Source organism: Marmota monax, unplaced genomic scaffold, assembly GCF_021218885.2.
Source record: "Marmota monax isolate L192 unplaced genomic scaffold, Marmota_monax_Labrador192_F-V1.1 WCK01_AAM20220418_F8-fsc00051, whole genome shotgun sequence".
NCBI classification, from domain to species: Eukaryota; Metazoa; Chordata; class Mammalia; order Rodentia; family Sciuridae; genus Marmota; species Marmota monax.
In genome coordinates this window covers 9,569,588-9,629,114 of record NW_026695202.1, presented here as the reverse complement: position 1 = coordinate 9,629,114, position 59,527 = coordinate 9,569,588, and the positions used below count along the sequence as shown (strand labels likewise).

The 59,527-nt window shown below is 64.6% G+C and overlaps 2 protein-coding genes and 1 long non-coding RNA gene across 7 annotated transcripts; 2 read left to right on the top strand and 1 right to left on the bottom strand.

Annotated features, from left to right (window-relative positions):
* Positions 1 to 6,307: 6,307 nt before the first annotated feature.
* On the top strand, positions 6,308 to 14,597 carry LOC124083021 (synapsin-1-like). The gene is made up of 4 exons (XM_058574318.1): positions 6,308 to 6,507; positions 9,353 to 9,466; positions 13,265 to 13,717; positions 14,019 to 14,597. Exons 1-4 carry the CDS (start codon positions 6,308 to 6,310, stop codon positions 14,413 to 14,415), a joined length of 1,164 nt encoding a protein of 387 aa, XP_058430301.1. The 3' UTR covers positions 14,416 to 14,597.
* Positions 14,598 to 19,870: 5,273 nt separating this feature from the next.
* Positions 19,871 to 22,466, top strand: LOC124082842 (uncharacterized). Its single transcript, XR_006848502.1, has 2 exons — positions 19,871 to 19,973; positions 20,668 to 22,466. It is a non-coding gene; the product is annotated as an uncharacterized LOC124082842 (long non-coding RNA).
* Positions 22,467 to 33,634: 11,168 nt separating this feature from the next.
* Positions 33,635 to 57,441, bottom strand: Cyth4 (cytohesin 4). Of its 5 annotated transcripts, none has more exons than XM_046429293.2 (14): positions 56,994 to 57,441; positions 53,092 to 53,220; positions 49,910 to 49,992; positions 48,252 to 48,316; positions 47,937 to 48,003; positions 46,930 to 47,048; positions 45,814 to 45,894; positions 44,872 to 44,984; positions 43,704 to 43,852; positions 38,551 to 38,662; positions 37,087 to 37,163; positions 36,716 to 36,787; positions 36,154 to 36,308; positions 33,635 to 35,150 (listed from the first exon to the last, which is right to left on the bottom strand). In XM_046429293.2, exons 1-14 carry the CDS (start codon positions 57,412 to 57,414, stop codon positions 35,078 to 35,080), a joined length of 1,716 nt encoding a protein of 571 aa, XP_046285249.1. In that variant the 5' UTR covers positions 57,415 to 57,441; the 3' UTR covers positions 33,635 to 35,077. The 5 variants fall into 5 exon arrangements, with proteins under 5 accessions (XP_046285249.1, XP_046285252.1, XP_046285251.1 ...); XM_046429296.2 differs by lacking the exon at positions 53,092 to 53,220 and adding an exon at positions 51,251 to 52,524 and having other exon boundaries at positions 56,994 to 57,432; XM_046429295.2 differs by lacking the exon at positions 56,994 to 57,441 and adding an exon at positions 51,251 to 52,524 and having other exon boundaries at positions 53,092 to 53,217.
* Positions 57,442 to 59,527: the final 2,086 nt, after the last annotated feature.

Here is a 59,527-nt window from a genome sequence, read left to right as displayed (position 1 = left end):
CCTGGCTGTAGGGCACTCCCGTGCCTCCCTGAGGCCTCTCTCTTACAGTCCCCTCTGTCCTGGGAGGTCCTCAATCCTGCTCCCTGGCCACCAGCTCCAGGGGGTGTCCCGCACCCCAGAGGCGTGTTCTTCAGTGTCTCCCTGGAGCGGGGTGAGTGAGCCTGGCCCTTCCTTCCCAGGCTCCTTCACCCCAGAGCTCTGGACAACAGGCCAGTCTGGCCTTCCGGGCTGTCTGCAGCACCTCCATGTGGGCAGCAGTATCTGGGGCCCTTGGCCTGAGCAGGGGCAGCAGGAGCCAGCGGGGTCAGCGCCCCCGCACCCTGGTGCTCTGACCATTCTGCTCTCCCCTCACACCTCCACCTGCCGCGCCTCCTGCCTGCAGAGCCCATGGCTTCGCCCCTCATGTCCACCCTTCTCCCTCCTGAGGCCCGTGGACCTGGCCAGTTGGCTGCTGTGCCCTCGGGGCAGTACCCAGTTAGCCGTGCCCTCCCCTCCAGCCCCCTCTCCCCATGAGCTGGAGTCCCCAGACTGAACCCCCTCAGGGTCTCCTCTCAAATGGCCTTCGCTGGCATCCCTGTCCGCTGTCCTTGGTCCTGACGATGTCTGCCAGCCGTGGGACGATGTCGCAGGACCCTGTGCGAAGTCTTGGCTGCAGTGTCCTTACGTAGGTTTCCTGAGCTCCCCCAGAAACTTCCCCTCCCCCTCACCTACCTGGGCCCGGGGCCGGGCCACCCCACTGCCAGGCCCAGTAGCTGACCCTTGCAGAGAGGGGAATTCTGTCCAGCTGACTTCAGCAGGGAGGGACGCGGGCGAGGACAGTGGCGGGCAGGACTGCTTGGAGGCCAACACCAGGCTGTGCTTTCAAATTCAAGGGAACCCCTAGGACCAGAGGAGGCTGCTGCCCCGCGGTCCACCCGATGGCAGGCACTGAGTGGCGGGCAGGGCCACGGTTCCTCAGCTGGACAGAGCGAGGAAGCAGAGGGCGCAGAGGCTGAGGCACACTTCCTGCCCTGTCCCCTGCTCAGTCTCTCAGCAGACACGTGACCTGCAGAGACAGAACTGCCCGTGACCCTGGGCCTCCGAGGCTCCTGGCAGGGTGGGCCTAGCTCTGGGGCCCCATGGGGCAGGTGGCTGGCGCCTGACATCAGCACACGAGGAAGTGGCCCACGAAGCAGGCACCTTGGCTCTGTTTCTGAGGAACAGGATCAGAGAGGGCGAACCATCCCCTAAGGTGGCACAGCTGGTCAAGGACAGGCCTGGGAGGGACCCTGCCCATTTCACCCCAAGCTTCACCTGACCGTCCCACCAGGCCAGGATGGGGGCCGGGTCCCAGGGAGGGCTCTGTGCAGCGTCCTACCTGGAGACCAGCAGTGACAGCCCTGAGCCTTGGACTCCGATGGCAATTTTCAGGCCCTGTGAGGCCCATCCTGACCCTTGCTGCTGAAAGTCTGGTCATTTCTAAGATTTCCAAATCTTTCATTTAAAGCAAGAATAACGAGGCCAGGGAATCGGGGGTGGGCAGCCTCCCAGGTCGTGGGGAGGCTGGCCAGGCCGTCCAGATAGTGCTCCTGAGAGTGACCGACCAGCGATGGGGGAGAGGATGCGGGTGGCACTGGGGTCAGCAGGGCCCTGATCAAGCTGGGCTCCTAAGAAGGGGCTGACCCAGCCCCTCCCTGGGCCCTGAGGCTGGGTGCCCACAACATACCCATGTGGGTTGTTCTATTAATACCCGGGACCCCAAGATCGTCACTGCTTGGCCCCAGACCTGCCTTCGGGGCCTGTGCCACCGTGGGGACACCCCTCGGCAGGAAGCTGGCCAAGGGGCGGCTGTGTGGGCAGGTGCAGAGGGACCGTGGGGTCGTAGGCGTTCACGTGCCCCTGCAGTTGTGGGACGGCGCTGGGAGAGAGAAGAGTGTGCTGTGGGCCCGGGTGGGGTCTCGCTGTCCTGGGCCACCAGCTCTCCCTAGGTCCCCGCCAAGGTCCACGCGACCAACAGTCCTAACGGTTTGTTAGCTCGATTCCTAAACTTCCAACACTCAGCTGGATGGCATGTGAGCTGTCCAGGCCTGGCCACCTCAGGGGTGGACCTGGGCTCGGGGATAAGGGAGCCTGCGGGTGGCGGGCAGACGGCGGGATGAGCCCACTCTTCGGGGGATAAGTCTCCAGAGATGATGCCGCAAGAGGGGGCGGTTTGGCTTTTTAGCGTCTGGGCAGGACCAGGACCATCGACAGCTGCCACTCGCCACCTCTGGGGGTTCCTGAGCTCCGGCTCGGGCCTGGTGGCTACACTGTGTGCCGCAGTCTGGCTGGGCACAATCAGGAGCCACTTGTCAAAAGAAACTAACTTTATTTTTAGAACCACACACGCCAAACAAAACAGCCTCTCAGGAAAAACCCTCAGAGCCTCAACTGCCACCAGCTGCTTTCCACAAGCCTCTCTCTCCCACACAAGCTTCTCTCCCTGTGGAAACACACAAACAGACCCCCGACTCCAGACAATTACTGGGTCAGGACCTTTCCATTGTCCTGTTAGAATATCCTTCCAAAGTACCTTGGGCTTATGTACATTTTTTGGACACATATGCCTTTCCGCAGCACTAAGTCCTGATGAATCCAAATTTAAAAAGTTTAGAGTAAAAAAGGTTATTTTAAGTTTATCTTTGGGGAATATATACCCCTTCCCACTGTGGGTGGATGGGAGTGGCCCGTGGACCTCCCCAGGGACCAAGCCTCTGCTGCGCCCGGCCCTGAGCCTGCATCTGGAGGCAGCACCCAGGGGAGGCCTGGTCTCTTGGTCTCCAGCCCCAGGGTGTGCACAGGCAACGAAGGCACCACAGACGCTGAGGGACACAGGCAGGGCCAGCTGCGGGGTCCCCCATCCCCGCTCCACACACGCCTGGCCAGGCGGGCCTCTCCACCCCACAAGGCTCGACGGCCTCTCCCAGGCCAAGGCACAAGCCCAGGGCCGGGCTGAGCACCAGGGGGACTGGAGAGGGCCGCTCGGGCTGGGAGGGCTCCCTGGGCCCAGAGCCTCAGTGTCCACCTCTGGGAAGTGGAGCCACCTGGGCCCAGCCCTCCTGGGACCCCAGGCTGGGCCAGCGGGCATGGGGAGGCGGGCAGCAGGATCCAGGCCAGGAGCTCAGCCTGGCCGGTGGCCGCTGGCTTCCCTCGGGGTCTTCCGGCAGCCAGAGGAAGGACGGCACAGGGGTCCCACTTAGTGGTTCTGCTCCAGCGGCTCCCGGGTCTCCAACACCAGCCGCAGGCCCAGGGCCCAGCTCCCGCCCCACCCCGGGCCCCTGGAGCCCCACCTCCTGTCCCACAGGAGGGACCCGCAGCCGAGCCAGGGCGGGGTCTTCCTCGCAGGCTCCCCTCCCCCTCTGGGTCCCGTGACTGCACCGTGAAGTCCCCTCACCTTCCCGTGGACCCCTTCACCTGGGTGGCCGCAGTCTCCACCGGCCTCTCTGCCTCCGTCCTGGACACAGTTGTTCTCCACGTAGCAGCCAGAGCGACCTTTGTGGGCACGGCGGGCACTGCGGCACCCCGTCCTGCCCTCCCAGCCCCTTCGCCTGGGCCAGGAAGGCCCTTTTCCCTCCCAGGCCCCGAGCCCCGGTACCTGCTGGGGTCCCCGGGGCTGTTTCTCCCCTCCCCCGCCCTTGCTGAGCCCCCATTGGCTTCCCCCAGCACTGGCCCGCGGGCGTCCTGTGCCATCGCGGCCCGGCTCGCCCTGGCTAGTGACTGGTTCAAGAATGGCCCTTGGACCCAGTCCCCTCCCAGCCAGCAGACACAACCCTGGGCTTTGGGGGAAGGGACAGAGGCCTTCCTCTGGATGTCACTGTGGTACCTGGCGTGGGGGGATGGGGGTGGGGTGCAGAGTCCTGTGATCCTTGCATTGAGGAGAGACTGTGGGGTGGCTCAAGGGAGGAGAACGGAGCCAGGAGGCCTGGCCCGCCCGTGGGGTGGTGTCTCTGCTTGAACTCGTTCAGGTAGGGGTTGTGGATGTCACTTGGACTCCTGGAGGCTGTGGCAGGCTTGGGCTCAGGGAAGTCACTGAGTGACAAAGCTATTTCTAGGGTGGATGCAGCCATGGCCACATTAATAGGAGCATAGAGTCTGGGCACAGGAGGTGAGGGTTCTGTGCCTGTCCCTACTGTCTGGACTCCACCCAGAGAGGCTGCGGTCAATGCAGAGTGACTCTCCATGGCGGAGATGACTCGTGCCCTCAGCAGAGCATGCCACCACGGAGAAGGGCCTGGAACCCCTGTCACAGGAAGAATGGGGTCGTCTGGCCTGGCTAAGTGCAGGCTCTGGAGCTACATAAATTAGTTGTCTCCTGCTGAATGCAGGAGAGCCACGGTGCTCGGGCTGCCCAGGGGCCTAAGGGGAGTGAGCGACAGCAGGAGGACCAGCTGCCAACTGCGGGGTGAGCTCCGACCTCGGGGTGTCGCTGTCCCCAGGGACTTAGCAAGACACACAGTTCCAGCCTTTGTCTTTCAATGGCCACCGGCCTCTGGGGGGTCCCTGCACACTGGCCTCTGGCCACCCCAGCGCCGGGCACAGAACCGATCCAGGTGCCGCTCGGGGCCATCAGAGGCTCTCCTGTTGGACTGTGACACAAGTCCTCGGAGCCCAGCACGGTTGGGCAGATGGCCAAGGCAAGGAGTGTCCCCGGGAAGAACCGGCCTCTCCCACAGGAAGACGGGTGAGTAGTCCCCTGGGATGAAGACATTCTCCAGTGCCCCACACAGGGGGGCCAGGTGCTCAGGTCCTGGTCTGTGGGAAGGGGCGGGCGGCTGGTGGGTGCTCTTCGTTTTCCTTTACCCCTTCTTTCTTCCCACGACTGGAAGGTAAGACATGATGGTTGGGTCTTGAGCAGCCACGCTGGACGATGAGGAGGCAGGCGCGGAGTGACACACCGTCCAGTGGTCAGACCTGGGGGAGGACCGCGGGAGGGAAGCCAGGAGCCAGCCCCGGTGGCTTCCTCTGGGTCTGACGTTTCTGGCTCAGGACACTTTTCTTGTATCTATGTCTAATCCTACCTGATAAAGTGACAATAGAGAAAGTCAAAAGAAGACAACAAACTGTCACTTGTAACTCTTGAGACTGGCAAAAATCCAAAGGATGACACCGCCCTCCGGGACCCTGCAGTGGGCTGGCCTCCTGCCCTGAGCTGACCAGCTGGGGACACTGGACGATGTGTGGGACCCGGTGCCTCAGCGTCCTCACCTGAAAATCAAAACAGGAAGACAAGCACCGGCACAGGGTCCCGCGAGAAACGAAGACAGAGCTGTCATCTGTCACCGCGTCCCTGCTCAGCCCGGCCACTGGGGTGGGTGCCGCCAGACGCTCCCGTTTTGGACCCAAGCTCCACAGACGTGGCCTCTCCAGGGGCTCAGGCCTTTTAACGTGTCCACACCCCGAGCCTGGCGCCTTCTGCCCTGCGGCCTGGGTCCCACTGGGGGCCTCTGCCGGCCGCGGGCACTTCGATTTGAGGGCAGGAATCGGGCCCAGGCCTCCTCCTCTGGCCGTTCCCCTCAGGGCCGGGTGCCTCCGGGTCCTCAGCCCACCTCCGACTTCAGCCTATCCCACCCCAGCGCAGCCGGGGAGTCCCTGGGGCCACCGTCGGCCACTAGGGGCCACCGGCAGGTGATCAGTGGCCTCCGGCCTCCAGTCCCCAGTCCTGTCTCAGCTTCTGCCACAAACAGACTAGACCGTCTCCCGCGCCTGGCACGGGGGGGGGGCACTGAAACCGCCGGGGGCTGGGCTCGCTGCCAAACAGGCAGGGAAGGGGGAAGGCTGAGGGTCTGCGTTTCCTGGTGTGGACTCGGGGCTGGGTGTCACCCCTGCGCCAAGGCACACCTGTCCCCAGTCCCAGTTAGCTCAGCCAGTGAGCACGAGAGCTGGGGCGGGGCACCGAGCGCACCAGGAGGCCTGTGGACACAGCAGCCGCCGGACACGGGGCCCTGCCCTCAAGGGGCTGCCCTTCAAGCCAGAGGAGAGGTCAGTGAACACAGGTCACAGGAACCAGGTGATGTGGGCTCTGGCAGCACTTGAGGGGGGGGTCCCCAGGCTGGGGAGGCAGGGCCCCAATGGACGCGTGCTCAGGGGTGGCCCATTGGCATAGAGGGATGTTTGCAAAGGGACCTGAGAGAGGAAACCAAGGATGTGGGATCTGGAAAGGAGAAGAGCAGGTGCGAAGGCCCTGAGGCACGGCAGCAGGAGAGAGGAAGCAGCGTCGCAGGGTGCCGGTCACGGGGCCTGAGGGCCTAACAATTCCTGGCTTCGAGGCCCACAGACCCAAGAGCACACCATGGGTGTGAAAGAGCCCTCCCAGGTGTCGCTGGACCGTTGGAGGCAACAGGCCAAAGTGGGAAATCGGCCCCGGGGGTTGGCTGCCAACCGTCACCCAGTCACCCACACCCAGTCTGTCCCAACAGAGTCTGCAGCCACCACCGGGCTTCAGGGGGTGAGGGGCGTGGCCACAGCAGCCACACCCCCTGCCCGTGATAGGTCGGGAGAGGGCGAATGACCAATGGCAGCCGAGAATCACTAGGGAGGGCCCTTGGACGGCCCAGGAGTGACTGTGGCCTGGCGCCTGCGATGCCCACCCGGGGCCGGGAAGAGCGCACGGAAGGAGGGTGACCCGGCCACGCTGCCGCCTGCACCTGGGCTCCAGCCTGCTCCGCGCTCCCTGCCGGGCAGACCTGGCCCCTCGAGGCTGAGCAAGGGTCTCTGTCACTTGCAGCAGAAAACCTTGCGCTTGCCACCAACGTGTCCATCAGGAGAAGAAAGAGATGGAGGGGACCCTGCCAGGGAGCCAGGGACAAGAGACAGCTCCGGTTCTCAGCCGGGGACGTTGCCCTCGAGGCCACAGGTGGCTGGGCGCCCAGTTCCACTGGAATTTCAGATAAACAGGAGAAGCTGGTTAAGTGCGCCCAGGTGGTGGGATCAGCCACTGTCCTGCACCTTATCTGGTGACCTCACCCGGAGGGGATGGTGGGTCATGTCTGGAGATATTTTTGGTTGTCACTGAAGATGTGGGCATCCAAAGAGGTCCCTAAAGAGGGGAGCTCAGCCTGACACCATCCAGGGTCACAGGTAGGGGCGCATCCAAGGACAGCACGGGGACTCACAGGCAGGGAGGAGACGTGACCGGGACGTGTCCAGGGTGGGCTCTCTGATTGCAGACAGGACTTTCAGAGGACGAGGCTGGCATTCCCCCAGCAGCTGAGTGGTTGTTAGGTCCGGAAAATGTTAACAAACTTCCTTGACCATCGAGTCTCACGGCGACCTCAGCACGGGGTGGTCAGGCTGTGCCTCTCTGGTCAGACGGTCCAGCCAGTTTCACTTGTGGGCAGTTTGGGTAAGTCCTCAGGTGGGTGACATCGGAGTTAATGACGTGCCAAACTCTGGGAAGCACACATGGACCTGTCCTGTCATCGGGATCTGCTGCAGTCTGGCTGGGCACACAATCACGAGCCACCACACAGCTTGTAGATTCAAACAGCAACTCTTTATTCCCGAACTCACACCAGCCGTCTACAATCACGTTCTGGGGAAATCCACGTTCTCTGCCCAAATCCCCCTCCACTGGGCTTCTATCTCCAAAATATATTGTCTGAATCCCGTGAGAACTCAAGGGGAACTCAGGCAGCAGGATACGCCCTATTCCCAGCAGGAATAATCTTAAACCTTAAACCTGGAACCTAAACTGGGAACGCCCTAAACACGATTTTCTTAAAACCGGGAACACCCTAATCTGCCTTGGTCCTTGAGCAAGGTCACGTACATTCAATGTCACTGCAACATGGGGTACGCTGGCAAGGAAATTGTCATACCTACTTGGCTAATGGCTCCCAGCAGGGATCTCCATTTGCTAAAGGTCTTCTCTTGTCCCAGTGAGAAAGGCCCCAGGGAGAACCCAGAGAGCACAGGACGCCCCAGAACGGAGACTTATTAGCCTCGAATATCAGTAGTGCCCAGGCCCAGCCCCCACAAAGTGTGCGAAAGACACGCCCCTAGGAAGACAGGGTAGAGTCCCATGTGCATTTAAAATGGTAGCAATCTCCACATCCACGCTCATAGCAGCTCAGCACACAATAGCCAAGTGGAAACAACCTAGGTGTCCTTCGGGGGATGAATGGGTAAAGAAATCGTGGTACATATACACAATGGAATATTACTCAGCCATAAAGAATGAGATTATGGCATTTGCCAGCAAATGGGTGGAACTGCAGAATATCACGCTAAGTAAAGGAAGCCGATTCCAAAAAACCAGAGGCTGAATGTTTTCTCTGACCCCAAACGAGGGAGGCTGGGGAGGGAATAACAGGAATCGATTGGACCAGACAAAGGGTAACAAAGGGAAGGGAGGGGGTGCCTCGGGAGGACAGCAGCCCTGAGTGACTTTCCTGGCTTCATTGTAAACAGCACCGGGGTAACCGCAGGTGGCCGCAGAGGGGACCTAGGGAGTGAGCCATGCTCTGCGTGTGTGCATTCTGCTGCACTCCACTGCCATGTGGAACTGAAAAAGGGAGTGATGGTGGCGATCCGTGAAGCCCTGGGGTCGCACAGAAGTCAGGAAGGTCACATGCCAAGGTCCTGTGGGCTGGGGCGCCCCCGGCTGTCACTCTCAAGCTTGGGGGGCACTTTGCTGTGTTTTTGAAGTGACTGTATTTTTGAAATTCATCCAGTGGACGTCACTGTGCATTGGCGGATCCCAGAGGTGGGCATTCTGCCAGGTCACCGTGGCCAGGACGGCCTCCTGATGAGGACAGAGGTGACCAGCACCCCACGGGACCCCATGAGCTCCCTTCTGGACTCTCCCAGGAGCCTCCGTGGACAGGGACGGGGTCGGTAACGGCCACGCTCACGCCTGGGTCTTTCCGCAGCCACTCAGTTGTGATGTCCCCTCGCGGTTGTGAGGTCCCCTGGCGCTGGGTTCTGTCTGGGTGCTGTGAATGACCTCTGTTCACCTGGGGTTCCATTTGGACCCTCGGGTGGGCGCCGCTGGCCCGCGGACTCCCGGCTGCGTTCCTGGAGAAGGATAAGCCCTCTGCGGGTGGGTGGCAGGTCCCCTTCCCCACGAGTGCCGCCCCCGCTGGTCCATTTGTCCTTCAGGGACCCTGTTCTCTCGGTGGGTCGTCCCCCTCCGTGGCCTGCGATTCCCACCTGCGATGCTCTGCGCTTTGCTGGTGACACCCAGGCTCAGGTGACAGGGGGCTCTTGGGAGGCCACCGTAGCCTGAGAAGGGAGCAGACGGCTCAGCTCACAAGAGGCGCAGGACGAGAGGCGCCCGGTGGGTCCCAGCCGCTCCCCTGCCCCGGAGGGGCCCTGCCCTCGCCCTTCCTGGCAGTGGGGTGGGTCAGGCAGCTGCAGAACTGGACAGAACCGAGAAGGACCCACCGCTCAGCTCAGAGCGGCTGCAGGAGGCGGCCCTGGTGGAGAGAAGGCACCCAAAGGGTCCCAGGTACGGAGCCGGGGGCGGGGTGCAGAGGGAAAGGGGAAGGTCCCCGAAGGTGTGGACGACAGATGGCGCACACCCCAGTCATGCACTCGGGGACACCAGAACCAGCTCTGCATGGCCAGCTGCCACCTGGACTGCGCCCCTGCCCCCTGCCCAGCCACCATGGCTCCCCGTTTCTCCAACAGCCACATGTTCCAGCCCCAGGGTCTTGGCACGGGCCTCCCCTCAGTGTACACCCCAATCCCTTTCGTGCTGGTCTCCTGTCATTTGGGCCCCAGCTCAGTGTCACCTCCCCTGAGGTGTCTTCCCCGAGCCCTCTCCCTGGCTTTGCCCCAGTCACCTCCTCACTTTTGTGTTTCCCTGCTAACCCGGGCCACTCTGGACGCTCTATTTCCCCGTTTACTTGTTTGTAGAGTGAGACAAGAGGACTGCCCAGTGGGCCCCCCACGTGTCCCCAGAGTTCAGCATGTGAGCGCTTGATAATGATGTCCCCCGGGGGCCTGCTGGAGTGCCCTCTGGGATCCCACGTGGGCTGTGGCAGCTGTGGGGTGCTCTGGTGGGGACACTCAGAGGCTGCCTGCGGGTTTACCTATCGCCTGGTAATGAGTGGGAATGAGCCATGAAAAGTAATGAGTACCCGTGAAACTATTGAGCAGGGTGGGTCATCAGTGTCCTTGCCGCCTTATCGGCACCTGTCAGGTTCTGAGGACCTTGAGGCTGGGGTTGTGTGGGTTCAGATGGGAATGGGAGTGGGAGGGGTGGGGGCAGCTAGGGCACCTCTGTTCCGGCCAGCAGGAGGCACCCCTCAGCTGGGATGAGGCTGACTGGCGGGACTGGGGTTACCTGAGTCCTGGTGGCCCCTGGTGGTCACCACCCACAGGCAGACCAAGGGGTCCCTTGAAGACAGGAACGCTGTGCCTCTGGGGCAGGCAGGGGCCGGGTGAGAGGTGAGGAGCTGATTGGGGCCTGGCCTGGCCAATGCCAGTCAAGACAGACACCACGTGGGACCTCTGGAGCCATGAAGTGACCACAGCAGCCTGCTCAGTCTCCAGAGGGGCCTGGGGTGACAGGCCACCTGCACACTGAGACCCACAGAGGGGCCTGGGGTGACAGGCCACACGCACACCGAGACCCACAGAAGGGCCTGGGGTGACAGGCCACCCGCACACCGAGATCCACAGAGGGGCCTGGGGTGACAGGCCACCCGCACACCGAGACCCAGAGAGGGGCCTGGGGTGACAGGCCACCCGCACACCGAGACCCACAGAGGGGCCTGGGGTGACAGGCCACCCGCACACTGAGACCCACAGAGGGGCCTGGGGTGACAGGCCACCCGCACACTGAGACCCACAGAGGGGCCTGGCCGGGGCCCAGGGCTCCGGACTCCCAGCCCTGTGCTGTCCCCTCTGAGCCTTGGACCCTGGTGACAGCCAGTGCTAGGTGGGGGGAAGGGGAGGGGCCTGCAGGGCGGGGAGGGGCAGCAGAAGCCTGGCTCCTCCCTGCTCCCCGTCTGTGGAGGCAGGAGGGGTGAGGCCGGGAGGCTGGCAGGGCATTAACATTCCAGGCGGTGCCCAGCCGGCTCCCAGGCTCCGCCAGAGTCAGTCTAATTGGCCTGGAGAGGGGGCCGGTGGGGGTGGGGCGGGGCGAGGGGAGGGGAGGACAGAGGCTGGAGGAGGCCGCAGGGGGAGGCAGAGAGGGAGGAGGGCTGGGAGGAGGAGGAGGAGGAGCGAGGCTGCCAGACCTTGGGCAGGAGGTGGGTGCTGGGGCCCCCGGTGACTGGCAGATGACGCAGCGGGAGGGAATCAGGGGACAGCCGGCCTCCTTGGTCGAGGAGACTCCGACCCCCAGGATGGGGACAGCCCTGCGGGGCGGGGCAGTCAGGGGGTGAGGAGCCTGTGTGGAGGCCCTGGACACAGGGAGGCCCGGCGCCACCTGCCCGCCCCCAGCCCTCTCCACCTGCCAGGGCCAGGCGCTGGGGGCACCTGAGGCTGGTGGGCGCTGGGGTGGGCACCAGGCCCTGGCCCGCTGTGCTGATGGCAGTGATTAGCGCTAATGACAGGACTGGGACCTGTCGGGAAGGGGCTGGCGGGGACGGGAGAGACCTAGGGGGAGGACATGGGGCAGGAGGAGGCCGGGTCAGCCTCGAAATCCTCCCAGCCACGTTGGACGGCCTTGGCAGGTGTCCACCCTCCCTTGGTCTCAGGAGCCCACGGAGGCCACCATGTCCCCTGCAGCTGGAGCCGTACATGGAGACAGCAGGGGACGTCCCTCAGGTGGCAAGTTCAGGGACAGACGAATAATCCCTTTCACTTCCAGGGTCCCCATGGCCACTTGTCCCCTCTGCCCACGTGGGGTCCTGCTGTCACTTTGACCTGTCTCCTCGGGGCTGGGGTCAGTGCCCATGGGGGTCCTTCCCCTGCAAGGCCCTCTGGGCTGCGGTCCAGGCCGTTCCTGACCCCCTGGTGCCACCCAGGGGCCCATGTCACGCTGCCCTCAGGGGAAAGCAGGCTCCTTCCCTGCGTCCACAGTGGCACCTGAAACCCCCTCGCCCGGGGCTGAGTCTCAGGGTTCAGGTTTGTTTTCGGAGCCCAAAGCCCAGCCCTGACGCCGTGAGCACGGCCGGCCCTGGAGCAGTGATCTGGAAGGTTCCGGACAGTTGCCAGTGTGGGGCATGGGGAGTGGCCCCTGGTGTGTCGGGGCCCCATGTCAGAGGGGCCACGTGACCTCACGATGCCCCTGTCGGGAGCAGGGTCCCTGAGGGTCCTGCTGGACCCCTGCGGGTTCCGGGCTGGCTGGAGGCTGCGGGGGGGAGGCCGGCCTGGGCCTCTGGGGCCACGGAGCCTCCTTGAGAAGTAGGCCGGCAGCGGGGCCGCAAGCGGCCGCCGAACTGGGGCAGGAGCAGGGAATCTGGGCCAGGCCCTGGCTGTCCCTGGGGCTGCGCTGGCGTCCGTCTCCGCCCACCCTCGCGGGAGGAGCCCCGGGCAGGCCTGGCCGTCCCCTGCGTCCCCTGCTGTCCGTCCTGGCCCTTGCTGGCTCTGCTCTCAGGGTGACCTTCCTGGGAGGCTGTCCCACTGATGGGGGGAGGGGCCCAGGACCGCTCCGTCCCCAGCCCAGCTGTAGGCTTGAGGGGACAGCCCGCAGGACCACGGACCCGCCCACTCGGGCAGACCTCCACCCTTCAGGGTCTCTGCGTGGCTCCACAGGCACCGTGAGCCCCTGTCCTCCCTGTCCCCCCCCAGGCCCCGCTGCCCGCCCTGGGGCCGCCTCTGCTCCACCTGGGCACAGACCCAGCTGTCCTGCAGGCGCTGGTGACCTCCGGGTCGTCTCCCTTCCCCCCTGGGCAGAACAGGGCCGCGTGGCCCTGGGAGCTGGGGCAGAGGGGCGGAAGGCCCAGGGGACCCTGGAGCATCCCCCGGGCTGCCTGTGCTGGCAGAGGGCGGCCCAGGCCGTGGAGGGTGGACAGGAGCCAGAGTCCAGTCTGGGGCCGGGCCTCCGAGCTCTGCAGGGCGCTGCGCACCTCCCCGGCTCCCTGGCCCCCAGCCCCCAGGCCTCCTGGTCTCGGGGACCTCACCGCTCCCCACCTCAGTGCGGGCTCTTCGGCCCCACCCCACCGTCCCCAGGGGCTGCCCAGCGGGGTTGTCCCCGGCTCCTTCCTCAGCTGGAAGGCCACGGCCCTCCTTCCTGTGCGCGCCTGTCCAGTGGCTCTGGCCGATGTGCTCAGCGTGGCCCGCGAGGCCTTGGCCCAGGCCAGAGGCCTGACCTGGGGAGGGCACCCTGACGGGACCTCTGAGGAGTGGCCAGGAGAGGGCGGTCAGAGCTCCAGGGCCAAGACCCAGCCCCCCCCCCCCCCCAGGCGGAAGGCCCCTGGGGGCAGCGGGCAGGACTCCAGCCTCCACGGGGACCAGCGCGGGTGGAGGCTCCCCAGGCCTGGAGGTGCGCGGTCCAGGCTGAGCCGCGGCACCAGAGGGGCTGGACCGGGTGGGACTTGGGGACACTTCTGGCTCCACATGGAGGAGTTTCCAAGGAACCTGGGCTCCCGCCTCGGGGTGTCAGACGTGACTTTCCCGGGGATCCCACCTCCACTGTGGAATCCAGAAATCTTCCGACACAGACTGGAGGCCATCGCCGGTGCCATCGCCGGTCGTCCGCATGCCGTCCTGCGCGGGCTGCTGCCTGCCAGCTGCGCAGCCTCGGGCCCGGCCACCTCTCAGCTCCCTACTGGCCAGGCTGTAGGGAGCCTGTGGAAGTTCCTGAGTGAGTGGGCGTGTTCCATGTGGAACCTGTGCCTGGTCGGGTGGGTCGGGGAGGACCGTTGGAATCGGTGTGGAAGGCAACCCCTGTTGGTCCCAAAGCAGGACGCCTGGGGAATGGAGGGCTGGGGCAGGGTCTCCCTGGACCACCGAGGGGGCTGGGGGGAGGGGAGTCGCAGGCAGGGCGCTGAGCGAGGGCTGGGTGGGTGGGGGTGCCGTGTGCCCGTGTGTGGTTGTGTGCACGCAGGTGCACGTTGTCAGGTGGCTGGGCCTCCCCTGTGCACACCTGCTTTCTGCTGTCACAGCAAGAGGACAAGCTCCGGCAAGTCTCCGGCCAAGGACAGAGGAGCTCTTCGTTTCCGGGGCCTCCGCGTGACTGCTGTCCAAGCTCTTCCTTCTCCAAAACGAGAAACCAAGTCGCCTCTCCAGCACTTGGAGACCGATCTCTTTCAAACGAACGTCCCGAGAAGCGACTCCCTGGAGCAGGAAGGGGGCCTGCCAGGAGCAGGGCCCATGGACGCCCAAAGGCAGGGGCCCTGGTCCAGCGGCCCTGGTCCTGCTGCGCGGGCCCCTCTGCTGCAGGCCGCCCAGGATGGGGTCCCTGCAGCCTCACCCCCGTCCCCAGCTTGCCCCGTCCCTCGGCCACAGCCTTCCCTGGGGTGGGACTGGGGACTTGGGGACATGCCCATCTGCCCGTCCTGAGACCGTCCAGGGCAGGACTTTTCCCAGGCCACACAGACAGGGAGAGGAGCCAGGTCATCCTGGGTCCAGCGCCTGGGCATCTCCACCCAGGTCCCCGGCAGAGCCCGGAGGCTTCCTGGAGGAGGCGGCTTCCACAGAGGGTGGGAGGGGGCTGCACTGGGCGGCAGGAGGAAGGGACGGAGGGTGACCGGGGCGGCCCCAGGGGCTCGGGGCAGGAAGATGGAGGAGATCTGGGGGAGGCAGGGGCGAGTCGAGAGGGTGGGGGGGACTCACGGGGCTGGGTCTCGGGGGCTGGAGGGCTGGGGAGGTAGAGAATCGGGGTGCTGGGGGCTCAGGTCTGGTCACTGGAGTGCTGGGGGCTTGGGACTGGGCCCTGGGGTGCTGGGGGGGTGTGGTGCTGGGTGCTGGGTGCTGGGGGTGTGGTGCTGGGTGCTGGGGGTGTGGTGCTGGGTGCTGGGGTGCTGGGGTGCTGGGGGGTGTGGTGCTGGGTGCTGGGTGCTGGGGGTGTGGTGCTGGGTGCTGGGTGCTGGGGGTGTGGTGCTGGGTGCTGGGGGTGTGGTGCTGGGTGCTGGGTGCTGGGGGTGTGGTGCTGGGTGCTGGGGGTGTGGTGCTGGGTGCTGGGGTGCTGGGGTGCTGGGGGTGTGGTGCTGGGTGCTGGGGGCCAGCCTCAGAGCTCCCGAGCCCCGGGAGCTACCTGCGAGCCCTCTCTGGCTGCCCCTCACCGGCCGCTCCCTGGTTCTGCTGTGTCCCCAGAGCCCAGGGGAGGAGGAGCTGGTCCCAGCCCCGAGGGACAGGGACGCTGGCGGCGGGGGCGGAGGAGGCGAGCGGCTCAGCTGAGACAGACTCTCAGACTGGAGGCGGCCCCTCCCGGGTGCCAGCCGCAGTGGGCGGGGGAGGGGGTGGGCGCGGTGCCCGACGTGGGGGGAAGCTGAGGCCCCGGGCGGTGGGTGTCACCAAGGCCCTGTCAGAGGGGGCCCAGAGCCCGCCCTGGAGGGGCAGCAGGAAGGGCCGAGGCAGCTCCTTGGAGGGGGACCCCACTTGCCCCGCTCCTGGGGATTCCTGGACAGGAAGGGCGCGGCCGGGGACAGAGCCCCCCTGCCCACCGTGGCCTCCCTCTGTGGGCCTCAGCCGCCTGGGCCCCTCCAGCCTCCTTTCTGCTTCTGTGACTTGAACCCCAAGGGACCAGCTGCCAGCGTGACGGGTGCCTCATACCCCCAGGGCCTGGCCCCGAGGGGGCAGCCTGGTGGCCGTCCCCTCTTCCCCCCACTCGGTCCCCACACCTTGTCCCCAGGCCTGGAGGCTCTCATGAAAGGCTCATTCTCCTTTCATTATGCAGGTGACAAATTCTGCGTCCAGTGACCACTTGTGACAAATCAGCACTGAAGCCCAGGGGCGCCCGGGGCCGAGGAACCAGAGTGGATTCCAGAGGAAAAAGCCCAGGGCCACCGTGGAACCAGAGGGGGAGTGGCGTGGGGACCAGGGAGGGGTGGCCCCAACAGGGAGAGCAGGACAGGAGGGACGGGGAGGCCCCCTCACCCTGGGGCCTTTGCACGGCCGTCCCTCTGTGCCAGGAGAAGACGGGGCGCCCCAGGCAGGGGCTGCTGCTGGGGGCTGGGAGGGAGGAGTGAAGGCCGGGCCCAGGCTGGCCTCAGAGGCCAGCTGTCCGCAGCACTAGGGAGCCACGGAGGGTCCCTGAGCAGGGCAGGTGGGTGGAAAGCTCTGCCCCTCCTCCCCTCTGTGCCCTCAGGATGGGGCCTGGACCCTGTGGTGAGGGAGGAGCTAAAGGGCACTTGGAAGTGGGGACAGATGGCGGCCACGCCTGGTGGTGGCACCTCAGGGCGCCCTTGGCGGGTGCAGAGGTGAGTGGTCGGGCCTCCCTGGCGGGAGGACAGCCCAGCAGGAGGCCCCCCTGGCAGTGAGGGGCCTGGTCCACTCCCGTGTGGTCTCCTTTCTGCTCCTCCTCCGCCTGAGGGAGGCGCTGTCTCGGCCACTCTGCAGACAGGAAACCGGGGCTCAGACTGTCAAGGACGGGAGGTTCCCCGAAGAAACAGTTTCCTGGCTTCTGAACCAGTGCTGGGCACACAGTCGGTGCTTAGTGAAGGGACAGGAGTGGCACTGAGACCTTGGACTCCAGAATCAGTGCTCACCAAGTAGCTTTCTCTGAGCTGGGGCTGGCCTCAGACACAGCAAAAAAACCCAGAAATGGAATCTTCCATCTTGGAAATGTGGCCCAGAGAGGGAAAGTAATCTGTTCAAGGTCACACAGTGCACGTGTGGCAGAGCAGGGTCCACGACCAGATCGCTGGACTTTTCCTCTGACCAGGGCCTGGGGGCTCAGGGCAGAGTGGACTTGGTCAGAGCCGGGCAGTGGGACAGGCTACAGTTGCACAGGAGGGCCCAGCATGGGCAGGGAGGGAAGCCCAGTGTCACGGCACCCTGCCACGGTGACGTGGACCAAGAGGGCCCAGTGGCCGGCGGGGCTGGGGGGATGAGAGCCCCCACGCCGTCCGCCCTGCCACGTGGACAGTGTCCGTGGGTCCCTCCCTCCGTCCATTTCTGTCCTGGACTTTGGCTTCGCAGGGAGCAGCGTCAAGGTTCGCACCCTGAGTTCTGTGCCCGTGACCTTGGCCGCCTGCCCCCCTCTCCGTCATCGGGCCCGGGTCTGGCCCCCACGGCTGGCCCAGCCCGCAGAGGCCCCTGAGCCTGGGGCAGGTGTCCCTGGGCACAGCCGCCAGACGGTGGATGGCGCTGGAACCCTGGGGCTCAGCTGCCTCCCGCCCACCTGCCACCTGCCGCCGCCTTCCGGCTGTCACCGTCCCCAGGAGGCTGGGCGACACGGGCTCCTGCTGCTCTTCCTCCCCAGCTTCCCGGGAGGTGACGCAGGTGACAGCGGGTGCCCCTGGGTGGCTGACGGGGGCGGGGCAGCCTCTGCCCACCCAGGGCCCCGGGGACGGTGGGTGCAGCGCGGGGGAGCAGGCGGCTCCGAGGGGTCGGGCACCCGGGGCTCGGCAGCTCTGACCTGGGGGAGGAGGGGGCCTCGCGGGCTGAGGGTGAGGTGCAGGGGGGACAGGGCCGGGGACAGCCAGGCCCGGGGGCTCCCGGGACCCTCTCTTGGGCTCTCCCCGCTCCAGGCCCAGGAGGCTGCCCTCTCGTCCCTCCGGGGCCTGGCCCAGCCACTGGCTTTAAACACAGTCCCACGTCCTGGGGCCATCGGCCATCACTGGGGGCCCTGCACCCTGGGAGCCCCACAGAGCCCCGCCCTGCGTCTGGCTGGACCCACGTCGCCCAGCACCATCCATGGAGCCAGGGACTCTGGGACTTGCCCAAGCAGGTCCCCTCCCACCGCCCATGTCCTTTGTCACCTCTGTTGCCCCACGTCCCTGTGAGGGTCACTGTGAGTCCCTCGGCTCTCTGAGGAAGGGACAGACCAGGAGGGGCCCAGCCCAGACTTGAGAGGAGCCCACCCGGGCCCTCAGCTCTAGCCGGGGCAGGAGGCCCGTCTGTGAGTCCCGGTTGGTATGGAGGCCAGGCCTCTCCACAGGTCTCCAGCTCCTTCCCAGAGGCTGACCCTGTGGCCAGGCCCGCGGGTTGCCTTGGGCTGTGCTGACATCACCCCTCCTGGGCCTCCAGTGGTAAAGGACGGGACAGGCTGGCAGCTGGAGACATGGCCCCAGGGGCTGCCCCAGGCAAAAAAGAGCCTGATCCGGGCTGTGGCCTCTGGGTGGCCCACTGAGAGTCTGCAGGCTGAGAAGCGTTCAGAGGAAGGCTCATTTATTGTGCTGTCAGTGTGAGCCCGGGACCTGGCAGCCAGGCATCTGAGAGGGGAGGGAGGTGGCTTTCCCTGGGCCCATCCTCCTTACTCTAACGCCTGTGGCCTTTTGTGATCTGGCCCAGAACACGTGTCCTTCTGCATGAAAATCCCGCCTTTACTCAGAGGACCTTCCGGACTCATCCGGGAGGCACTGCTGAATGCTGTGGGCGGCGGTGCCAGGCCCAGAGTCAGACTGACCACCAGGGCTGGGTACATGGGCTAATTAGAGGGGGACAAGGATGTGGGATGGTATCGGACTAAAACACTTCTTCACACAAAGGAAACGTTCACGTGAAGACCGAGGCTCCGGCGTGGGAGTCTTTACCACCTGTACCTCAGGTAGAGCACTGATCTCTCGGGGTATGTAAAGAACCCCAGGAACTTAACTCCGACCCCCCCACAAATAACCCAATCAATACACGGGCTGAGGGACCCAACAGGCGCTTCACAGAGGGAGGAACACCATCGATCCACAAATACGTGAAGAACGTCCAGCATCTCTGGGGATTACAGAAAAGCAAATTAAAACCACACTGAGTGCGTTCCACTCCAGTCGGGATGGCTGCTGGGCACCGTGGCTCACGCCTGTAATCCCAGAGGCTCCGGGGGAGGCGGGGGGCTGAGGCAGGAGGATCACAAGTTCAAAGCCAGGTTCAGCAACTTAGAGAGACATTGATTCTGAATTTAAAAAACAAGGGGGGCGGGCTGGGGTGTGGTTCAGTGGTCAAGCACCCAGGGCTCAATTCCCAGTACCTCCCCCCAAAAAGACAAGTGACAGTGACCCCCCCAAAAGACAAGTGACAGTGAATGTTGGGAGGGCGCGGGGAAAGGTTCACTCAAACTTTGCCGATGGACTGTGACTGGTGCGGCCACTGTGGAAAGCAGAGTGGAGAGTCCTCCTTGGAATGGACCACCATTTGGCGAGTCATCCCACCTTGGCAGACACCCAAAGGACTTGAAGTCACCCTACCACAGTGACACAGCCACACAATGTTTATAGCAGCTCAATTCACAACAGCAAAGCTTTGGAACCAGCCTAAGTGCCCTTTAACAGATGAACAGAAAAAGGAAATGTGGTACACGTACACAGTGGAATATTATTCAGCCACAAAGAAGAATGGAGTTAGAGCATCTGCCGGTCAGTGGATGGAACTGGAGACTCTCCCGCTAAGTGAAATACGCCAGGCCCGTGAAACCAAAGCCCCAGGTTCTCTCCAACACAGATGCTGACTCACAGCAGCGGGGGGAGGGAGGGGAACAGGAAGGACAGTGGAGGATGGACATCACTTTCCTGTGTTCCCGTGGGGATGCACCGCCAGGGTGACTCCACGTCATGCTCGACCACCAGAAAGGGCTCCTGACTGAGGGGTGGCCCTCCCTGTCTGTACAATATGCCCAAGTCCACTCCACGGTCACCGTTACCCAAAGAGAACCAAGTGGGGGGGAGAGTGGACGGCGAGGTCAGCAGTAACCAGAGGAACGCCCCCCCCCCCGCAGGCAGGGCGGGCAGCAGGCGGCTTTGCTGGACTCGGAGGACCAGGGGCCCACAGGCTGCAGCCGTGGGGGGCCCGCCCTGGCCAGCCCTGCCCAGCAGAGGACACCGGCCTTTCCCTCCCTCCCCAGGATCCCCCCCCCCCCCCCCCCGGCTCTCCCGAGGCCCAGTCCAGCAGGAAGCAGGAGCCACCCTGGGGAGCTGTCTCTGAGCCCTGGTTTCCTGTCTGTTAAGCTGCCACCGCGGGCCTGGCAGGTGTGTGCTGAGGCTTAGGGGACAGCAGGGGACTGTTCCCAGTGTGTTCTGGCTGGGACCTGGCCCTCGTCAGCCAGGGTTGACCCGCAGCCCTTGGTGGTCACTCCTGGGTCCTGCGGTGGTCACTCTGGCCCTGAGCCCTGGAGATGGGCTGGAGCCTGGCCTCTAGGTGTCCCCGGGGGCAGAGCTGTGGCCGCAGCCGGCCCAGCTACAGCCAGGAGAGGACAGCGGGTACCGGGTCCTGGGGCTGGTAGAGGCCAGATCCCGCCCTGTCCCCTGCCACCCTGGAGGAGGCGGCAGGCGGGGATGGTGGGTGGTGAGGTGCTGCCCTGGGGGCTACGGGGAGGGGGTAGGGGTAGGGCGGCCCTGGTGGGGTGGGGGAGGGGCGGCCCAGGTGTGGTGGGGGAGGGGCGGCCCAGGTGTGGTGGGGGAGGGGCGGCCCAGGTGTGGTGGGGGAGGGGCGGCCCAGGTGGGGTGGGGGAGGGGCGGCCCAGGTGGGGTGGGGGAGGGGCGGCCCAGGTGGGGTGGGGGAGGGGCGGCCCAGGTGGGGTGGGGGAGGGGCGGCCCAGGTGGGGTCGGGGAGCAGCGTCCCGCTGCCGCCAGGTGCTGTCTTGTTGTTAAAGTTCAGACCCTTTCTGTTGGTTTTCTCTGCTCCCTGGGGTCACTAACGCGGTTCTCACTTCAACCTGAGCAGGTGCCAGGGAGCCACACGGAGACCCCTCCCTCGCCAGGCAGCCGCTTTCTTCCAAGGGGAGGAGCAAGCACCGAAAAGCTAACGTGGACCCACCCACTTCCTCTTCCTCAACCCACCTAGGTGGGCGATCCATCACCCAGGTCTCCGGATTTTTTCCCTTACCTGAATTTATTTTATACAGGACACTGTCAAAGTTCAGAGAGGTTAAGACACCAGTCAGAAGTCACACAGCCGGGCCAAGAGGTGCCCCGCGCTGACCATTGCAGTAATGAGGGACGCGGGGCGGGGTCAGCTGGGAGGGGACGGTCCTTCCCACCCGCCCAGCGCGGCTCCCAGGCAGACGACACAGGTGGGCTGGGGCGAGCTGTGCCGAACCCCCGCGGGGCCTGGCACCCCACACCCAGCCCCGCACCTCTCCGGGTCCCCTGCGCACCGCCGGGTCCTACAGCGTGGCCTCCACCATCGGCCTTGGGTTCAAATCCCAGCAGAACCACTTCTCTCTGCTGTATTCTCGGGGGTGTTTGTAAGCGGGATGGAGCAGAATGAGAACCCCTAGGAGGAAGGTGGGTCGGAGAGAGGTCCCCGACTTAGAATTTCAGTAAATGGTCAGGTGTGGTGTCGCAGGCCTGTGATCCCAGCTACTGGGAGGCTGAGGCAGGAGGATCACAAGTTTGAGGCCAGCCTCAGATTTTGCAAAACCCTGTCTCAAAATAAAACATAGAAGACTGAGATGCAGCTCCATGGCAGAGTGCCTCTGGGTCCCATCCCTCGGTCCCCGCGTGTCTGCTGTTAGTATTTGTTATGATTCCAGCTGACGAGGCTCGAGGACCCTGAGGCCAGAATGGACCTTGGAGAGACTCCTGGCAGCCCCCAGCCCCCTTAATATTTAGGGAAGCTCAAGGTCCACTTCCAGCACTGGAGGGGCGGGAGGTCTCGGGTGGACGTTCTTGATCCCAGACCTTCTAGTACCTTCCCATGACAGAGGCTGTCACCTCTATGTGGCTCAGAGTGGAGCCCTTGGGCTCAAGCTGTCCTCCCGCGTCAGCCTCCACAGTAGCTGGGGCTGTAGGCACACACAGTGCCCAACTCTGTCTTCACCTGCTTCTCTGCAACAGCCCAAAGCAGAAGGGCTGTCCACCATCGTCTGGCCTGCCCTCCAACTTGCTGTGCATCCCTGGGTTAAACACCCTCTCTGGGCCCACACCCACACCTGTCAGCTAGTCTGGCAGGCTGTGTGTTAGACTCCTGTGGAGAGGCTTTTAAAAGGTGCCCGTTCCAGCCCCTCCTGAGACCGGGTGACAGCCAGACCCTCCTCAGACCGGGTGACAGCCAGACCTCCAAGGGGTCAGCCGTGCTCCGGACCTGTGTCTGCTAAGCGCACACCATCCACCATCCACGCTGGGTCCCTCTCCGTGCTGCTTCTGGGACAGTGAGGACCCCGAGACCCAGCGAGGGGAGACTTCCGGAGCTGGACGTGAACCCCGATGTCTGGCCTCTGGCCCCTCTTTCTGCTGGAGCGTTGAGGGACTGGGGATCGCACAGTGGCCTGGGCTGGGGACTGATGGGCGCAGGCCGCGGGGCCCTGCCTCTGGCCCACAGTCCCTGGGGCCCGGGTCTCTTGGACGCCCCTCAGCCACTGCCGAGGAGGGACGGGGTGTGGGAGGGCAGCCCCAGGCCTGGGCCGGGCCTGTCCCTCTCCTGGGGCTGGTGACTCTTGGTCCTGGTGTCGAGGACTGAGTCCAGAGGAGCTGACTGAAATGTGCTTTTCATTTTGGGAAATTAAAGTCCTCAATTTGCGAGTGTGGCGGCAGTTAGTGCTGAGTCACGGGGACAGCGCTCAGGGGCACCGTGCCGGCCGGGCGCGGGCTGGTGGGCTCATTAGGGGTCCTGCTTCCTGCCAGGGGTCCCAGGCCCACCCCTCCGCTTCCCGGGGCCAGAGGAACCTGTGATCTGATGCCTGATTGGTTCTCTGGAGGAGAGAAGCGGGGTGCAGGAGTAGCTGGAGCGAGGAGGCCGGGGAGGAGGCTGGGGGGGAGGCCGGGGAGAGTCTGTGGAGGAGGCCGACCCCGCAGGGAGCCCCAGGGTCCTCCTTTGGGTTGCCCTTGCCGTCTCCCACGTTGGAGGTCCAACCTTGGTTCTGCAGTTTACCAGCTGTGTGACCTTGAGAGACCCCTTAATTCTGGGTGCTTCCTCCTCCTCGTCTCTAGAGGGGACAGTCCCGCAGGGGACCTGGGCTATCAGTGTCTGGCACATAGTAGGTGCTCAGTCATGGATCAGGAAGCTGGAATTAGCTGGGGCAGGGCTGAGACCACTGACCTGCCGAGCTGGGCCCAGGCCACCGGCCGGATGCCCCCTGGGCAGCAGGGGTGACCGCGGGGCCATCTCCTTCCTTCTAGAAGCCTCTGCTCCACCCCAGCCAGGCCGTGTCCGCAGCCTGTGGCAGCCTTGACTCCCTGGCCCAGCTCGGGGGAGTGGGGAAGGCGCGGAGGGTGGGTATTGGAGGGCCAGGTACACAGCAGGCGCTCAGCACTGAGCACCTGGAAGAGCTGGGCGGCGGTGGCACAGGGTGACAGGCTGAGCTGGAGCTGGCAGGTCACCACCAGCAGGCCTGGGTTGGGAGCACCCTCCCAGCAGCGGGGCCTCACTGGTTCCCGCCCGCCTGACCATTGGCCCGGGCTCCCGGGGGTGGGTGGCCCCGGGGAGCCTCAGCTCTGGGTGCCCAGAGGGGTCCAACCCTCCGAGGGCTCCCCACCCTCACTGGACAGAAACCGAGGTGCAGGGAGGTCCCTGGGGGCTCAGGCTCCCAGGAGGAGGGAGCTGTTGGCCCGGGGCCTGGGACTCAGAGCCAGGGCCCCGCCAGTCCTGGCTGGCAGCGCGGGCGGGCGGCTGGCGGCTGCAGCTGGGCGTGGGTGGCGGGAGGGAGACAGGCCTAGATCTTGGCTAATGGCCCCTGGTCGGCCTGAGCGAGTGGTATGGGGAGTGCCAGGCGCAGACCGAGTGGGAAGCAGGTGCGGCCCAGCCGGCCAGGACGCCCCAGCCCCCTCCCCAGCCAGCGAGCGGGGAGCGGCCAGTGGGGTCTCAGTGGAGCCTGTGCCGGGCTTTGCCCCTCGCTCTACGGCTGGGCCTCAGCTTTCCTACAGCCCAGTGGTCAGCGATCCCTCGTGGTCATTTCCCCCCAAGAAAGTACCAGGGTCTTTGGGGACCTCAGGGCCTGGGGAGGTGGCTGATACTCTAGGTTATGCGGAGCTCCTCCTCCCCTGCCCCCTCCCCTCCTCCCCTCCCCCCCCCCTAGGTGGGGGACCTGCACAGCCAAGCCTGAGTGGGTGGGTAGGTGGCGCTGGCTTAGCCAAGAAGTGCCTGCCTCTGATTCCAGGCAGGTTTCCATGGCGACCGATTGATTGCCCGAGCTGCAGACTCAAGGGGAATCAGCAATGGGCCTTTCTCTGAGCTCCAGGGCTGCAGGGCTTGTGCCCAGAGGCCCAGGCAGTGGGCCACACCTGTGTCTCCCTCAGGGTGAGGGGATCTTGGGGACCGGAAGGTCACCTGAGCTCAGCCCTGGAGCCTGCTGGGGGCCTGCTGTGTGCACGTCAGACCTCCCAACAGCCCAGGAGGAGGGGACTAGCATTCGTAAAGCACCTACTATGTGACAATTAGTCACGGGGACTTCACCAGGGCCCAGCCACACCCCAAGCCTGGGAGCTTAACCAGGAAGGGTCTCTGGTCTCCAAGGACTTAGCGCATTGCAGGGGCAGAGCAGGTACCCAGCACACCAGAGTGTGACCCCAGTGGCCTCAGGCTCCGAAGGTGAAGGGTCATTGCTGAGGAGGTCAGGGCTGGGCTGAGGCTGGAGGAGCCCTGGACGGCTTGGGAAGGGAAAGGGGGACGGGCGGGGAAGCCTGTCCCCGAAGGGCACTGGCTACAGGCAGAGGCCTGTGAGCAGGGCACAGCGTGGGGTGCCCTCCACCCGGGGCGTGGGCTGGGTGAGGAGGGTGGCAAGGTCTCCACACAGCCCGCGGATGCCCACGATGTTCCTCGGCCTCCTCACCTGCCCGGCCACACCCTTCCCTCCGGCTCCCCGTGTGGGTCTGGACGGAGGCTCCTAGGGTGGGCGCCACCAGGGCGAGGCCCTGGACCTCTCTGGCCATGGTGGTCCCCCTGCCAAAGGAGAAGGTTGAGGCAGGGCAGGGGCTCGTCTTCCTCCCCCCCTCCCCTGGTCAGGGACGCCCTCCTCCCCTCCCCTGGTGGGGGACGCCCTCCTCCTCTCCCTGGTGGGGGACGCCCCAGCTGTCTCTTCCTGCCCTGGTGACTTCCGTCCTGACCCTGCCCAGCTCATCTAATCTAACCTGGTGTGGTCCCTGCCCAGCCCTGGCCCAGGGCGCCTGCCCCTGTTCTGCCCCCTGCCCCCTCTCCCCGGCCCCTGCCCTCCTGGACCGCCCGCCCCGCCCCAGCCTTAGGTCCCAGATGGGCTGGGGGGTCCTGGGCTCCTGAGCCTCATTGTCATTCTGTCCACGGCAGCCTAGTCGCTGGCTGTGGGCTGTCGGGGTGAAGGAGGGCCCGGCGGAGGCTGGGCTGCAGGTTGGGACGCTGTCTGGCCCGGAGGCGCTGGCCAGGCTGGAAATAGATGCCCCGAGTTGGGGACCCGCGGGGAGCCGCGGAGCATGGCCAGCACCTGCCCCACAGCCTCCAGGAGCTGAGGACAGGCCCGTGGCGGGTAGGCAGGGTCCACCCTGGCCCTGGTTCTCCCTGTTGGAGCCCCTGCTGGCCATGGGGTTGGCGAGTGTGGAAGGAGTGGCCCTTGCTTTGGGTGTCCCTGGGTCCCCGAAGCCCGGCACCCAGGCACACAAAGGGCGAATGAAGAGGGGAGGGGGGGGGACGTTTCTGAGCAAATGCTTGGAGCCTGGGGCTGGAGAGGAGCCTGGGCGGTGGCCGCCGCCTTCTCCTAGGGCCTTGAAGCCTTGAAGCCAGCTGGGGGCTTCCCTGTCCCAGGGGACCTGGGGAGCCGGGAAGGTTGGGTGGGGAGGGGGTCCACTGCAGCTGGGAGACCTGAACCCCAGGCCCTCGTTCCTCTATCTGTAAAGGGGTGCTCAGCAGAGACGCGGCCTGCAGGGTCTGGAGAGGACCTGCTTGGGAACAGCCCCGTCCTGGCGGCCTCAGTTTCCCTCCTCCCCTCCCGGTCTCTCAGCCCGGTGTCCTCACCTCCCCCTCTACGGTCACGGTCACCTTCCTTAATGCCAGCTCATGTCCCTGGTGCTTCCCGGCTGCCTCCTGCGAGGACAGTTTCTTGAAAGGCTTTTTGAAGAACCAGGCCCCCTGGGGTGGCAGGGCCAGCAGAGGGGGCTTCCTGGTGGCTGATTGTCATGGAGATGAGGCCCCAGCAGGGCAGGAGGCGGCAGGATCCACGGGGCAGGGGCAGGGTCTGCAGCGGGAGGGGCCCTGCCCAGGGGGAGTCCAGGGGAGTCAGGGACCAGCCTGGCCCCTTCTGGCCCTGGCACTGCCCCCTGCAGGGCCGTTGTGCTGAGCGGCAGCTGGAGAGCCTGGGTTTCCCTCTGAGCCTGGAGCCCCTGGGGCACATTTCCGCCGACCCCTGGGGACTTGAGGCCCTGAGTGCTGGGTGTTTCGGTCCTAGTAGAGGCAATGGCTGTGGGGTGCCGGCCACCGCCCTGGAGCAGAACCTGCGTGACACCCAGCCCCACTCTTGAGTGCACGTGGCCTGGTGGGTGGGGAGCTGTTCAGTCCTCCCTTTGACCTGGGACTTGTCTGCGGCTGGTGGCCCGTTCCTGTGCCTGTGGCCATCCTTGTCCCCAGCTGGTGATGGACAACTTGACCCTGCAGGGGGTCCCCTCCGGCTCTGGCCAGCCCTGTGCCTCTCTGGAGAGGACCCTTGCAGATGTGCGGGGCAGAGCTGAGGGTGGGGAGGGGGTGGCTGGCAGAGCCCAGAGGCCCCCGGTTCCTGCCGGTGCCCGTGTGGCGACCAGAGGGCTTGGGTGTGTCACCAGGAGAATCTTCCCCTCACCACACCCAGGGCAGGAACCCAGGGCTTTGGCTCGTCACCTTCTGGAGAAGGGTCGTCGCCTAGGTTTAAAGGTGGGAGGACCCGAGGATTGGAAAGTCAGGTGGCTTTGCTTCTCGGGAAGCCAGAAACATGGGCCTTGCAGAGAGGCCAGCAGCCCCAGCCAACGCAGCCAACGCGCCGGGTTTGCTCTCCGTGCTCTGATGGCGGCCAGGAGGCCGAGGAGTCCCAGGTGAGTGCCACCGAGGGCAGGAGCCGGTGATTCACAGAGAAAGCAGAGCGCGCAGGCAGCCAGGAGGCAGTTCATTCCCACTCAGCTCTGGAAGGAGCAGGAATTTTAATAAACGCAATTCCATTCAAATGAACAAATATTTTAAAACATGAAGTTATTTAATCTACTGTTGAATGATAATCACTGTCTTTAGCCCAGTTCCTCACACACCCGGCAGCTGTGCCTGAGCTCGGCAGCGGCAGCCGGCTCGCCCCTGGCCCCTCGTTCCAGATGAGGAGACCGAGGCTGAGGGGGAAGCACAGAAGGGGCTCCAGGAGAGGAGCTGAGCAGTCACCTGCCAGGTGACCGGAAGGTTCCATGTAACTTTCAAAAGTGTGGTCCAGGCTCACAGTGTCCATGGGGTATGGGACCCTGCTAGAAATGTACAGGTGAGGCCCTCTCCTGGCCTGCCGAGCCAGCCCCAGACTCCGCAGGCGGGTGCCAGCGATCTCTGAAGCACGTTCTCACGGTGCTTCTGATGCTAGGCATTGAGGACCGCTGCTCTGGGCTCCAGGTGGGCGCGTGGACAGTGGGCGTTGCGTTGCTTATGCGGTGAGCCGCGCGGGGCCTGCTGTGTTGTGTTACACGTGGGCATCGGGGATTCTGAGCTGGAAAACAGCCCGTTATTGCATCTCTGAGAAGCCAGTGGACAAGGTTGCATTCAGAGACATTTCAGACCATGGATTTATGGCCAGGTAAAACTGGAGCAACCTAAGTGTCCAGCAATGGGGGATTGGAGAGAAAAACTCTGACTCACCAATAACATGGATGCTGTGTAGTTTTGAAAAGTGAGTTTGTGAAGACTGTATCACAGGATGCAATGAAAGTGACAGCGTCCGGCTGACCCAGGACTTTCCCAGTGTTAGTACTAGAAGTCCTGATTCCAGGAACCTCAGTCCTGAACTAGTGGGGAGTCAGCCCAGGTGTGATGGGGGTGGTACTGCATGTTAAGTATCTTCTTCTCTCTTCTTGCTGGGCAGGTGGAACCCAGTACAGTGTAGCATGGTGCTTCCTCTTCCCTTGAAGTTAGGTGACCTTGTGACATGTTTGATCAATGAAAGGTGAGTGGAAGTGACTGTCATATCCAGACAGAGCTCCTGCCAGCCCATGTCGGGATGGCACCTCTGCCGCCTGGGTCCCTGAGTGACAGTGTTAAGCAGAGACCCACGCTGGGCACACAAGACACAACCCCTGCGTGTATGCAGGCCACTGGGATGGGGGCTACTTGTTAATGTAGCGTTCCCTAACCTGCCCTGACTGGCCCACAGGGAGACACGGTGGTCCCCTGGTCTGAAGGCAGACATGGGTCACAAAACCGTATTTCTAGTGTCACTGCCGAGATGGCACCCAGAGCACGTGCAGACGTGCTGGAAGTATTCTGAACGGGCTGCTCCGCCAGGTCGAGGAGTCCTTTCCTCCTTCCTCCTCTCCGCCTTGGCCAGTTTTCGGCAATGACCGCCTCCTGCTGGTTTTCATGGGGCCCCGCCAAGGCGGCCGGCTCAGGGCTCTTACTGCTCAACGGAAACCCCCTGGGGAGGGAGAGAGAGGACGCCAGCCCCAGGACAGGGCCTGGAAAGGCCACAGCTGACCTCGGCTTCCGCTGGAATCTCTGTGGCTTGCTGGGTGCCTCTGGGGTCAGATGCCACTGTGGCCTGTGACCCTGGGCAAGCCCCAGACTCTGCGCCTCCGTGCCCTCCCCCGTGCCCGCCCCGTGCCCTCCCCCGAGCCCTCCCCCGTGCCCTCCCCCTTGGGCCGTCTTCTGCATGGAGCCTGCGTGTTGGGTCACCTGGGACGTGTCCCTGAACACCTGGAGCCTCAGGTTCCTCCTGGGTGGGGGGGCGGGTGCTGCTGAAGCTGGGGCTGGACGTCCCCTGGGGAGGCAGAGGGAGGAGGAGGAGGAGGAGGAGGAGGGGGAGACCGTGCAGCCTGCACAGACCTAGAGCTCAGCCTTCCTTGAAAGCAGCCCTGGACCTTGAAGCTGGGGCTCCAAGGCCAAACGGGGAGCATTTAGGATTGGGACAAAAGCAGGTGCCGAGTGTCCTTTGGAGGAGGCCAGGTGCTGGGGTGGGCACGGCTGCTTTTCAGAAATCTCGGTCTTAAAGGAGCCTGGTGGCTGGGTGGTCAGGGAGGGCTTCCTGTAGGAAGAGGCCTTTGGCAGCTCCTGGAGAAAGGGGTGAGAAGCCTGGAGCCCACCTCCCCGCGTCAAGAGCCTGTTGTGACAGCTGGTATCTGCTGGGGCGTGAGCCGTCCAGGCCTGCCAAGGACATTCTGAGTCCACACGTACCTTGGGGCAGGACGGGGGCTCAAGCAGGACGAGGGTCTGTTGGAATTGGGGTGGGGGCCTGAGCCCAGGTTGTTCAGCGTGAGCAGTTGTCCTTGGCTCCCAGGACAAAGCAGCCTCGGTCCAGTCCACAGTGCCCCGCGGGATGTCCCGCCTCCTTGCTGGGCTCTTGTGGACGTGGCCAGTCTCTGGTGGCCACGTCTTGGTTTCTAATCCGGCACTGGGACACCCTCGAGGGGCCCACGTTAGAGGGCGAGCTCCGGGCCCCCTGATCTTTAGGCTCCAAATCAAAGGCTTCGCCTCTGCGCTGGCGCCTCCCTCCGGCTGGGTCTGGTGACCGTGGAGCCTGCTCTGGGGCTGCAGGGCACGTTGGCAGAGGCCTGTTGACGTGGGTGGGGTGCGGTGGGCACGGGTGTTCAGGACCATGGGGTCAGCTCTAACTCACAGAGAAAGCGGGGCGTGGTGGCACACGCCTGTAATGGCCCAGGACGGTCACAAGCTCAAGGCCAGCCTCAGCACGAGGCCCTAAGCAACTTAGTGAGACTCTGTCTGTAAATAAAAATAAATACATAGACCCAAGGGCTGGGGACGGGGCTCAGTGGTTAGACCTCCCTGGGCTCAGTCCCTGGGACCAAAACAAAGAGCACGTGTCCACTGGGGGCAAACGCAACAGGGCCCTGCCCACGCCCCAGCAGCCTCTACCCTGTCCTGGAGACAGGGGAAACCTCTGGCTTGGGAGGGGCCGGACTCCCCTGCCCTCTGAGCCCAGGGCAGTCCTCCCGCCGCCCAGCCTGAGCTGTCAGAGACCAGGACAGCCTCTGAGGAGCCCTGGTGGCTGGAGCTGCCACCTATGGCCTTGCGTCGGGGAACTGAGGTCCAGAGACCGTGGTGCATCTGCCCTGAGCCACACAGCGGGTGCAGGATTCAAGCCCAGGCCTGCAGGCCGACCCCTGCCCAGGGGCTTGCCAGTGTGCCCTGGGGCCAGGACAGATGACCAAGCAGCGGCAGGCGAGCAGGAGGAGGGAAGGGAGGGGAGGGAAGGGAGGGGAGGGAAGGGGGGAAAGACAGGGGCCCCTGGGGGGGAGGCTTGCTCTTGAGCCCCCATCCTTACTTAACTTGAAGCCGGTGGTCTCTGCCTGGGAGTCCAGGGGCCTCGCTGACCCAGGGTGACCCGTCATCTGCCCGCTCCCCCATGCCTGCCCTCTGTGGGATGCCAGGGAGAATGGGGGCCATCGAGCTGCCGTCCTCTGCCCTCCTGAAACCCAGGCTGCTCCTCTCTGGCCACCACCTGTCCCTCACTCGCCCCTGCAGCCCCCGTGTCCTCCTTCCACTGGACTCCTTGGTCTGTCCCTGGGAGTGACCTGGAGGAGCACCCCAGAGAGCCTCCTGCTTGGCGCCCTCTCGACTCCCCACTCGGTCCAGACGGCTCGGGGGATCAGTGAAAGGAGGGGACTTTGTTCGGGTGAAGCAGGACTTGCAGGGCCAGAGGGGACCCCGCTCCTGCTCCGAGTCTGACTTGCTGTCCAGGGTGGGCCACCTCCAGCCCACACTCCCCAGGCGGATGTCAAGGGGCCCAGGCACTCCGGAGCAGCCCCTCAGGTCTCGTATGTCCCCGTCCCCTCCTGCCCCTAGGGTGGCGGCCCGGCCCTCCTCTGGGTGCCTCTGGCCTGCATGGGATGCATCCCTGTCCCTCCTGATGCCCAGCCCAGGGCCCGGAGCCTGGTGCCAGCAGAGCGTGTTCCCCTGTGAGGTCCAGACAAGAGGGAGCTGAGGGGCTTGGCCACCGGGGATGGATCCTGCTGGTAAATGCGGGTCCAGAGAGGGTCAGTTACTTGTCAAGATCGCACAGCAATTTGGGGCAAGTCCAGGGGTTGGACCTGGACGTGCCTCACCCCAGGCTGTGTTCTTCTGTCCCTCTGTGTGAGCTCGGCGGGGCTGGGCCTGCAGGCCAGGTGGCCGCTGCTCCCATTAGTGGGAAGAGGGGTCTCAGGCGGCGGTGCCCTGTGGCGGAGGCCTGTCTTAGCTTCTTTGATGCTCACACTCGCGAACCCCTGGGGGACGCCTGAGTCATCGCTGAGCCGGCAAACATATTTAGCTCCTTTCATCGTCCCTAATAAATCAATTTCTCCAGGTCTCTCACACCTGCTTCCGAGGCTGGGCTGCCTGTCCCCTGACAGCCGGATGCAGGGCCAGCTGCCAGCTCCGGAAACCGGGCCTCCAGGTGGACAGGCTCCCCCACAGGCGCCTGGCGGTGGCCCCTGGCTTCTCAGAGCCTCTTACTCCGTCCTCCTGCGCCCCAGGAGGAGCCACGTCGCCCCACCTTGCTGAAACGGCCTCCATTCTACCCTGGCGTTGCCGTAGCCCCTGCCCGGCTCCCTGCGGGCAGAGCTGGTGGGCAGGGGTCCCAGCGCTGCCCAGGCCACTCAGCCCCTCCTGGACCCGGCCTCCCTCAACCCTGCGCCCTCGGGGCCCACCGGCTTGTGTTTGGGCCCAAGGGGGTCCAGGAAGCACCTCGCCTGTCCCGCGTCCTCCCGGCCTCGCAGGCTGGAGGGCCGAGGTCCCCACCCCTGTGTCCTTCCTGGAGCCTCTTCCAAGGCCCTCCTGGGTCCCCTCCCTCGCTGCCCCTGTGAACCACCCGTCCTCCAGCGCCCTGGGCTGCTTTGGCTCTGCATGGCAGCCAGCACCCAGTCTGCCTTGGGGCGATGTGACAGAAACACCTGACAGACGGCAGAGGGGCCACCCAACACGGGCCACCCAACCCCGTCCGAGGCACCTGGCCACCTGCGTGTGGGAAGCCATCCCGGTTAGAGACGGGCCCCGGATGCCGCGGAGCTTAGGAAGGCGGCGTCGGGCACAGGGCAGAGCTGGGCCTTGAACCAGACCCGGGTGCTCACCGCTGCCCTGTGGTCTTCGCGGGAGCAGCTATCGCGACACCTGCCCGTCTGCTCTCACCTGTCCCAGCCGTCCCAGGGCAGGAGTGCGCTGTACCTGTGCCTGAGACCCCGACACCAGAGGCTCCAGGACCGAGTCCTCGGGACCACCCCTCAGGGAGGGACCCCCTCCAGGGAGGGCAGCGGCTGTCTCGGGGGACCCCAGACAGAGGCTCCCCTGGTTCCGGGCCAGGCGGGGGCTGCCCACTGGGAGAAGGGGCTCATGCTAGCCAGTGCCCAGGGGCTCATGGGCTGCTGGAGCCAGAAAACCCTGGGAGACCAGGGGGCCAGGCCCTGGCCCTGTGCCCATCCCTGCCAGCCGCTGGGCTTCCAGGTGGACGGGGCTGGCTGCGCTCATCCACGTGGGGTGGGCGCCCCCTGCTGCCCAGAGCGGGAAGTGGCAGGGTGTCTGCAAGGCGGGCAGAGCTTACCCGGCGGCTGAGGGGACCTGTGGCCCTCCTGGCGTCTCCCACTGCCCTTCCCTGGCAGCGCCCTCGCCGTTCCCTGTGCCTCCAGACGCCTGAGCCTGCTCATGCTGAGGCCACCAGGGCCTTTGTCTGCTGCCTGCAGCCAACCCAGCAGTTATGAGACACCTACTGTGTACCCCGCACTGAGCGTGAGTACAGTCGGGCCCCTGGGAGCTCACAGGCCAGCCAGAGGCAGACATGAGGTGACCTCACTGCATTTCCAGGCCTGGCTACCACAAGCTGGCTCCTCCTTGGAGAAGCCTCTCCCGATGGCCCCTCTGCCCAGCCGTGCCCGGTGCTCCCCTCTGCCACAGCGCAGGTCAGCCTGGGCTCGGACTTTGTCCACCCCTGTGGCTTCTGTAAGGCGAGGGCTTCGTCTGGGTCATCCTTGGATCCCTGGCTCTGTGCAAGGATCCTGGCACATAGTAAGTGCTCAATAAGCACAGGCTGAAGGAAGGCGTGTGCAGGTAGGTCAGCAGCTCACCTCCTTACGGTCTTCGAGGAGGGGCCCCAGGGGTGGAGTTCAGGGTGGGAGCCGGGATAAGGTGTGGGGCGACCTTGGTGTCCTATGTCCTCTGGGGTCTGCCCAGAGCCCTAGGGCTCAGGACCCAGTGGGCAGGGATTTGGTCTGACACACTGCAGGTGTGCCATAAACACCTCTGAGAGTCCAGGTGGACGAAGGTCACACACCCAGCCTCCCTGTGGCCCCTCGAGTGACCACTGTAGCCAGCCCGTGCCTACACCCTGGACACGGGGAGAACACAGCTGCCTGTCAAGGTGACAGAGGTTCTGTCTGTGGTTGGTGCTGCCTGGACAGCAGACCCAGCTCAGCCCAGCCTGGCGGAAGTCCAGTCCCTGGGGACTTCTGTCCAGCCCGGTAGCCCTGGTGTCCCGAGGATGCGGTTCCAGGACTATCTGAGGGCCCACTCCTCCCTGTTTGGGAAAGGGACAGAGGCGAAGGTGGGGTCAGGGATGGCAGAGACGGTCGTGGAAGGACAGAGCCCGCTGCGCGCTGGACGGGGACTTTATTCTGTCCTCTGTCCGAGAGACCATCAGATCAGCCACTCGTGCCTGTCCTTTGCTGATGGGAGGAGCTGGGGACCAGCGAGGGCAGGAATAGATGAAGGTCGCAGAGTTCACGTGAGCCAGAGGCAGGAGAGGACCTTGACCTCAGCCCCCGGCCAGTGTTCCTTCCACGGACCCCTGAGGCCCTTTCACTGGCCTAATGGGGCGGCGCCACAGGCTGTGATCCGAAGAAGTCCCCACATGTCCTGCCGATGCCCGCAGGGGTGCAACACGGCTGCCAGGTACCTGCCATCTCCAGACAGAGCTCCCACCACCTTCTGTGGCCTCTCCACCTGGCCCCTGGACAGCGTGCACCAGGGTGGGGCGGGGGGCGGAGGGCCACGTGGCCACTGCGGCTCCTCCTGGGGAACCTGCTGCCCGCTTCCTGCTGCCTTGCCAGGGAGGCTCCCTGCAGAGCTTCTGGGAAGACTGTCCCCGGATCCTCCTCCAGGCGGAGCCTCCCTGGAGACAGAGCTGTCTGCCTGGGGTTGGTGGCCCTGCTCTCCCATGTGCTGCACTGGGCAGGGCCTGGGGCGCTGGGACCCGCTGTGCCACCCCTCACTACCGTGGCGGTGCTGGCCAGGGTCCAGCAGGGAAACCAAGGGAGACGCTGCCTCTCCACGCATGGACCCCGTGTGCTGCTCCTGGGTTTGGCCGCTGCCTCCAGGAAGTCCTCCTGGGGACCAGGCCTGCAAAGCTCCACCCTGATGGCAGCACCGTCCTGCTGGAGTCCTGCCTGTCCTGCCTCCCAGGTGGACAGCCTGGGGTGGAGTCTGCCCTGCTCCCCCAGCAGCCAGGACTGTCACCCAGCTCAGCAGACCAGTGCCACCGGCCCTAGCTGCTCATGGGCCTGGAACCCGCAGGCCCAGACGTTTCCAGTCCAAACTCTGTGGTTCTGCAGGAACCAGGGAGGGGCCCGGCTTGGCCGAGGGCGCGGGGAGGGCCAGAGGTAGGTCTGGACCGTGGGTCTGGGCTCCTGGGTCCTGTTCGTGGGTCTCAGGCAGCGAGAGTGGGGCCCGACCTGCAGACCTGAGCAGGTGGAGGGTTGGCGAGGGCGGAAGCCCCAGGAGCCTCAGCCCCCCGCTTGGAGGGCTGCGGAACTTCTGAGAGCAAAGGGCTGAGGACAGGCTGCCCAGGGAGGGCTGGGTGTCCGGGTCCAGCTGGCTTCTCTCCGCCCTTCTCCTGGCCCTCACTGCAGTGGGCCTGGGCCAGGGCTCCGGGCTCGCCCCAGAGCTGCGCGTCGGTCTCACAGCCAGGCTCTGTGTCCTCCGTCCTGCCCACCCCTGGCGGGTGGCGGTGTCTGTGGCCCGGAGAGGGCGCCCTGGGGGAGGGGTTCCACAAGTCCAGGGGACCAGGGTGCCGGCCCCGTGCCACCTCCCGGGAGCCTCACTTCCTGCTGGCGATCTTCTTCTTCCGAGCGGAGACCAGGTCGTAGAAGGGGACACGGGTGATGCTGGCCCTGCAGTGAGAGGAGAGAAGGTTCCAGATGGGGTCAGGGGCGGGTGGCCCCGAAAGGACAGAGCCAGGAGGGGCCGGCGTCACTGGCCTTGCCCAGCATCCCACGGGCCGGCCAGAGAGCCGGGGGCAGAGTCTTGGGAACTTGTCCCACAGCGTCCCCGGGCCTGAGGGCAGCCTGGCTGTGGGCCAGCGGACCTCACAGGCTCACTGCCCTGGACGAGGTCTGTCCTCTCTTGGCCTCGATTTCCCCATCAGTGAGGTGGAGACGGGCGGGGTCTGCGGGCAGCCTCACGGGCTGCTCCAAGGCCCGAGTCCCGGGACACGGCCGGCCACGCCTGCTCTCTAGCAGAAGCTCCTGCCCTTGCTCATGTCAGGCCCCGAGCAGCTTGTCACCTGGTACCTTCCAGGTGTCCCTTCCCCCCCTTCTCCTCCATCAGTGGCCGCTGGGGCTTCTGTCCCCTGGACTGTGATGACAGCATCCTACCTTGGCTCTTCAGAACCGGCCCCACGTGGTGGGTGTCCTCACCTGGCACACCCCTCCTACCTACTAGTCCCCGGCTCCCTAGTGCCCCTAGAAGAAACCAAGGCGTGTCGCCGTGGCCACAGTGCCTTTGCCGTCTGATGCAGCATGCTCACTGCTCCGCCCCCACGCGGCTCAGCCTCACCTGGACTCTGGGGTGCTGTCCTGGGAGGCCACCCACTGATCAGCCCTCAGGCTTTGTCTACCTTGGTCCTTCCTAGAAAGCCCCTCCCAGAGGCTGGTGATCTGGCGGGTCACCCTACAGGCCAGGAGCTGGCCGGTGCTCTCCACACAACTCCCCGTGTTCTCACAGCCCCTGGACGCCCTCCCGTGTCCCAGGGCCTGGCATGGTGCCAGGGAAATGCCCGTGGAACATGGGTGGAGGGGACCGGCACCTCAGGAACAGGAGGAGACCTCGGAGCTGGTCCCTTTGCACACAGGGCCGGAAGGCCCAGAGAACCGGGGCCTGCAACAGGGGCCTCACCGGATGGCCTCGATCCACTGGTCCCGCTCCTCGGCGCTGGAGGCCGAGATGCGGTAGGAGCCGTGCCGGCCCTCCACCACCTTGCCCTCGCCGTCTGTCTTGCAGGCCTTGATCTTCTGGCCGCGGCAGCTGGGGTTGTACAGCTCCAGGCAGAACTGGGGGAGCCGGGGAGGGTCAGGGGAGACCCCGGTCGGGCCTCCAGAAGGCTCAGGGAGGTCGAGACCCCCAGGCAAGGCCAAGACCCCCAGGCGAGGCGGGGATCCAACAAGCAGCCCGTGATCCCCACAGGACCCCTGCCACCCCATGGGCGGCTTCCTGTGTCCGGCGGAGGAACGGGGGCTGTCCCTACCCACAGTGATGCCCCAGGCCAACCCAAGCCACTGCCTCCCTGAAGTCCCCACGTGACGGGGAGACGGGGCTCAGGGAAGAGCCAAGCTCCAGTCACCCAGCCACTGGCCTGTGCCCTGGTCCCTGGACCGGGAGGGAGAGGCTGGCCTCCCGAGAGCCCTGCCTCCTGCCCTGTCCTCCCCAGCAGCGCTGGCCCTGCCCACTGGCCTCTCACCGGCTTCTTGGGGTCCTCCACCTTCTCCACCGAGAGGTTCTCCAGGGGGATGATCCCCCGGGGCTCCTTGTCCTACAGGGAGGGAGGGAGGCCAGGCTGGGCAAATGGAACTGAGGCCAAGTGCAGGGAGGGGGCCGGGGTTCCCCAGGCCCGAAGAGGAGTGGCCGTCGCCCAGGGCTGCCCGCTCCTTGCCCAGGTCCTCCTCCCGGCGCCCTGGATTCCCCATCTGTGAAGTGGGTGTGGCCGCGGACCCCGGATCTCCAAGGGTCCCCTCCCTTCACGGCAGGTTCCTGGGGTTTGGAGGGGCAGGGCCGGGGGCAGGGCCGGGGGCAGGGGCAGGGCCAGGGGCAGGGGCGGGCTGCTGGGCTCACAGTGGTGAACTCGAAGTAGTAGAGGCAGTTGTCCGTCAGGATGAACCAGCGCCGCTTCCAGGTCTTCACGCGGCCCCCTGCAAGAGGCCCGTAGCAGGGGAGGTCAGTCCTCCTCCCTTCCTGGCCACCCGTGTTCCCTCCATCCCAGGGCTGGGCCTTGTGTGTGCCTCCCTGGGACCCACCAGAGGAGGGAGAGTCCCCTCACCCCCCGCCCGCCCCTTGCCATCCGCCCACAGAAGCCTCAGCAGCCCCTGCACCCCGGGCTTGTCCCACACTGGGGCTCCCTGGTGACCAGGCCCCCGGAACAGGGAGGCCCTGCCCTGCCATCGCCCTGGGCTCATGCCCTGGCCTGGTGCCTGCGGTCACTCAGTGGGCACTTCACCTTTTATCTGCCTGCCTGGTTCTACAGGATTTGGGGACATTTACCTATTGACCCTCCCGGGTGGGACAGGAGCCCTGTTAACCCCGGTTACAGCCGCAGGACCCGCCGTCTGCCCTGGGCCCTGCCAAGGGGAAGAGCTGAGGCCCAGACCCCAGGGGCCCGATTCTAGGCCCAAACATGACTCAGCCTCTTAAGGGATCACTGTCCCCACTCAACTGCAGAAGCTGAGGCCGGAGCCTGACCGCTGGCCTCTGGTGAAGAGCAGGAGAGTGAGCCCTGGGCGTGTGGCTCTGAGCTGTGCCCCTGCCTGGTCAGGGACCGTGACTGCGAGCTGCCCCCGGCCTGAGAGCAGACGGCAGGGGCTGGACAGAGGACAGACTGGGCTGGGCAACAGGGCTCGGGGGGCGCAGGGGCTGGCACAGGGCTGTGCACCCGTAGACGCTGGGGGCCGCCCTGGCCAAGGGCCTGCTCCAGCACGGAGCCTGCTGCTGCTGCCCCTGCCACGCCCAGCGTCCTGGGTCACACTTCACACTCCCTCCCCTTCCTGCAGGGAAGCCCTCTGCCCCCACCAATCCCCACCGGCTGGCGAGGTGGGTGCCTTGGCTACCTCAGAAAGGCTGGGCTGCAGAGGACTGCATTAGGAGGGCCTGGACAGACGGCACCTCCCTTAGGACGCTCTCTCCAGCTCTCCAGCAGGGAGGGCCGAACTGTCCACAGATGCCTGGGCCCCCTGGTGCCTTCCAGCGTGGCTCCCCGCCACCAGCCCCTCATTCCCAGGACAGAAGAATGAAGGGAGGGTGGATGGGAGGATGGGAGGATGGATGGGTGAGTGGGTGGGTGGGTGGGTGGGTGGATTGATGGGTGGATGGGTGGGTGGATATGTGAGTGGACAGATGGATGGATGGGTGGGGGAATGGATGGGTGGATCAGTGGGTGGATGGATGGGGGGGTGCAGGCCGACTGCCAGGCTGGGGCTCGGGAGACCCAGGGCCAAGCCCCCCAACCCTGGGGCTTGTGAGTGTGTCTGCTGGTTGCCATCCCTGTGGCCACGGTGTGGAGCGGCTGGACCTCTTGGCTCTTACCCAGCTTGAGCAGCCAGCCCTCACGGTCAGGGTTGAAGAAGGTGTGGGTGAGGTCGCCGCCATCGTCCTCAGGGATGGAGAAGGGCTCCCTCTTGATGCTGTCGAAGAGGTTCTGCCAGGAGGGGGAGCGCCCTGGGTGAGCCCCAAGTTCCACCCAGGGCCTGGTGGTCCATGTGACCTCAGCAAGCCACGCCCTTTCCTCTCCTGGTGGCCCGTCCCACCTTTAGGCTCTTCTGGGAGAAACCCTCCCGGTCCCCCAGGCCCATGGGTGCCACCCTTCTGCCATGTCCTTGCCATCCTCCCCAGTGCTACTGCAGGGTGGGGTCAGGGCCTCAGAGGTGTGTGTGACCACCCCCCCACACCCCCACAAACACACACACACCCACATACACACACCCAGACACACCACACACACCCACATACACACCCCCACACACATACATATACACATACATACACTCCCCCACATACACACACCCACATATACACCCCCACATACACACCCCCCCCACACACACTACACCCACACACACACACCCAGACACACCCCCCACCCCCCACACACCCATATACACACACCCAGACACACCACACACACATACCCCCCACACCCCCACACACCTACATACACACACATACACACCCCAACAAACATACACACACACAGACACACCACACCCACCCACATACACATACACACCCACACACATACATATACACATACATACACACCCCCACACATACACACATGCACACCCACATACACACACCCACATATACATCCCCCTACACACTACACCTCCCCACACACATACACATATATACACACATACACACACCCACATGCACACCCATATACACACATCCACATATACACACCCACCCACATATACACACCCACACCCACACACACACACCCCACACACACACACTCACACACACATGCACACACACACCCCCACATATACACACACATACACACACCCACACACATGCACACACATACACACTCACCCACACACACATACACACACAGGCACACATACACATATATACACACATACACACACCCACATGCACACCCATATACACACATCCACATATACACACCCACCCACATATACACACCCACACCCACACACACACACCCCACACACACTCACACACATGCACACACACATACACACACACCCCCACATATACACACACATACACACACACCCACACACACATGCACACACAGGCACACACATACACACTCACCCACACACACATACACACACAGGCACACCTACACATACACACCATACACACACCCACATACACACCCACATACACACACATACATACACATGCACACCCACCGCCCCCCCCACACACACACTCCAGGCGCAGCAGCCAGAGTGAGGGTACCCTCGGGCAATGCCATGGTGGATGGCCCCCTCTTCTGGACAGAACTTTCCAGATGCACACTGGGCTGGCAGAAGGGGAGCCCCGGGCAGGAGGCTGACCACGGCTCTCCAAGGCCCTCTCCCGCCGCCCTGTCTGGTGGGCTCTGACTGTGGGACCAGAAAGCAGATTTCAGTTCTCCGTGGAAGACTTTCTGGCAGCGAGGGCTCTGAAATCTGGGCAGAGCAACCTTGTAGGGTGGTAATGAGCTCCCCGTCACTGGAGGTGAGCAAGTCAGGGCCAGGACCCCTGGGCGGGCAAGCTGCAGCTGCTGGGTTTTCGATCTCCTGTCCTGAGCAACCTGCCCGCCTCCCGAGTGTGTGGGGGGAGCATTCTCGATGGCTGCTCTGCCTGGTAAAGCCAGACAGGATGTTGGCCAAGAGAGTCAACCACTTCCGTTTGCTGCCTCTGTTGCTGTTGATGGTTCCTCGAGATTTTTAATGGAAAATTACCCAAGTCCTGTCTGATTCTCCCAAAGTTCTTAAACACGGTGCTGGCCGGCTGTGTGGTCCTTTGTGACCCAGAGCTCAGGGCCCAGTGGGGGGCACAGGCCAGCATCAGGCTCTCCTGGGCTTAATGGGGGCGGGGCTTGGGCATGTCCCCTGGGCTCAGCCTGGCTGCAGTGCTGGGGCCGTGGGGAGCAGCAGGGACCAGTGTCTCTTGGGGGAGCCCCTGTCCCCAGGCCGGACTGGCCCTGGGAATTTCCAGGTGGCACTGGTGGGGGGAGCAGGGGACTGCAGCAGGAGGGGCCCATTGCAGAGATGTCAGCGCAGACTCGCATTTGAGAGGCTGGGGGGGCAGGGGGAGGGGGCTGGGGGGCGAGGAGGAAGCCTCAGCCTCCACAAACCACAGGGGCCCTGCAGACGCTGTGGTGGCCTGGTGGCCTTATCAGCTTGTGCATTCTACCCCACAAAGAAAGCAGCTCTGCTCGCTGGGCTTCCTGTACCTCACAAACAACGGCTCCCTGCCAGACACCCCTCATCCACTGTCCCCAAAGTACAGGGCCCAGCCACCCTCTCCTGGCTGCGTGGAGTGCAGAAGCCCCCTCCCCCCCCCACCCAGGGGCTCTGCTGGGCCTTTGGTGGCCCCCACTCCCCTCTCTGGGGAGTCACCTCTCTTCGCCTGGTTGCTCAGAGGGGTTGACACCCCGCCCTGGGCTCCAGATGACTCACATCTGGCTGATGGGGACCTGTTGGCTCCTACCACCAGCTGCAGTGACGGTTCAGGGAGGGTCCTGCCACCCAAGCCGGTCGATAGCCTCGATTCTGGACTTAAACAGCGAAGCGACAGGGAAGCTAAGCAAGTCCGAGGCTCAGAGCTGCCCAGGCCATCTCTGGCACAGCTCGGGCACAGCGTGTTTAGGAGGAGAGCCATGGAGGAGGGGGGCTAAGAGATGGAGCCCCCAGGCGGAGCATCGACGTCCCTGAGCCCCAGGAGCTAGCTGAGCCTGAAGCCCACAGTCGGAAGGCTAATTGACCCCTGGTCTTTTCAGCGACATGAGTTGAGATTCCCCCGGCCAAGAAGTCAGGACCCCCGGCCAGCTCAGCCAAGCCTCTGTCCCCAGACTCTGCTTGGCATCTCTGCAGAGGATCCAGCACGGGTCTGGGTCCAGCACGGCCTTGAACTGGGACTTCTCAGAAGCCAGGAGACCGCGGCAGCCTCCTTCCTGGAGCCCAGTGTCCTTGGCTGTCCAGTGGGGATGCGGGAGCTCACCGCCACCAGGACGTGCTCGACACTGTGCTGGGCTCGCGGCCTGCTCTGATCAGAGCCCAGGACGAGGACCCGGGGGCTCAAGGGCTGCCGAGAGCAGAGGACGCCCCGAGCTGGGAGGCCCTCCACCTGGCCACCTCCACTTCCCCACCTGTTCCCGGGTCCCTCGCGGCTCCACCCCTGCACCCCGGCTCCCTTCCTAGTGGCTCCCAGCGAGCACGGTGACCCTCCCAGGTTCCCGCTGAGTGCCAGACACAGCTTCTCAGATGACACTGTGAGTCAGGGTCATTGGCCCTGAGAGCAGATGACATCCACCAGGCCCCCGTGATGGTGCAGACCAGGCCTGCGCGCTCTCTGGTGACGCCCAGGGGAGCTTCGAGGTTGACGGGCCACCCCAGCCACCCCAGGCCCTTGGACGTGCTCAGAGAGGCCAAGTGCTGGCCTGACACGGCCCAGAGGACAGGCAGCCCGGGCTGGACGAGGCTCTGCCCGAGAGGAGAACGAGGCCGGCCAGCGCTCCGGGCGGGTCTGCGGATTTGGAAGCTCAGTTGAGATAAGAGACCCAAAGCCCTGGGAGAAAGTCACAAGCTCTGGACGGATGTGACCAGATGTGGCCGAGTGCTCTCGAGGAAAGGCTGGAACTGGGAAAAGTGCCCAGGGAGGGAGGTGGGAAGAGGGTCCTGGCAAGGACAGCGACCTGGACCCGGGAGAGCTGGCGGCACGGAACTCATCACCTGCCGGCGGCCTAGGTGTGCCGGCCCCAGGCCACCGACCTGGCACGGCTCTGCCTCTGAATTTTAAGAATCCCTCCTTGCAGTGGCCTCCTTGTGACAGGCCTTAGAACCCTGATGCCCGGGGCGGGGGGAGTAGCTTAGACCCCAGTGACCTGAGGCCACCCAGTGGGCAGATGGGGGACATGCGGCCGAGAGCTCCAGCCAGCTCTCAGCTCCCGGCTCTATGTCATGGTCCCTCTGTGACCAACTCTCTCCTCTGGGGACAGAGGTGGCGGAGGGCGGGGGAGGATGCACTCCAGCCCCGAGAGGCCCAGAACGGAGGCCCAGAACCGTCGCAGCCCCGCCAGGCCCTGAGGCAGGAGGACCCTGGTGGGTGCTGGGCCGTGGAGCCGCGGGGCCTCGAGTTCTGGACGGGAACTGGCCGCTCACCTGACCAGGCCTTGCCCCTCCCTCCCTCCCGTGTTTATCGACCCCTGGTTCCGTGTCTCTGTCATCCAAGGCCCTGGACGTGGGGCCCCTGCCACCGTCCTGCCACAGTAGCCACTCGTCAGCTGGCCACACTGGCCCCTCCCCTTCCCGGCCAAGCCAGGCCGGGCCCTGGTGCTGTTTCCTTCCGGAATGTCCTCCCTGCTTCTCTCTGGGAACTCCCAGTCAGGACCGAGGCCAGCTCGGAAGCCACCTCTTCTGGGGAGGTTCCCGGGGGACTGAGCAGTGTCCCTGGGCTTTCACGGCCATGGTCCCCGGGTCCCACGGTTAGTGTGGCATCAGTGAGCCAGGGCGGTCATTCACAGGTAGATCTTCCTGCCAGGCCCTGGACGTGGTCAGGCAGGGCCTGTCCAGCTGTCCGGAGACCTCCTGTGGGCACAGGCCTGGTGCCGTGTGGTGGGAGGGTCATTCACCTAGGGGACAGGAGCTGGGCTCCGAGGGACAAGGGCGGGTGGAGGCTCTGGGGTTCCAAGCGGCAGGCCTGTCTGCGGGGGCGTCCTTCCAGGAAGGTGTGGATGCCGTCGCCCAGCGTCCCCCAGGGCCCTGAATCTGGGAGGCCTGTGGGTGGGCTGGCTCCAGACGTCCTCCCCGGACGGGGCCTGGGAGGACCCACTCCTGGACCAACCGCCTTTATGACCGTCCGTCTCGGGCCTGGCGGGTCCACCTCAGCACGTCCCCTCCAGGCGTGGCCTGTGCCGGGGAGCCCCCCAGGCCATCATCTCAGGACAGGCCCCTCTGGCTGCCCGGGACCCGGGGCCGTGGCCTGACCCTTACCCGAAGCTGCTCCTCGGGCAGGTCACTGCCGTCGTTGATGCCGCGGTTCATGGACACGAAGCGCTCGAAAGGCGGCCTGTCGCGGACGCTGGGGTTGTGCAGGCCCGTGTTGAGCATGATGATGGAGAAGGACAGCACGTAGCAGGTGTCTGCAGGACGCGGTCATGGCGCTGACCTCTGGCCTGCCAGGGCCACTCAGCCCATTCTGCCCCTGGCCCGGCCCCTGCTCTTGCTGGACTCCGTGCACACAAACCACTTTCCCGGCCACCGTCACCCCAGCCGCGCCCCCGGCCCTCCCTGGGCGCCCCACGCCCTCCGTCCTCTCCTCCACTGAACAGTCCCCCCAGCCCCGGCTCCGCCTCCCCCGCCCGGCGGCCCACCGGCCCCTGCCCACTGGAACACTGAGGGTTGGCAGGACTTTGGGGCTTGTCACGTGCTGCTCAGTGACCTTGCTGCCCCCTGGGGAGTATTCCTGTGCTGGGGGCGGGGCCGGCTGGGGCTTTGGGGACCGTGGTCGCTATTCTGGGTCTTTTAGGGAATATTCAGTCCCTGGGCCCAGAGCCAGGGAAGTCCCCAACCCCTTGACCTTCAGCTCTGCATCTGAGGTGAGTCTTTAAGCAGCTCCGGGTCTAGAGCGCGATTCCCCCTCCCACAGCACTGCCCCAGGCTAAGCTCTGGACCTCCCCTTGCGGCCCTGCGAGGCAGGTGCTGTCACCACCTCCATTTCACAGGTGAGGAAACTGAGGCACAAGGAGGTTAAGTCACAGGCCCAAGCTTCCAAACTAACAAACCAGTCGGACTGCGATTCAGATCTGGTGCTCTGAAAAGTCCCTTCCCATGACCTCCTGCAAACTCCTATTCATCCTTCAAAACCCCGTTCAGACCTTGCCACCCCTGGGAAGCCGTCCTGGGGGGCCGCTGACCCCCCTACTCCTACCCTCAGACAGAGGTGATGCTCTAGTCCAGCACCTGTGCCCTCACTCCCTGCCACCTCTCCCCGGGGCGGCTCCGCCTGCAGGCAACCAGCGGAGGCCTGGCCCCGACCTGTGCTCAGCGAGGGCTCCTGAAGGGTCTGGTGCTGGGGGTCCTGAGGGCGGGCCCTGGCGCCCTTGGGGCAGGTCTGCGCCTGGCAGCGTGGAGGGTCCCAGAGCCTCGGCCCCCTCCGCACCTGTGGACTGGAAGACCCCGGGGTTGCAGAGGCAGTAGCGGGCGGCGAAGGCCTCCATCATCCTGTCGATCTTCTGGGCCTCCCCGGGCAGCCGGAAGCTCCAGAGGAACTGCCTGGGGAGGAGGGCGGGGGGCAGCAGAGGGTGGTGGGCAGCAGAGGGCGGGCCCCCGGGGGCCTAGAAAGCCACGGCGCCCACCAGGCCTGTCCCCTTATGGAGTGAACCAGAGAATCTGCAACTGTCTTCCAGGCCCTCACACCCTCAGCCCCCGCCCACGGGGCTCAGGGCTCCCCTGCTCTGGCCACGGGGCCCTGGGCTCTGCCTGTGGCCCCTGGCACGGCCTCCCTGGCTGGGCGCCCCTTGGGCTCTGCACGTTGGTGGTTCCAGTGACAGGTGCAGTCCTGGGGCGAGGGCTGGGCCTCCCAGGGCCCCCGGACCTGCTCACCCAGGCCCTGCTCGATAGGCAGGTGCACGAGTGACCGGACACGGGGCCCCCAGCCCCCTGCTCTTCTCCTCTAAAGGTGTGGGCGGAGGGAGGCCGGGCTTCCTCCCTGCCGACTCCTACTCACCCTTCAACACCCGGGCCAAGCGCCCCTCCCGGAGGCAGCACTTCTCAGCACTCGCCGTGGCCCCTGAGCACTTTCTCCCTGGTCCTTACACCCCTGGGAACCTGTACTGTTCTTGGGCTCTTTTACAGATGAGGAAACCGGGGCACAGAGAGGTTTCTTTTTTGTGACTTGCCCCAGGTCACACAGGGCGTGAGAGGCAGATCTGGGACTGTCCCTGGGCAGTCGGGCTCCAGACGCGTAGGCAGGAGGGTGGTTCTAGGGGTTGGTTGGGGACAGGACAGGCTCCTCGTCTTCATGCCTGACTCTTGGTGGCTGCGGTCTGCTTGTGGGTTCCCATGTCCCCACCCTGCAGACCCTGCCCCCTCCACGGCTCACCTGAGGGCCTGGACGAGGTTGAGGTTGGCAAACTCGTGGCAGTCCACAAAGGCCTGGAGGACCTGCAGGTTGGTGGGGTCCCTGGGAGGGTGGAAGGGACTGTGTACCCACCTCCTGGAGCCGCCCGGGGAGGGGCAGGGAGGGGGTCCGTCCTCGGGTCCCACCAGCACCGTCTCCTCCACTCATGATAGGTTCTGCCCCCCATCACCCCTGGGGACGTGCCTGTGTCCCCCCTTGTCCCCTCCATGTGGGCACAGACCCTGGGGGCCACCAGCCCTGCTCTCCCCCAGGAGCTGGCCTGCCCCGTCCAATCCTTCCTTGATTCCTTCCTGCCTGAGTGACCTGATCAAGGCCCCCGCCGGGGTTTCCTGGGCTGGGCCTTGACAGCCCTGTTCCCCGGGTCCCCCTCTTCCCAGCTCTGAAGCCAGGAAGAGCTGCCCTCCTCCCCCCACCTCCCCCCACCTCGCTCAAGGGGCACATGTCCTCTGGGGAGCTTGGGAGAAGGGGTCTTGGCTTGCTGGCCCAGTTCAACCCTGGCCCCCTACAGTCCACCCCCATCCATCAGCCAGAGGATGGTCACAGACTACTTCTCTGCCCAGACCCTCTACAGACCCCCAACTTGTTTCCTACTACTTCCTTCCTCTGTCTCTTGCTATCTCTGTCTCATCAACGTGCCGTTTCTTGAGCCTGCTTCTGCCCCAGGGCCTTTGCACTGGCTGATATCTCTGCCTGGAATCTATGCACTGCCCATGCCCGTCCTTCTGTGAGTTTCCGTCACCTTCCCTGGGAGCCTTCCTGTCCACACTATTTAAAGCCACAGCCCAAGCCAGGTCCTCAGCTCCTGGACCTCCCTTCCCTTTGGTCTCCACAGAACTCATCATCTTACGACATATTTTACGTGGTGTTGGGATCTGTCCCCCTGGTAGGAACTGAGGCCAGTTTGGTCCGTCTTGGAAACCCAGGACTTACCGCAGTGCCTGGAGCCCAGCAGCCACCGGGCTTGCTCCACACTATGGCGCAGCGCGGCGGGGTGCTGGGTCTGGTCTTTCCCGGGTGGCTCACTCTCCCTCCCCTGCACCCCTTGGTTCCTGGCTCCCTGAGGCCCCAGCCCCTCACCTCTCCCCCAGATAGGTGCCGATGGCCGTCTTGCTGAGGCCCTCGCCCTTATACAGGAACTGGGCGATGTCCTGGACGTCCGGGGTCAGCAGCTTGTGCTCAGTGAGGTACTGGATGCCCTGCAGGTGACATGTGGCCTCTGTGTGCAGCCCCTGCCCCGAGGCAGGCCTGGAGCAGGGAGCCTGTGGCCAGGCCCGGGGCCAGCCTGGTGGGCTCGGTTGTCCCTCTGAACAGGAACTGCCTTTGTGAGCTCCCCAGGCCTGGAGGCTGCAAAGGGCCAGAGTCCCCGCAGGGAACCAGGCTCCTGCCAGGGCTCCCAGGGCCCCGCAGCCCGATGTCCCCCCAACGGGCTTCCCCTGACGGGCTTCAGCGTGTTGCTAAGACTCAGCGATTCCGCCCTCCGTCCCCCCAAAACTCATATTAATTAAAAATAGCCCTTCGCTTGGTCACACAAGTGACCTATGGCCACTGTGAAAAGTTAGAAAAAACCAGCAGAGGGGAGGGACACCCAGGGCCCCCCACGGGAGGTGGGTGGCCGCCGTGAAGGGCCTCCCCTCCCCACGGAGCCCTGAGCCTCGTGTGACTTCACGGAGCCCATGACCCGGGCACTCAGAGCCTGTCATCCAACGTCCAGGAGACCGCGGGTTGTCTCTGGGTTCCTGGGGGACCCCTGAGGGCCTCCTCCTCCTGGACAGGAGGCTTCTGGAAGCCGGCAGAGCAGGGTGCTGGACAGCGAGTGGGGCAGTGTGCGTGTGGCTTGGAGTGTGTGCGTGTGTGCTTGGGTCCCGGTGGATGGGGGCAGGGGCCTGGGATCAGTGACGGTGACGGTGGGCACCCGTGACACTCAGGGCTGTTGGGGAAGAGGCGGCCTCAGCTGACCAGGGAGCTCCCCAGCACTCCAGCCTGGCGCCCCCTGCTGGCTGCCTGTGCCTCCTCCACCGGCCATCGCCTCTGTCCCTGGGGGGAAGGGAGCCCAGCAGCCAGGGCAGGGCGCGGGAGGCCGGTACCTTCGCGGGGTCCATGTTGAACTTCTTCCTTCCCATGCAAAGCTCCTTCTCCTTCTGGGCCATCCGGCTGCGGGAGTGAGGGTGTCAGTGTGGCCGCCCCAGGACCCGGCAGGACCCCCTCCACCTGCCCAGGCCCTTCCTCGGGGGCCTCCAGGACCCCAGGTCCTGCAGCGGAGCCACCTGGGTGAGGAGAGGACAGGGCCCGGCTCTTCCCCGGGGGCTACCAGGCTGGACCCCGAGGGGCCCTGTGGAGCCTGGATGGCGGTGGAGCCCCCGGGGGCCTGGGCGTGGCAGGGCGGTGGGCAGGGGCCTCACCTCTCCTCGGCGCTCTCGAAGCAGTCGATCTGGGCAAACACATCCGCGATCTCCTCCTTCAGCTTCTGCAGGACGGGCGGGGGCAGGGGAGATGGGGCACAGAGGTCAGGCCTGGGGGCGCTGGGACCCTCTGTAACCGCTCCCATCCTGGTGTGACCCGGGCGGGGCCGCTTCCCTGACCTTCATCCTCAGCCCCTAGTCTGAGGGACCCTCCCAACACGTCCCCTCCCTGCTTTCCCATCCCACGAAGCCCCGGCCCCCAACTTGCTTCCTCTGCTGTGCCCCCACCCCACTCTTGTCTGGGGGTGGGAGGTCCGGAGCCCTCCATCCACCCGATTTCCAGTCTTTCCACTTCTCCCTTCTGCAGTGTGGCCACTCCCCGTGCTCCAGCCAAGGCCACCGCCAAGCCCCTTGTGGTTCCCGCAAGCCCAGCCAGGAGCCTGCCCCCCAGCTCAAGTCCCCCCAGGCTCCCTCCTGTCCCCTCAGCTCAAGTCCCCCCACGGCTCCCTCCTGCCTCCGCGGCTCCTGCCCGATGCCCAGGCCCCTCCTCTCTGGCTTCCCTCCAGTTGCCCTAGACTAAGTGCCCACCAGGTGCCAGGTGCCGCGGGGCACCTCTGGAGGCCCTGAGTGGCAGAGGAGAACCTCTCCGCTGCCCACCGGCCACCCCAGCTGGGCAATGGGGAGGTGGCGGCTGGTTCAGCTCCCCCTGCCGGGCAGCAGCATGAGCACTAGCCAAGTCCCCCGAGAGGCACCCGCCCACCCCTCCCAAGACCTGTGGGTGCTGGGGGTGGGGTCTCCCAGGATTAGTCCTGGGGTTCAGGGCCAGCTGAGGGCCTGGGAGCTCATCCGAGGCCAGGCAGCTCCTGTCCGTGTGGTCTCAGCTGGACCCAAGAGGCTTCCCCCGAGGAGAACGGGGTTCACTCACAAGTGTTAACTGAGCACATAGAGGCTCAGGCTCCTGGGCTGGGGTTTGGGGCGGGCAAGGCAGGCCTGGGCTCTGCTTTCCTGGAGCTCAGGGCTACTGGGGGTGGGATCGTGGCCATCAGAGGCCAGTGAGACGGCAGGATATTATCAGACAGTGGTACAGAAAGCCCGGCGTGGGGCGGGCGCCCACAAGATGCCAGCTGAGGGAGATTCTGTGGATCTTAAGTGCACACATGGGGCGGGCCGGGCAACGGTCACCAGGGTGGTCAGGGCAGCTGGAGAGGAGGGGGAGGGAAAGGAAGAGAAGGAGAAGCCGCGAGGGGCGCCGGGAAGGGCCTGGGGCCGCGGGACCTGCCACGCATAGCTCAGAGGCAGGACCCGCTAAGGCGACCGGAGAAACCCCCGGTGGGGTCTGGAAGCCTGGTGACGAGTGGCCGTCCAAGAAACTGGCAAGTGCTCGGCACACTTGGGTGCTATTTTGACCAAAGGGTCCACCCCTCCAGGGGAGGAGGCCTGATTGGGGCCCCTGGGCTGGGACTGGACCCCCCGCCCCGTGTGCTGGAGTGGGCTCAGCTTCCTGCCATGGCTCCCCCGCCCCTGCCTGGCCGGCCCCTGAGCCTGGGCAGTTCCGGGGACTTCCGGGCTGTGCTGGTCTCCCGCCCCTGGCTGGGCTCTCTGATCAGGGGGTCAGAGCCAGCAGGGAGGGCCCCGCGTGCAGCTCGCGCCCTGCACACCTGGATGTCCTCCAGGAGCTGGTCCCGGTGCCATCTGATCCTCTGCAGCTCCTCGGCCTCCCCACTGCTCAGCTCGGCTGCGTCTGCAGAGAGAAGACCCTGGTGCTCCCCTCCCCTGCAGAGCCCGGGGCTCGCTGGCCCTGCACCCAGGCTGGACGCCACCCCGCCAGAGGCCCTCCCTGAGCACTGTCCTGAGCTGTGCAGTGTTCCCACCCCCATAGAGACTCCGCAGGGCTCTCGTGCGCGGTGACCCTCGGGCCCCTCCCCTCAGACTCGGCCGGTGGAGCCAAGGAGCACCTAGGATCCGGCAGTCCCGCGTAAGTGCTGAGCGCATCCCACCTGGGGCTGTCACCCGCGCCTCATGGCTCACAGGACTGTGACTCACTCACTGTTTTATTTGCACCCACAGGAAGCACCTTTCCACTTTCCTCCCACCTGTTGGCAGGGCGCAGGCCCACGGCCATGCCCAGCAGCAAGGGAGGCTGGGAAATGGGCCCCTAGGAGGGCGGCCTGATGCCCTTGCCATGCCGATGGGAGAACTGGACTGGGGGACGATTTACAGTCCCTGCTCCTAGACACTGAGGCTCAGAGAGGAGGGGGCCTGGCCCAGGTGCCCCAGGGACAAGGTTGCCGCTCCGGGTTGGGCCCTGGGGGTGGGCTGGCCGCGCTGTCACCTGGAAGTGAACTAAACGAGGCGCGTGGCTGTGGCGGGTCCGTGAGGCGCCACGGGGATGCCCATGTGGTCCTATCCCAACCACTGCACTCTCTGGTCGGGAACTCCGGGACTCCCTGTCCCTTAGGGAGAAACGTCCCCTTCCTGGCCCTGGGGCTCCGTAGTGTCCCCAGTCCCGGCCTTCGTGCCCACCATTATCCACAGAGCCCCCCGTCCAGCTGCTGCTCCCACCCCAAAGGATCAGCCCTCGGTCCCACCTCCCGCTCGGCCCAGGCCAACCCTCCTCTCGGGATGCCTTCCCCTGTCTGTTCATCCCAATGTCCTGTCCCAGCCTTAGAAGGTGCTGGTCACACTTCTCAAAGGCTTCACAAGGACAGACCTCACCTCCCCTGAGTGAACATGGAGAGAACACCCCGTGACTCCCGCGCCCCACTGCATTGCCTGAGCAGCCACCTTGGACTCTCCACAGGGAACGGAACCGCAAGGAGCCAGAGGCCTAGTCCCCAGGCCACCAGGTGGGGCCACCTCCTTCCTTGGACTATTTTCTGAGAGAACACTGAGTTTTGAGAACACTTTGGTCGCTGTTATTCTGGTCTCTTTGTTACAGCAGCTAAACCTGAGCCTGACTAACCAGTGTCCTTACCTGTGAAATGTGAGCACAGTCTTACCTCAGAGGGTGGCTGTCAGGAATGTCAAACACCCACAAGTATCCAGCACATAGGAAGGTCCAGCCCGTGCATAGTGCCCAGCTGTCCTCCTCAGGAACAAGCCACCCGTCCCCCCACTGCTGGGGTGCACCTTGCCCATGACTCACAGCCAGGTCCCTCCCTGGGAATTAGCTGGCTCAGCCCAAGGATGTCCCCTCCCAGGGACAGCCACTCCACTAAAAGTGCAGCCCCCTCCCCTCATTTCTGACTTGACCCAGTTTTCAGGCCCTCCCCTGTAACACTGTGGCAAAGATCTATGGTGACAACTTCCTGTTCTTTGTAAAAAAGCACCTGTGACCTATTGCCCCACCTATTGGGGGGACGGGGATCTCCACATATTTTGAGGATGTTGGCCACAGGACCCAGGCTGACAGGGGCACTTAGGACAGAAGTGTCATCTGGGTCCCATCAGAGTGGGGCCTACAGAGGCCAGATCTTGAGCAGGGCTCTGGCTGGGTCCAGCCTGCCCAGGGTCCACCTGGTTCACGGCCACTTTCCTGGTCTATAGACGTGGGGTTGGAGTGGACGTTGGTCCTGGACCTCACGCTGGCACTATGGGGCCCCGTCATTGCTGGGGGAAGGCTGTGGGGAGCCCACGGCGCTGCCCCAGGCCCAGCTAAGAGTGAGTAAAGCGTGAGGCCATGTCCTGGGGGCAGGGCAGGGTGATCACTGCCCCTGGGGCCCACTCCCCCATGTGACCCTGGGGACCACAGCTCTGAGCTGGCCACCAGTCTGGAGGGTGACCGCGGAGCCCACCCCTAGCCAGGGAAGGTGTCTGCACTGCAGCGCTGGGCGTGGGCTCTCAGCCAGCCCCTCGAAAGGGCTCGGACCGTCGTCCGGCAGGTAGGTTCCTGTCCTGTGTGGGGACCGAGGACAGAACAGGCACAGCCAGGTGGACCCCTGGGATCAGACGACTCTCCTGCCCCTGTCAGAACAGAGTCAGAGGGGACCTGGCCATCAATGGTGACAGCGCGTTCAGCGAACAGATGAGCCAGGGGAGCACGGGGTGCGGAGGCCCTGGGGAGGCCCAGGCTCTTGGGAGAGCTTGGGGTCCTGCCCCTTGTGACCTCATGAGGAGGGGGAGACCCCCAAGCCTGGTGACAGGTGGTTGGTCAGTGCTGGGCTCGAGGAGAAACTGCAGATCTGAGAGCCAGAGGCCTGCGGGAGGTGTCCCCGAGACAGTGGGCAGGAGACCCGGAGGGCAGCGCTGTGGGCGGCACCTGGCCACCCACTGCCTGTGGAAAGAAGGGGCCGGAGAGAAGGACAGACACTTTCGTGGGCAGCAGCGAGTGGCTGGCGTCCTACCAGGGCCAGGAGGAAGGAAGCCTGGGAGCAGGTGGTCGGGAGGGGAGGGGTGCCCTGGGGTGGGCAGAGTGGGAGGCTTCTGTGCACGACACTCATGGTCCTCCAAACGTCCTCGCAGGACACACAGAACCACCACCTGACACCAGGGCCTGGGCCAGCCTCCTCCACCAGGGCCTGGGCCAGCCTCCTCCACCAGGGCCTGGGCCAGCCTCCTCCACCAGGGCCTGGGCCAGCCTCCTCCACCAGGGCCTGGGCCAGCCTCCTCCACCAGGGCCTGGGCCAGCCTCTGCCGGGCCGCCCTGTGGGGTACACAGGTGTATGAATGGAGGAGCCTCGTGCCCTGGGGGAGGCTCTGGCCCCATGCCCCAGGGCACCCCCAGCCACTGTCACACTGAATGTCTAACCACTGAGTGGACACTGAACCGCGGTTTCTCCAGAAGGCCAAGCCGCAACGAGGTGGCCAACAGATGCCACTGGACCTCTGTAAGACCACTAACCTGCCGGGAGCCGCAGGTGTCCTGACCCCGGACGTGTGTGCCTTTCTGTCCACAGAGCCTGGGCCAGTGCCACGTCCAAGTGCTTACAGAGAACACTGCGTGACGTCACACTGTGGTGTGCAAGGGACCCTTCAGAGTAAAGGTAGCTGGGGTGAGCCTATGTCCCTGGGACCCACCAGTCCTCACACGTGTCACCACTGGAAGGCACTGTCCTGATGGATGGCAGTGGAGGTGCAGCCTGGCCGCCTGCCTGGTGGGGGACCTGCCTGCCCTGAGCTAGGTCCCACACACCCTGAGCCAGGCCCCCACCTCGAGCTAGGCCCTGCCCACCCTGAGCCATGCCCCGCCCACTGTGTGCTAGGCCCCGCCCACTGTGAGCTAGGCCCTGCCCACCCTGAGCCATGCCCCGCCCACCCTGAGCCATGCCCCGCCCACTGTGTGCTAGGCCCCACCTATACTGAGCTAGGCCCCGCCCATCCTGAGCTAGGCCTCTCGCAGGGCTTAATGGGCACAGGGGCCAAAGGCAGGAGGGAGACTGCCCCACGTGTGGCACCTCCTGGTGACCCCCCGGGAGCTGCTTTTTGTCCCTGCAATGCTGCACTGTCTAGAGGTCCTGCTTCCCACTGGGAGACAGGGGCTGGCAGGGCACCAGGCACGAGTCCCGTGGAGCTGTGTTTTTACAGTAGACGGACCCGGGACCTTTACTTTTTTTACTGGTGCTGAGCATTGAACCCAGGGCCTCACACGTGCGAGGCAGACGCTCCGCCGCTGAGCCCCGCCCCAGTCTCCCACGGAACTTTCTACGCTCATGGACACCTGCGCGTGCCTGCAGCTCTGTGCACAGTGTCACCTGGTCCTCGTGACTCTATAGTAGGTATTTTCCATTTTAAGACACGGAGGCTCAGAAGGGTGACATGGCATGCTCTGGTCACACAGCCAGATTGTGGCCTTGCTGGGCAGTGCTGGGATCTAGTCCCAATTCACTGACACCGAGGCTCTGCTCAGGGCCGCCGGGTTCTCAAGGGGGACATGGAGACTTGGAAGGCAAAAGGGCCGTCTGCATGACAGGGACATGGCGGGGAGGCGGCGCGAGGGGCTGGCCTTCTCTGCCCAAGCTGGGTGGTGGGTCCAGACCACCCCTCCGGGCTCTCCTGAGCTCTGCTCTCACCTCTGCTAATGGGCCAGAGACTCGCGTCCCCAGTCCCAGCTGCTTCTGAGCTTCCAGCGCACGTCCCTGCTCACGGGCCACCGTGTTTGTGTCCTTGAGCACTGGAAGGAGTCCCTCGCTCCCAGGAGCCCGGACGCCCTCTGTCCTGCCCCCTCCTTCCCCTCCCACCTTGCCCCACCCTGACCACCATCATCTCCTTGGAACGCCTGCCGGGTTCCCCTGTCTCCCTGTGGCCCTCTGCTGTCCTACCCCAGTGTCCCATGACGTCCTGTTGTCCTGAGGACAGAAGCCCCAGGTCCTTCTGGACTCAGCAGCCCACGGTGGCCTCCCCACCTCCTCCCTGGCTGCCCTACGCCCTTGCGTCCACACGCCCTTCCTCCGTCGGTCAGCTCCGCCCACTCCCCAGTCTCCTCTCAGCCAACCTCCTGTGCTGTTGAGCCCCATCCCCTCCTGCCCCCTTCTCATTCCTCGCTGCGCTTCTGGGGTGGGCGTGGCTCATGAGCCAGCCGGGCCAGGGGTTAAGGAAAGGGGCACTTGCTGAGCGCCTACTGTGAGCTGGGCCCTGCGTGCTCCCTGCTGTCCCGTCCACTCCTCCTGCATGACTCTGTAGGAAGGTGTTTCCAATCTCATCACACAGGTGAGGCACCTGGGGCTCAGAGAGGTTGAGAGAACTTCCAAGGCAACACAGCCGGGAGGTGGCAGAACTGGGACTCACACCTGGGCCTATCTGGGGTCCTCCCCTGCTGTCACGGGCTTGGGGCCTGCGGGACCCAAGGGTCTCTGACCCTTCATCTGTTAAAGGTGGAGTGTCCTCCCCGCTCCACTCTGAGGACACTGAGGTTCAGGGACGAAGACGAGGACACTGCCCAAGAGCGGCCACCTGTGATTCCAAGACTGGTGGTGGTGACATTACTGTCACCCTGTGGGCTCATGGGAGATGTGTTTGTGATAATCAAAATACACACAAATAGCGCGGTCCCAATCCCACTGGCCACGGGCCACTCCCTCCTGGCCGGGCCTGCGGCTGCCTGGTGCCTGGGGCAGCTGTGTGCCCGCCCCCGCCCCGGTGCCCGCCGGCACCTCTGCACTTCCCTGTCGCCCTTCCTCTTTCCTTCTGTATTTTTAGAAACCTTTGCGCTTGTGGCCCGGCTTCCAGGACAGCTGGGCCACTTCCCCTTCCCGGGCCCAGGCAGGAGGCCCTGCAAGTCCCAGCGCAGGAGGGGGTCGCCCCGCCACCCCCACGCCCGGCGGGCACCCCTGTGTCCGGCTGTGCAGCCGCCACGGGGTCTCCTACGGTTGTCACCTTCCCACAGGACCCTGGGGAGGGGCCTGACCTGCTTCCCTAAGTCACACCACTCCCCACACGTCCCCTGCAGGAGGCGGGGGCAGCACTGGGGACCTTGGCTGCCACACTGTCCACACTAGAGGTAGAAGGGCCAGCAGGAGCCCGGGAGGCTGGCCCCAGAGTCCACCTCCTGACCCGGAGTCCCCGATCACCCCACCTCCCGGGTCCCCAGGTCTGCCCACTGCCGTGTCCTGCTCAGAGCCCGCAGAGCCTGTCCCCTCTTCCCACCGGCCCGCACCTGGGCCAGCAGCTGCCCCACAGGAAGGCGGGCGGCAGGGACGGTGCTGTCCCAGCATCACACGGCCCCAGGAGGGTGGTCACAGAATGAATGGAGGAGGAGAGACGGCCACGGAGCGCTTCCCCCAGGGCCGCGGAACCAGGCAGCACCCCCTTCAGCCGGGCCTCCCGCCCCCGCGCCCGCCCTCCGCTCCCGGCTCCTGCCCTGGCGCTGCTCCTTACTGCCAGGACCCGGCCACCAGGCCACCCCGGAGCCCCGGGTTCCTTGTCTGCACCCTGGGGACAGCCATCCCTGGGACGTCCCTAGGTGGGACCCAGAAGTAATGACGGTGCGCGGCCGGCTGCGGCCCGGCTCACCCTCCACCTCCACATCCGCTGAGTGACCTCGAGCCCAGCCCTGCCCTCGCCGCCTCTCCTCTTGCCTTCTAGCTGTCCCCTGAGCTGTGGTCACAGCCCGTGCAGGACGGAGCCAGTGGCCCCAAAAGCCCACAGGAGCATTGGAGGCAGGAGGGAGGCAGAAGCCGGGGGAGGCCAAGTCCTCCAGCCTCCGCCTCCCGAGGCCGTCCCCTCCTGCCTGTTGTTGAAAGGGACAGAGGTTTTCCTGCCCCGTCCCCAGAGCCCCCGGGCTTCGCCTCTGGGCGGCCATGTGCTGCTGCTGGTGAAGGTCAGGGTCACCCGCACCTGGGGCACCGGACGCTCCTGCAGCCAGTGCCGTCTTCTAGGTGAACCTTCCGGGACACCAGGCGCAGGGACGTGGCCCCTTTCTCAGCCCCAGCCCTGGACCTTGGGGGCGGCCATTCCTTTAGCCTGGAACGTTCTTTCCCCAGACGCCCTGCAGGCCACTTCTGCCCCCCTTCTCTGGTCAGTGGTGTCCTCCCCGGGGGCCATTCCCCTGCCCTCTCCCCATCCTGCTGTGCCACTTGATCTCCCGTGGGCCACCAGCAGACACTGGCCACCGAAGTCTATTTGTCATCTATGTCCCCCGGAGCAGAAGCCCAGGGGGCTGGGACGGTGCTGCTCTGCCCACGCCCTGAGGCAAAAAGGTCCTGCCTTTCCCACCGTGTGACAATCAGGACACCATGGGACAGGTCCCTGCCCACCCTGCAGCAGAGGACACAGAGGACACAGAGGCCCCAGGGCTGTGGCGCTTACCTGGGTGACACAGGTCCATCCCAAGGCCCTGGGGGAAGGTGGCCCTGCTCCCGGGCGTTAACCCCGCAGCTGCTTTGGTGGCCAGGCGGGGAGTGTCACCTGGCTGTGCCAGCCTCCTCCGGCCCCGCCCAGCCCACGTGGGAGGAAGTGGCGGGGTCTGCAGCGGCACTTCCTCCATCAGTTCTGCCGGGGACCTCTGCTTGTGGGGTGTGAGCACGGAAGGGACCGCAGGGAAGAGAGCGAGGGGCATAAAGAGACAGACAGACGGAAGGAAACACCCAGGCGCCACATGCACCCCGGGAGGACTGCTGGGGACAGCACCTGCTCCCCCAGCTCTGCATTTGCCCAGGAGCCCGAGGCAGGCCAGGGGTGTCCCGTCCTGGCTGAGCCCCGGATGTTCCGCTCCCGAAGCCCCTTTCATCGGCTCCCACTTGAGAAAAGTCACGTTAACAGAGCACCAGGGAGGGCTTCCTGCTCGCTTCAGAGACGTGTGGCTTCTTCCTGTCGAGGGATGGGTGGGGAGTAGGTCCTGTTTCCCCTTTCTCTCGGGCTGCTGGGAAACTCTTCATCAAATCTGAGGTTCATCCAGGCTGTGCTGACAGCATATGGACCTCGGGCCGTTTGACTCCCAGCTCTGCCACTCAGGACCCGTGTGAGCTTGGGCCAGTCTGCACTGAGCCTCGTTTTGCTGACCTGTACAAGGGGGGTGATAATACTCGCCCCAGGGATATGGCCGAGATGGCCCGAGTTGATGTGTGTGGGGTGCTTGGGACGCGGTAGTTGCTCCAGAAACTCTTCCTCCTCTTGGCTTCAATTTTCTTCGTTGGTTAAAACTCACAATTGATTTGCTGGAGCCTTTTCTGCAGCTTGATTGAAATTCTTCATGGAAAAAGGTGCAGGTTAAGAAATACCCACCAGCAGACGCTCATCCGGGAACCCCACGACCCGTGGGGTCTGTTCATCTGCTTCCCCATTCTGTGGAGGCCTCTGAGGGTGAGGCCACCCTGGGTCCCAGCCTCTGACAAAACGTGGAGAGAGCGAGGGCATTCAGGTGCCGAGTGCCTCACGGAGTGGGGAGTGGGGGAGGGGGAGGGGATGGAAGGTTCCGGAGAAGGTGCGGTCGGGGCAGGAGCCAGCTCCGCTCCTCCTTGGCACCGGCTGCTGATGCCAAGGTTACTCCTCCCCTGGACCCTGGGCTGGCCTTCAGTCTCTGCCCGTGGAGACAGGCCCAGCGTCCCCACTGCCTCCTGACTGCGGTTTCCCGAGGGAGGCCACTAAGCCAAGCCACCCTAACTGGCCAACCCTCAGAATCGTGAGAAATAATAAACCGACATTTTTCCAAGTTTTATTTCTAATTGAGACCTCATGGTGCATATTCGTGGAGCGCTGTGGTATTCTGACACTGGACGCGAGGCATCGTGACCACATCAGGATGATCAGCACAGCCAAGTGTTCACCTTTTCTCTGAGTTGGGAACATTCAAAGGCCTCTCGACTTGCTAAGGCTTTTGTCCTTTAAGTCACCCATGTGCGGGCTGTTTTGTTACACACCAAAACTCACTGATACAAACGAAATCCTCAAGAGAAAATGGAGGCTCCCGTCTGCGACGTGCTCCACCAAGCGGGAGGCTGAGTTGGTGGCTGTTCAGGCTCCAGAAGCCAGGATGTCAACTCCCAGCCTGGCAAACCCAGGACCTTGAACCTGCGTCCCTCCCCCGGTTCTGCTCAACTCAAGGTCGTTTCTTGGGAAACTTGTTGAAATTGTCTCCGTGGTAAACCAGGTTTTGCTCACTACATTTGAGTCTGAGGCACCAGCAACTGTTTCAAAAAGAGAACGGAGAGGAAGCACACTCCCAGCCGGCTGAGCTGCTGTCCTCAGCAAGCCCGGCTCACAGGGCGGCCTTGGGGGCGCCTGGAGCACCCACTAGCTACTCCCAAGGGATGAGCGTCCCGGGGCCTGGCCTGTTGGTGTGCGATGGGGTCAGGCTGGGCACCTGCCCTGCTGCTCTGGGCCGAGATCTGGGTCTGGTGTGCTCGGGCTTCTCCCCAGGCACTTGGGGACTGGCTGTGTGACCTTTCACTGTCACTGATCACGGCTCTGAGACCAAATGCAGGGTCTCCTCATGGAACCAGGAACCTGGGACGGTCTCCGGGACCCCTGGCTGACCCTGTGTCTGGAGGGCCGCTCAGAGTGGCAGTGTCATGGTTCCACTCCTGAGACTCTCTCGGCGCCTCCTCTGAGAAGCCTCCCTGGACTTCATCTCTGCCCCCACTGTCCCCATGTCCCCGCGGCCTGGTCATGTTGAACAGCTGGTGTGACTACAGTCTGGGGCCAGGACTCGGTGGGCAGCTGAGAGTTTGGCAGACCCCACACTGGGGAGCCCTGGGGACCTGGGTCAGACCGAGTAGCACTACCTCACTGGGCGATCTCCTATCAGCCTTCTTTCTGTCTGAGCCTCATTTTTTATCATCTGCAAAATGGAGACCTTCCTCAGGTTGCTAACCTGAAACAGAAACCCAAATCAATGGTTTTAA

Bases quoted from the DNA above. Each gene is read 5' to 3' on its own strand.
- Cyth4 (XM_046429293.2), bottom strand. From the start codon at position 57,414: ATGAAAGGGGCTTCGGGAGCGGAACATCCGGGGCTCAGCCAGGACGGG. The intron at 48,004-48,251 runs GTGAGGCCCCTG...TCACTCCCGCAG, and splicing joins TTCGAGAGCGCCGAGGAGAG to CCGGATGGCCCAGAAGGAGA. The intron at 38,663-43,703 runs GTAAGGGTCAGG...CCCTCCTGGCAG, and splicing joins TGCCCGAGGAGCAGCTTCGG to AACCTCTTCGACAGCATCAA.
- LOC124083021 (XM_058574318.1), top strand. From the start codon at position 6,308: ATGGGTGTGAAAGAGCCCTCCCAGGTGTCGCTGGACCGTTGGAGGCAA. The intron at 6,508-9,352 runs GTCGGGAGAGGG...CCTTCCTGGCAG, and splicing joins ACACCCCCTGCCCGTGATAG to TGGGGTGGGTCAGGCAGCTG. The intron at 9,467-13,264 runs GTACGGAGCCGG...AGGAGTGGCCAG, and splicing joins AGGCACCCAAAGGGTCCCAG to GAGAGGGCGGTCAGAGCTCC.